At 54.1% G+C, this 71,090-nt stretch overlaps 2 protein-coding genes and 1 long non-coding RNA gene across 4 annotated transcripts; 1 reads left to right on the top strand and 2 right to left on the bottom strand.

The window, feature by feature from the left end:
• Positions 1–26,953: 26,953 nt before the first annotated feature.
• On the bottom strand, positions 26,954–41,430 carry LOC119092432 (transcription factor TFIIIB component B'' homolog). The gene is made up of 9 exons (XM_037215393.1): positions 41,296–41,430; positions 40,392–40,568; positions 39,491–39,701; positions 38,450–38,582; positions 36,459–36,650; positions 28,297–28,446; positions 27,492–27,574; positions 27,147–27,314; positions 26,954–26,998 (listed from the first exon to the last, which is right to left on the bottom strand). Exons 2-9 carry the CDS (start codon positions 40,505–40,507, stop codon positions 26,954–26,956), a joined length of 1,098 nt encoding a protein of 365 aa, XP_037071288.1. The 5' UTR covers positions 40,508–40,568; positions 41,296–41,430.
• Positions 41,431–41,718: 288 nt separating this feature from the next.
• Positions 41,719–49,884, bottom strand: LOC119092722 (uncharacterized). Its single transcript, XR_005093530.1, has 3 exons — positions 49,685–49,884; positions 42,245–42,519; positions 41,719–41,748 (listed from the first exon to the last, which is right to left on the bottom strand). It is a non-coding gene; the product is annotated as an uncharacterized LOC119092722 (long non-coding RNA).
• Positions 49,885–50,801: 917 nt separating this feature from the next.
• Positions 50,802–63,221, top strand: LOC119091202 (histone acetyltransferase KAT6A). Of its 2 annotated transcripts, XR_005093372.1 has the most exons (7): positions 50,802–51,492; positions 57,889–58,171; positions 58,917–59,026; positions 60,860–61,001; positions 61,542–61,912; positions 62,249–62,450; positions 62,764–63,221. XR_005093372.1 is itself a non-coding variant. In XM_037213852.1 (6 exons), exons 1-6 carry the CDS (start codon positions 50,860–50,862, stop codon positions 62,396–62,398), a joined length of 1,689 nt encoding a protein of 562 aa, XP_037069747.1. In that variant the 5' UTR covers positions 50,802–50,859; the 3' UTR covers positions 62,399–63,221. The 2 variants fall into 2 exon arrangements, 1 of the variants encoding a protein (XP_037069747.1); XM_037213852.1 differs by having other exon boundaries at positions 62,249–63,221.
• Positions 63,222–71,090: the final 7,869 nt, after the last annotated feature.

Here is a 71,090-nt window from a genome sequence, read left to right as displayed (position 1 = left end):
TATATGCGCTTTCGCTGTATATTCACGATCAATCCTTTAAGTACCCAGCGGATATGATAATCACTCAGACGTCGTTAAGTCCCTTAGCGATCGCCAGTACCGCATGTTTATGCGTGCGAGGTCTTGATTGTGAAATGCAAGTGAAAAAGTACCGAGTGCTCGGTGTCACTGTTTATCCACGAATATATTTTAATTTCAGGGCGCAAATTAGTCTTTAAGACAGTGTCGCAGCACCATCAATGTAGCAGCTGTTGTCTTAAACCATGTTCTGTTTCAATCTGCCTTCACAGAAAGGCAATGGTGCTTCAACCTCTGTGGCACGAGCATTGCATAGGTTCACTCTGTCGACGCCTCTCAGCATTCAGAGAGATCGCCTGCCAGCAATGGTGGCCCAGCTAATATCACACAGCCCTTCACGACATGTTGATTCCAGGGAACAGCTCCGGCTCCAGTTAACCTCTACACATTAGTCCTTCTGCGCCACAAGCGGCATACCGACTATTATAATTTTTCTGCGTTTTGTTTTGTTTGACTTTCACAAAAGCAAACAAAAGAATACACTCGGAACATAAAATGTATCATGAGGAGTACCACCCGTGTTTTCATCAAGCAAGCGCGATACGCACAGGAGCCATTGCCAATATTTTGGCTGGACGGCAGCATTTGGCTTCACTTTTGCCGAGACCTGTACGTTCGTCAACGCAAACGAATATTGAACCTCGCGGTCAGGACTGTTCAAAGCGACAGCTCCGTCGACGTTGGGGTGTTCCACACCGTCTCGCGCTCTCCCGCCATCCATACGGTCCATAGCCCTGCCGGTGTCGGGGGGTCCCCCGCCGCCTCGCGCTCTCCCGCCCTCGATGCGGTCCATATCCCTGCTGGTGTTGGAAGGGGGTGGGGGGGGGGGGAGGTCCCCCGCCGCCTCGCGCCCTCTCACCCTCGATGCGGTCCATGGCCCTGCCGGTGTCGGGCGTCCCCCGCCGCCTCGCGCACTCCCGCCCTCGGTGCGGTCCACAGTTCCGCCTCGCGGGGCCGTCAGCGGCTGAGCCGATCGACCGACAGGGCCGGGACCCGCAGAGGGCCTGTCGAGAGAGCGGTGCCACCGCCCCGGACACCTCCTCGAGCGACAGGGCCGGGACCCGCAGAGGGCCTGTCGAGAGAACCGCGCCGCCGCCCCGGTCACCGCCTCGAGCGACAGGCGCGGCGCTCCGCCCGCGGCGCGGGGCCTAGAGCGGCGCCGGCTGTGACCCGACTGGCGATGGTCCGTCGGCCGGCCGTTGAAGCGGTCCGGCGACGGCTCAGACGTGACTGGCATGTCGAACCGAGAATCAGGCGGCCGCAACAGCTGGCTATCGCCCCGGGCACGCTGGCGGAGGCGGCGCCGGCGCTCGGGCCGGCCGCCCTCAGGCGCTCGGCGCCGGCGGAGTGGCCTGGGGACGGGCAGGGCAGGACGTGTGCAGGATGGAGCGCGGGCTTGAGGTGCAGCTTTTCGGACGAACTGACCAGCACGTTTGATCGGCACGTGTAATAAGATGTCTTTAAGACTCATGGAGAGCCTTTCGTCGCTCCTGTGTTGACTAACATCATGTCTTAGCAACGGAACGCACCGAGTTAAAGTGGGAGACACATTTTCTAAGACAAAGACGATCAATGGCGGTTGCCCATAAGGGTCCGTGCTGGGCTCGCTCCTTGACCTCATGTTCAAGGACTTTCACGTAAAACCACGCACAACGCTCTTCTTTTCATCGATGACACTTTGGTACACGCGACTCATGTCCCAGACAACATAAAGTCCATACAAATATCACTGCAACGACCCCTCGGCGATTTTTTTCTGTGGGAGGAGAGGGCTGTCACGTCACGTCACGTCACGTCACGCAGGCAAAACAATGCAGCAAACGTTCACGAAATGAACCATGCTGAACACAGCTTTATCTTCGTTTTGGAGGCAAACCTATCCTTATTAAAGGTAGCCACAAGCATTTGGAGATAGCGCTCTCACGACCACGTTAATGAAGTGACGGGAAATGCGACTCGAACAATCAGCCACATCTATATAGCACGCTGCACTACCAGGCCCGTTCTAGCTAAACTTACACCATATGCATCCAACCCCACTTTGAATGTTGCGACATAGTGTGCGACGAACATATCGCTATGATTGAGTCACTTGGACTTCAGAGACTTCGAAATGGGGCTGCCAGACCAGTGACAGGAGCACATTTCAGAAAGCCGACTGACACACGCAGACGGGGCCTTTGGTGGGACTCGCTCGACGCAAGACGTACTACACGCAAACTAACCCTGTATTTCAAGCTCCGAGACTGAAAGACACACCTTTTCAATCAGATTACCTCCGTGGTCCCTGCCACACGACAACGCGACACAGGTATCAACTTGCGCAATGCAAACACCTGATCACATGCATATAAAGAGGATGTTCCACGTCTGAAGACAAAGCAAGCATCGGATATGACAAAATAAGCTCACTTACCTATTATGCTTCAGAGTGGAAAAGGCTGCTCTAAATACCACAATTTCTCCATTTTGTAAATGCGCTGTTCAGTACGTTATTGTTTGACAGCGTCATCGGGCCTTGCATAGCGTTGTCTAAGAGCCAATTGATGGCCGTTATATCTGGAAATCGTGCTCACGAATGACAGGTATGAAGGACTCGACAGCTATATTTTTCTTGGCCTTGATCGCCGCATGGCTAATGGAATGGCAGTATCGGAATGACGTTGTTATGGTATCATGGATGCCTGGGCGACCTTGAAATATCCTCCCTGAAATAATCTGTACATCTTCATAGGTCTGTACCTCAGAAACCAGAGGAGTTTAAATCTTGAGAAAGGCATGGCTGTGAATCACACCGAATGATCTTCAAGATGGCTTTTTCAATTTAAAACCCCACACAAATGTGGAAACACTCATTTAACGGTCTCACCCCATTTAAACGCTTTTTAATACCAGCTAAAACCGAACTTTGGAGTCAGTTCCCTCCTACATATATGATCAATGGCCCCACCGCCAAAATTAAAGCGTGCTTATTCCCAGTGGTTTAGAGTTGTAGCTCCACCACAACGCTATTGCTTAGGCAAAAAGAGCAAATACCACTTTCCTAACCACACTTCGCTTTGGCATATCCTCCTCAAACGCCCATAGATATCAGATTAAATAAATGGCGATCCATCTGACTCGTATGGCTTTCGCTCTGAAAAATTTACTCACTTTACATCATACTGTGCACTGTATCGTGTCGCTAGGCAACACCTTTTTGAAATCGGTTTAAAAACGCTACATTGCACTTTTGCGTCACTCCCTCACGCGAGAAACTCAACATACTACTACAACTAGCCAGTCTGAGTGGCGGTGAGGGGTTGTGCAGTATTCATGACTTTCCAAATTGCTATATTTATGGTACAATTTTATGGTGCAAATTTTTTTTACTGACCTCAGGACGGCTTCGAGATACATAGGGCCTACATGGTCGCGCGGGAACCCCGCTAAGGGAAACGGCACTCAAAAATAGATATGGGCCACACTCGGGGTGGCGGTCAGACGGCCTTCACGTGATTACACACGCAGAGCCTTGTAATAAACGAATTCACTTTTGTACGGATCTACAGCAAAATTCTTAATGTGCATATTTGCTATGAAAAGTAGAATACCTGCCGTTCAAATCAACTCTTTTTCGTGGCACGTTATGCTTGTTTTACGCAGATGATCAAGGTGCTTGTACACTGTGCTGAATGGTGAATTGCATTTAGTGAGTTTCACTTTGCGGACCTATTTGAATCAAAATGTCTTGATCGATATCTTACATTATGAATGGGAAACTCTATCGATTGATATCTAATAACTCGAGACCTGTTTGGGGTAGACCCCCGAGACTTCATATGTCCTGAACCAGCGTGCCAGCGTGACGAGAGAAATATCTATGTAACACTTCAGTCCAGATCGGGACCCAGAGCGTGGTGCGGCACGAGCAAATCTGACACATGGGGTTAGCATTGGCAATGCTTGGTTAGGTCCCATTTAAACTTATTAATGCAGAAAAGAATGTAGGCTGCCGCGTGCTAATCGATTACATATCTACCAGTTGCCAGGAGACGAATAGAGTGAATACCAGAATATAACAAGCAGAACTCACGAAAACAACTTGAATGATGGATCTAAGCGGACGTACCTACGCGAGTGTTCATCAGTGGTGTTACATAAATCACAGCGTGACGAGTGGTAAGTAATCTAATCAGTGATCTAAAGGCTCACCGAGGTGCGACATTAATCAGAGGGAGCACTGTTAGCGTGCGAGTGTTGAGCGGCTGCAACGCGCTGTCGCCCAGTATTTGCCTCGTTAACACTTAGTCAATTCTAAACCAGGCCAGACTTTCACTGAGTAGTAAGCATGCCACATTCACTATTTCTGAGCCAAACATCAACTACATTCATCACTTCTAACCAAGATGCGGCTTGACTGGACGGCACACACGTTACATTCACCATTTCACACGACTGATGCGATAAAACAGGCCAGATGGGGTCAGACAGGGTCAGATGGGACTGGGTCCTGAATGCTTGGTGGCCTTCGAAATACTGCATATTGTGAGATCAGGTAAGACGCCCCGAACGCATGTCGAGTACAAATGTCAGTGACTTATACAGGTCGAACGAACAGGCTTGACCAGACTCGCTGTCTCAAGGGCATGTGTTCAAATGCTTGTCAGGTTTCCTTTTCACAATTAGCAACATACAAAATCTATTCTTACCTCATTGTATACACCGAGTTCACATGCCCCAACATCGATTTTAAGTGGGTTCACCCACAATAAAAAGCAGGGTTTTTGGGTAGTTCCCAAAAGCCCGTTTGTTTACAAAACATGGGATATTATATTTGGTTCATATATTTATCAATTTTTTAAATTTCCGAGCGTTTGCACGGGTATATTTTTGTTGTAAGCGTCGTTCCTTCGCGGTTGACGAACAAAGCAGAGGTGCAGCTTCTAACCAGTTGGGCGCGTTGGAAAAGTTGCCCAATTACGGGATGAATCGCGCTTTTTTCGGTGCATTTTTGGAATGACTGTAAGCATGCTTTCTTTCTCAGACCCCCTACCGCAATATTTCTTGCAAAACTACACCTTTGAGTAATGATGTGACTCAAATGGAAGATGCAAGCTGGTTGATATCGCAGTTTTAGGGTGAATCGTCGCCCGTTGGCATGCACTCACCTAGAAAATGTTAGCATGCATGTTTTACAACTTCCCGTTACTTTTTGCTCAATACTGCATAATAGTACTAAGCAGAGCTAAATCCGTCAAAACTGTTCCCGACCGGGGCGCTGAGAATACAAAAATTCCAGGTAATTGACGTTTCCACAAATTCGGCAGAGGGGCGAAACCGCGGGGACGCTATCGTAGTTGAATTGAATCTTTAACCCATCCATACAGCATGGTTTTTAGGATTTGCGTCATCATGTACGAGGTGTAAAACAAAAGGTTGCAAAGAGAGGCAGACATGCGTCAGAATAAAGCTGCAACAAGAGTCGTGGGACAATCCACAGGTGCATACACACAATGCAAGCAGGAATTTCTAGTGCAGCTTCCCAAAAGTCAAGGCAAACAAGCGCGGAGCGAGCGGCTCGCAGGACCTCGGTGCCCTCATCGACGCACAAAACGCGGACGGTGACGGACACTCAACGACGTCCGGAGCCAGCTAGGTCCACGAGGCGGCAGCACGGCAGCGAAACTTCTCTGTGTGGCCGGGAGTTTGCACCGGGCAGCTGCAGAGCTCCGGCCTCGGGTGAGCGGGAGGCCCAGCGAGACACCGTGGATCGAGGGGCAAACATAACACGAACTGTCAGCGGGCTGAGCTGGTTGTGGAGGGCTTTATGCACTTTAAGGAGGTCCCTGTCTCGTACCAGCTGCTCCACCTGGGCCCAACCCAGGGGCTTCAACGCCGGACCGACCCTCTCCCGACGCTGCACGCCAACACCTTCACGTCAGCACTTTCGGTTCTTGCGTGAAGAGGGGGGGGGGGGGGGGCGGGAGCTACGTCACGACCAGCCTCTGACCGCCAATATGGCTGCCGTGGTCGTTGACACTCCTTCAAGGATATGCACTACAATGAGCGTTGCGCTTTCTGTGCTGAAAAAGGTAACACTGCGGCCTCGCCCATAATCACTCATCGCATAATCCTATAATAACATAATCACATAATCACATGATCACATATGCAGCAGCTGATGCTGAACTAAAGGGTTCTGGAAGCGCAGTGCTTAAACTGCGCGTCCAGGATACCAGAGGTACAGCGCTATGTCCCCTGAGGCGACCCTCCTGCCAGGATGAGAGCCAGGCGGCCCCATGTAGTCGCAGAGGTTGAGTGCTTCGTAAAGCCCCAAAGACGACCGCGGTGGACTGAATTTTGCTCCGGTGGCTCCGAACGGTCCTACGCGCAACAGGGGGATTGAAAGACTGTTAGGGCCCCAGCCCTGATTTTTATCACGAATCGAATCCTAGTGACAATGTACCGTTTTTTCGTCGCCAATCGGTCACAATACAGAACTGCAAGATCTTGAAATTGGGCTGCAAATATCGAGCGTTGGCAACTAATATCGATCAACACAATAATGGCTCAGCATGAGTAAAGTTGAGGGACACTGCAGTTGCATGCTTTTTTGTAATTGATAACCACATCAAAAATAACATGTCATTGATTGGAAATTACAGCGAGGCCCATTACCTAGTAATGACATTGATTTTAACGGAGTTGAGCCAAACAGTTCAATAAAACAGCGGCAGTGGATGCTCAGCGAACGTGCTGGGCGCGGCAGTACCAGGCTCCCCATTGCACACCACCTGCAGTATTTCAGCATTTTAATAGTTTGGTGGATATTTATATTCAAATGCGTCAGTGCGGGAGCCACTAGCCATCGCCGGACACGCCGTGTACCTTGTGCGTCGGATTTTGGCGGCTATATGTAAATATATATATATATATATATATGTATATATAAAAATATATGTGTATATATATATATGTGCATACATATATATAAATATAAATATATATATATATATATATATATATATATATATATATATATATATATATATATATATATATATGTATATGTATTCTGTGCGACTAGCTCTTCCAAACAGGGACGTATTCAAGGCAGGCCACCGGGGACACGTAACTCAGATCAAATTTGCTGATGTATTAACATGCATGAATGTGAATGTCGACAATGAAAAACTAAGGTGGATACTTGCGAATAAGCAGACTGAAAACATGCAGAGTTGTTATACGCTATTCAAGATAATTCACGCGCCTACGCCGCACTAAGCTGCGACAAATTTGTATCTGTGCTCCATTCGAACTCCCGGATGCAACTTTGTTGAAAACTTTTACAGCGCGACCGGCATTTCTGTACACGTCTGTGCAAACGATTGAACCCATATCACCGTCATGTCCAGCAAAGATATGCAAGACCGAACGTTACCCTCCCCTCATGCGACCGGGCCTCCGCGCGCCCCCCAGTGGGCAGCGCGGCGCTTCGAGAGCAGATTTGGCGCGGCTACCAATGGCAGTGCAGGTTAGAAAACGCACGGACGTGCACTTCGTGCGGTCTCTTTGGCTGCTGCCGGCACCGCCGTCGTGTGATTGCTGCGTGGGTGATACGTACTTTGAGTTACCGGCATGCAGTGGGACTCAGTGTGGCAATAGTGCTGTCACTATATAAGTGGTAAGCTCAAAATACTAGCGGCCAGCATAGGTGGCCATAAAAATCAGCCATTACCCATAGCCATTTAGCGCAACCTCACCGAACCTCTAGGCTGCGACACTACCGCAGACAGACATAACAGCTTCACGCAAGTCACCGTCTTGACACGGTCATACTTGGTGCGTGACTTGCTCTACGGCAGCTTATTTCCGGCTCCTCCAGCCTGGTGCCCTCCCACGCCACCCAGGTCTGGCCGGCGCGTCACGTTCCGGCGTGACGTGTCGCTGCGTCGGACCCCAACTCCTCCTCCGATCCGCTCCGCTCGGCGGCTGACGCGCCGCTGGCGGCGCCCGCCGCGCGCGCCAGCCGCCCACTCCGTGCGATCGTCGCCTACCGCTTCTGTTTCCAGTCAATATTTGCCTGGGTGGCGGCCCATTGTCGTCCCACAAATGGCACATGGATCGGCACACTCGCCACTGCCGGCCGACAGGGTCGGCAACAGATGGCGCGCCGGGCGCCGCGGACTGATGGCGCGCCATCGTCTAAACGGCTGTCGTGTTCAGATTATCATATAGATTGGTCTATCGACGCCACAGGCTCCCGGCAAGCCAACGCGGGTTTATTTGAGCACTTTGTTCTCGGCTGGCTGGAATCCTTTTAAATCGCCGTTTAGATTTGCGTCGTCTTCTAAGACACCGCGGTGTCTTCAATGAAGGGCGGCTCCACTGCGCGTCCAAAGCCTCTGTAACCAGGCTTCGTAACCTGGTAACCTTTAGACCTGATTGTGATGTGCGGTGCCGCCACGTCTGCCGATGCTCTAAACAGAGCGACTGGCCTCGGAGCTGTAACCGTCAACACGCAAGCGCGAGCGTCTTTTTAACCCGTACCCACTTTGCAGGCAGCCATGCCATTCATAAGGTCAGGTTATTGCGGGATTAAATTGCCTGTTGAAATGCAATTTCCAGTAGCTAAAATGCAGTTTCAACACGTCATTCTTCATTCATAATGTCCAATTTTTAATCGCAGGCGATGTTAATTGTAACCTTTTAACCTCTGACCGTGACCAAGCTAGGACCAAGCTGACAGAACTCTCAAACAGTTTGACCTTATATCAGTTTGTGCATGTGCCAACATTGGTACATATCTGGATCTCTTTTAGATGTGTGTGTCTCAAACTACGTTAACTTCGCAACTGATAAAGTGTCTTTGAATGTCCCTAAAGCAATCATCCTTTAGTCAAGGCCAACATCAACATACCCAAGTGCAGGGCCGAACCACCAAATATCCTGTACAGATGTTTGCATAGGTTGAATGTTTTATTATTCCAGGCGTCTCTCTGCCACACCGACTGGAACCCTGTGTTGCGCGGGTGTAGCTGATCAATAGTCTGCCTTTCTATGTTTATTGCTTCCCATTCCTGACTCCCACGCTCCTCTGCAGCGTATCAAAATTTACAACCCCTCGCCCCCCCCCCCCCCGCCCCCTGCCTCGAACACCACCGTGCGGCTGATGGCACAGCGGCGTGGTCTTCTTGGCCAAGGCGGCAGGATACCTGCCCTTCTCGCCCTGGACTAAAAAGTGCTATAGGACATGCTGTGAGACAGGACATTGCCCTCAGGACGGTAGAGCGGGGTCGTGTCACCATGTTTGGAAACATCAACTAAATCACTGAGGGCAAGAAGTCCACACAGAGGGCTGTGCCTAGGGCCACCCCCAACGAGTTAAACGAATATTTCACGGGGGTGGCCACCGTGTCGCTGGTGAGGTTCGAGCCGGGGGGGGGGGGGGGGAGGCTTGTGCTTCTATGCCGTGCACCCAAGGTTGGGGCCTGTGCCTTTTCTCCAAAACCCATAATTATCCACTTTTTCGGTTTTCTCCTCTTTTCTATGAGCAATTCAGGAGCCTGTGGGTCAGACGTTATTTGCATTAGCCCGGGCCCAGCCGGGGGTTTGAGACAACCGCGCGCGGCCGGGGGAAGTTGACTTCACCTGGAATCTGCAACTTCCAGATGCTGTATGAGAAAAAAGATACAGCTTTAAAGTTCTTGCCAAATTATGACGCTATGCATACCAAATGGTTGACCTTAAGCCAAGTGTAAGGTCACCTGAGGTCACGAAAGGTCAAAAATGGCTGTTATGATAGGATGCAGTTAAAACCTCTGTAAACATGTCAAGACGAATACCTGAGGGCACATGAAATGGGCGTTAAAGCTGTGGGGAATCCATTCCGACCATTTGTGGTCCCCACATGGGTCAGGTCAGATCAGGTCACAGTTGAAAATTGGCCTACGAGTAGCCTACAAGAACGATATTTCTCTTCACAAGAGCTCCTAAGTTTATTATTTTGGATGCAGCTGTGAAGCAGTAATATTCCAGACACAAAATTACCAGTTTAAGCTAACCTAGAAGTCATCTGAGGTCAAATTAGGTCAGCTTTATAAGTGATTTAAGTAAAAAATTCTAACCGGGTCCATGTAACTAGTGCAATGCTTTCATGTGGTCATTGTATACACATCTACAATATATATGCAATAGTGTACATATGTAGATGTAGAGAGGTGGATGTAGATGTAGAGAAGATGTACAATAGTGCATTGCATATCTACAGATGCTCAATATCGCATAGCTGTTGTCTACGTTAAGCATAGTCCCTCGAACGCTTGGCAGCGTATTTGTAACAAACTCAGAACAGCTACGTTGGTACTAGACGGCATTTGCTTCACAAACAGGATAGGGCGTTTGTATCACGCGTCGCACTCGTTCATCTGCGCTACTGGCAGCATAGGTCATTGACCTTGCATGACCTATGTGACCCTGCATGTCCGCAGGTGACCTATTGTGACCTCATTATGCATTAGAATGGCATCACAGCATGTTTTCAGTGGACTATTCGAATGCTACGTGCAAAATTACCTTACTTAACTGACTATTTTAAGTATGTACTTCGCAGAAGTACTGATAACAATAGATCATGACCTAGGTCAAGGGCATGCGCTCTGGTGTCATATCATTATTTACATTTAAGTTAGTACTCTTTTCCTTATAGTTAAACACCAAAACTGTGCAAAATACGTACAAATTTGCATCATTTGCGGAAATGGTAAGCAGTGACCTGACTTCAAATCAAAGAACCCGCCTTTTCCGAAAAATCTAAAATACGCAAACTGTAGGCACCGTCAAATTCTATTACTGTAACAAATTTGGACAATGATAAATGACCTGCAACAAAGTTACGTGTTGTCAAAGTTTTTCAGAGGCGACCTTTTTGATCTGAGCTATGTCACTGAGCTTGGTAGATCAACACTTCAGATTTACCCAGAGAATGCCAAAGTCATAGATGAAGAGGTACTGCAAATCTCGTGTTGCTTGAGCGCTCCTTTTGACCTCTGCCCCCAAAAAGTAGAGTGAAGTCAGTTCCCCGGGCTCGGGTTAAATCAATCAAAATTGGTTACCAAATCATTGGCCACTTCTTTCTTCACATTTACAAAGCTTGTCGAGAGGGTGGTGCAGTGACTGGTTTACTCCCACATGGCCGAAAATAACCTCATTTTCTTATACCAGCACGGTTTTCCTCCCGTCTCTCCACAGAAACCGCGCGTCTTAGCATACCCGATCAAATCCTTGCCGGCACTGGCCGCCAGGAACAGTACTCCCTCCCATTGCCGCTCCGTACTCCTGCCGAACAGTACTCCCACTCCCGCCCATTGCTACCACGGAACAGCCACTTGAGTCTTTGGGCATGCGGTTCTGCTCCCGCGGTCTGAAAGCAAGCGCTGGTAAAGCGGAACTTGTAGTTTGTGGTTTCCGTTCAAATTGTCGAGGCATGGTTTCCAGTCCTGTTCGGTTCCGCGAGTGCGCACTGCGCGAGGACCACACCGTGAGGATCCTTGGCATCTCAAGTAGGCCAGCACCTCCCAAGCACGAGCACCTTACCTAGGACTCTCACGTATCTGTCTCCGTCAAAAAGTGCAACGGTATGCTCATCGGGCTATCCCAGCGTGCGTAATCAGATCCCGCCTGACCGCCTGTCTACACTCGTCAATGCCTTGGTCCTCTCGCACGTTTGATGTTGCCTCACAAAGCCCTCTGCGATGATGAGTCGGACTGGATCTCACTCGTATGCACGAGCTGGCGCACAAAAACAAGTCACCTGGGGTACACAAGGCATAATATAGACAAACCTTATGCCTTTCTTATGCATCTTATGATTCAATTTGCAGTCTAAGTAAAGGCGTAAACAGAACTCATGCGCTTTAAGTAAGGCCTCCACCATATCTCATTCGGTGTGGCCCTTGAACAAGATTTGCGACGAGTAAGGCGCTAAGAAATATGGGCTGAAGCCACAGATAAGGCTATGGATTTAAGACTATCTAGACTCAAGAAGATCAAAGAAGACAGCATAATAGATCCGGCATGGTTCTCAGAGCAGTCTGAAGACGTTCCGGACGTGAGCAGCCCTCAATCTCATCACCACCCGAGCGCTTAGCCCCGCGGGACACTTCCATCTGACCAGTGCCGTAGCCGTCTGCATGAAATAAATACCGAGGAGATGAAATTTAAACGTGGAATGCAACATGACATCCGACCGCCTTCATCGACCCGCAGCTGACGTCACCGCCTCCAATGCAGCGGTCAGTGGCAAAGGTCAGCATTCCCAGTTAGGGAGAAATAAAGCGTGTTACTCTTTGATTAAAGTGGGAGAGCGAAAGTGGGCAATCTCGTTACCCGGCGCCCGGTGCCGTCGTTGAGCCCGCAGGCAGAGGCCCGAAAACAGAACTTACATACTGGTCTTGGCTGTCCAGGGACAGGCCGGACTGATTCTAGCTCAATGGATACTCGGCACAGCCATCACGCTGACCGCGTGTTTGCTTTTAGCGGGCGCCGGCCTAGGCGGGGTGCAAAACGCCCCAACCATGTCGGCTGTGCTGAACAAGAGGATCCGCTTGTAACAGCAGGCTGGTGCGGCACACCGCCAGACCAACCCCCGGTCTGCAGGCCGATGCGAACGCTTATCTAGAAGCCAAACGCGTGACCCATCTGTTTAGCAAGCGGCAGATATAGGCTGCTCGCTGCGACCCTTCCCACGATAGCGGACAGCCCAGTACAGTTTTAAGGACAATTGGGCTATCACCTGAGCTGTGTAACTCATCAAAATGGGATTTTGGCGAAATTCGTCAGAGTGTTTTACATCACCCCGCGAACCCAAGCTCCACCATGTCAAGGCTGATAATCTGGTACCTTGTTCTACAAGGAGAAAATGGTCAGTGCGGTCACCGTTTCACATGTATTCTTGACTTTATGTGCGACAGACGATCTTGTTCGTTTGTTTTGAAAACGTGAAGCGGTAGCATGATGAAAAACATTAATTCCCATCACTTTGGAGAAATGCGTTCGAAGTGACGTTACACCAGGTCAAAGTTTGAATGGCCCATCAAAGTGTCACGCAACACCGTTATGGCAAAAACCAAGACGGCTGAAATGTGTTGATGGTAATACATTTAAAGCCAATGTGACATCAGGTCGTGTTTCTGAAACCATTTAGTGTTAAGTTCATCCTGAAACGAAATGGTAGCATCTTTGACTCAAATCAAACTTGCTCTCAGAACAACTATGACAGATTGAGATGAGACAGCAAAATCATGACTTGAGCTCGATTAACCCCTACCCTTGTTTCATGCTGTTTTACCCTCATGCATATAGAAAGCAAGATGATGTGGCAAAACAGTTTGAACTTGTATGGCCATGCCTTGCAAGTCGTCCGTCAGACAGAGCTAGTAATTATCAACAGGCATTGCAATTCGTCCGTCAGACAGAGCTAGTAATTATCTACGTAAACGTTGTAAATCATGCCCAGAGGTGTCACCCCTTTTCATGTGTCTCATGTCATGTAGCTCTGTCGTATTGGATGTCCAATCGTCAGGGTGAGTCGTATCCACCCCATCCCCGACCCCTCATCCTTGTGGAAGGCATCGGAGCCTTTAAATTTGCGGGAGGTTAAAGTAAAGTAAAAGATCTCTTCTCAGTCTGGACTTGCCTTGACGTAGCAGTGGTAACCCGCAAGCATGCAGCACGGCCTTGCCCTTCGACAACGATTTTTGGTGTAGTTGGCGCTGAAGTTCACTGAGTTATATTGTTTGCAGAACAGCCTAACGGGACGAGATGAGCACCATGTCACTGTTCCCGTGGATAGTTTCTCCACATGTGCTGGCTACAGCAGTTGAGCGATCTTTTCATTTGGCCGGGGTTTGGATATGGAGATGATATCCGTCAAAATGTACCAAGTTATCTTCGTGCGATAATGTCAACATAATACCAACCCATTTTAGCGCGCTTGTTCTATGCCCCTTTCCTTTTTATGGCATTTGACGAAGTAAAATCCCTCCAGAGGCTGCGATGATGCGACATATCTAGCCTGCCAGCTGACGGCTCACATGTTCAAGTTACGGGCGCTTCACACCTCGTTGAACAAGCCGTCATTGCACCAGCACAGGCATATATAGCACCTCTTCCCTGAAAGCAACGATGCTGAAGAATAAGGCCTTGTGTTGAAAGCTCTCCTTCAAAAGGTTAACGAACACCTACAGACGATATCCGTGTGAACAGCATATGGGAGAAAAGCACACTTCTGCAATGAAATGTAACTGTCAAAGCTATTGGACCAAAATAATGAATAAAATGTACTTTAAGAAACGGCCATGCCCCCCCCCCGCACTTGCTCCACGCTGGCCAAACGAACCGTGGGTCGCGCGACGAGCGCGTTGCTGTTAACGAGGCAGAGTGTCAGGTGACAAGGAGCCTGTGGGTGTGAGGCACGTGCGGCGGAGTGTGCGCGGCAGTCAGAGACGAGACTCGCACGCGCGTCAAACGTGTCTTCAAGCCATCATTAGAGCCGTTCAGTTTGAGTTGGTCGGTTAAAGCGTGATGAGTTCCGCGAAGTGATGTGTGGTAACGTGTTTCGAAAACGTAGGATCCTTTGGGCAATTGTTTAGGCTGCGTTTGATCAGTTGTGTGGTCTGCCTTTGATGTTGCTCGTTTGATTCCGGTCAGATTTTTGTGGTCGGTCGCTTTTTCTTTTCAGCCTGTTTTTCTTCAGAAAGTTTTTGGCATTCAGCCCGAGGCAATATTTTTGTCTCCAAAGTAACCAAGACATCCTTTGCTGGAAATCGGAACGTCGATCTTGCCGCAATGCGCAACGTGCAGTTCTAGTCGAAGGTAGGTTTGCTTCTGACCGCTGGCTGCTGGTGACTGGGCACAACGAAGTTCACTTAATCTGGTGGAGGTGATCTTTGCCACACTGCGCGGCATGCCTTCCTTCTCAAATGATCACTCAGGCCTCCAAGGAGCTGGGGATCAGTTCTTTGTTCTTTGAGGAGCTGGGGATCAGTTCTTTGTACCTGCCACTCTAGCAGGTTACAAATTTACGTTTGCATTGAATGACATACCGTTTCAATTTTGTGACTGACAAGATCTACATAAAAAACACTAATAATCGCCAGTGCGTTCACAGCTAACGCACCGCATTTAAGTCTGTTTCACGTAGTTCTGCACTCTTGCAGCGAGTGAGCCATTTAACCATCACCCACCTTCAGTCTCACAACCGGACTAGTCACCTTCCGGTGCCAGCGAAATGAGTGAGCCATTTAACCATCACCCACTCTCAGTCCCCCAGCCGGACTCGTCACCTTCCGGTGCCGGTGAAAGGAGTGAGCCATGTGACCACCACCCGCCCTCAGTCCCACAGCCGGACTCGTCACCTTCCGGTGCCGGTGAAAGGAGTGAGCCACTTGACCATCACCCACTCTCAGTCCCACAGCCGGACTCGTCACCTTCCGGTGCCGGTGAAAGGAGTGAGCCATTTAACCACCACCCGCCCTCAGTCCCACAGCCGGACTCGTCACCTTCCGGTGCCGGTGAAAGGAGTGAGCCATTTAACCATCACCCACTCTCAGTCCCACAGCCGGACTCGTCACCTTCCGGTGCCGGTGAAAGGAGTGAACCATTTGACCACCACCCGCCCTCAGTCCCACAGCCGGACTCGTCACCTTCCGGTGCCGGTGAAAGGAGTGAGCCACTTGACCATCACCCACTTTCAGTCCCACAGCCGGACATGTCACCTTCCGGTGCCGGTGAAAGGAGTGAGCCATTTGACCATCACCCACCTTCAGTCCCACAGCCGGACTCGTCACCTTCCGGTGCCGGTGAAAGGAGTAAGCCATTTGACCATCACCCACCCTCAGTCCCACAGCCGGACTCGTCACTTTCCGGTGTCGGTGAAAGAAGTGAGCCATTTGGCCACCACCTCCTACCTTCAGTCCCACAACCGGACTCGTCACCTTCCGGTGCCGGTGAAAGGAGTGAGCCATTTGACCATCACCCACCTTCAGTCCCACAGCCGGACTCGTCACCTTCCGGTGCCGGTGAAAGGAGTAAGCCATTTGACCATTACCCACCTTCAGTCCCACAGCCGGACTCGTCACCTTCCGGTGCCGGTGAAAGGAGTGAGCCATTTGACCATCACCCACTCTCAGTCCCACAGCCGGACTCGTCACCTTCCGGTGCCGGTGAAAGGAGTGAGCCATTTGACCATCACCCACCTTCAGTCCTACAGCCGGACACGTCACCTTCCGGTGCCGGTGAAAGGAGTGAGCCATTTGACCATCACCCACCTTCAGTCCCACAGCCGGACTCGTCACCTTCCGGTGCCGGTGAAAGAAGTGAGCCATTTGACCACCACCCACCCTCAGTCCCACAGCCGGACTCGTCACCCCCAGGTGCCGGTGAAATAAGTCCAGCTCAGCCGCAGGGCGGCGGTCATCCGCGCCGCTCGGTCACCCGGTGACGAGTCTTTCCCACCGCCTTGTGCACGACCATCCCGCTGCCGCTCCAGGACAGGCCTGTTTAAGCCAGCCCGTCGCGCGGGTGTAGTAGCGTGAGCACACGTGGGACCTGAATGCACCCATTGATAGGCGGGGGACGTGCGGAATGCGCAGTGTGCGGTCCAGAGGCCCTCCCTGTAATGCCGCAAATCTATGAGGCCATCCAACCCGATGTCGGCTTTAGCAACAGTTTTAACAGGGTGGGCGTGACCAGCCGATGAAGGGACGTTTGCGATGCATTCTGCGTTGGCGGTTTGATTGCATTAATATGCGTCAGGCCCCTTCAACGCACGATTGCTTTGAAGGTTTTGTCGGGCCGCTGCAAAAATTATGCGTTTGAGATGAATTCATTGTGGCAGATGGCTCCACTCAATGCGTAGGATTCTGCCGCACTGCAGACATTATGCCACAGCCCACCACCAAACCTGTCCTTTCCCTGCTCGCCGCGGTTCGTGCATTTTAGAGCTAAAACAGACAGCACTGGATGACTGAAAAGCACGTTATCAGGTGGTGCAGATCTTGCAACGCTTGTCTCGTGTGGCTCTCAAACTGACGGATATAACGTGAATGACATGCGGACGTGCGAGACGACATCCGCAAGTCTCTTCCAGTTTGAAAACCGGATCACATATGAAAATACAAACGCAGATGCACTGAAAACGTTTTCAGAGGACTGTCTTTTCTATGTAGAGTATAGTACATCTCAGCACACCTAAGAGTATGCTAGCATCTTGAATGCATAGACAAGAAAATAACACGCTAAAGCAGAACGTACTTTTGCGGGCTCACACTTCGTTGCGGTCACGTTAACTCCAGTCTGAGGATGGAATCTTAAGCGCTCCAGTTACACAGAGCTCTATAGCTGAAGGAGCGGCGTGCCAGCTCCGTTCTCACCCACGGCAACTGTAAAAGGTTCTCATCCGTGGCAGATGTAAAAGGTTCTCACTTACGACAGCTGTAAAGGGTTCTCACCCACGGCAGCTGTAAAAGGTTCTCACCCGTGGCAGCTGTAAAAGGCTGCTGCGGAAGACCCGAGATGTGGGTTTTGTCACCTAACTACGTAGTACGAGCAGGCCTCTTTAAACAGGAGACCCGCTTCCTAAACCGATGAGCTTACCACCAAGTGCCACGTTAGCATCCGTGCTCATTTTCTCTACACATTACCAGGCGAGTTTAGTCAGTGCGGAAGAGACATGGCCACATCGTTCATTATTTCTTGCTGCGGCCGTTTCGCTAATATACGCGAGCTGTTTCCAACATGAAATATCAGACAGACATTACATGGAACGCGGCAGGTTTTACTGCTCGATATATTCTAACGATGACTTAAATTATTTGCACAGTAAGCCTTTGTGAAAACTGATCATACTGTTGCTAGCGTTCGACTTCAGTACGGGCTGTACATGAGACAGCTAACTATACAGTCGTGGACCAGTAGCGTAGTATGCGGCCATATCAAACGTTACACTCGTCGACACAAAGCTTAAATGGCAGCCGAAACGTCGCTCTGTGCTTATCCATAATCATACGCCATAACGCAACTTAAAATACTGTATCACTGTTCTTCATGTTCTAGGGGCATATTGATCGAACGAATATCACATTTACATATCAGGCCATATATGGGACATTCACAGCATCACCTTATATTAATTTGCCTTGCTTCATGGTCACGTTTTATTCATGGTGAATTTTCTTGTCTTGTCCAAATATCCTACGCTTGTCAACGCGACCGCAATGGCGAAATAAAGCCCAGAAATTCAAAAAGGTTACAAGGAAGAGTCATACTAATCCTTTAAAGGCCAACGTATGCATACCTGCATTTTGCTAATTCTGGAACCTGCTCGCGAAAGTTTTATGAACACTCCCGTCACTGCAGATCTGGTCTTTGAGCGGGAGTATCACTCACCAGGAGGCAACCAGACCCAGAAGTTTAAACTGCCACGATAGGTTCTCTGAAAGAACACCACATTGGGAAGACATAGCTAAACCGGGAATATCCGACCATTTAGGGCAAACATTTGAAGCAGTGTGAAGTTATGCCAGGTTGAATGGAAACTGGTACCTCCAACACGTGACATACGTGCAGTGTCAGGCTTATGCAGCCGCCCTGGTCTAGGATACGCGTCACCTATCACCTTTCGGCCCGACAACGCCTCGCGTGCAAATGCGACTCGAGAGGCGACAGCCGACCCAGAGTGTTCCTCTCTCGCCGAGCTGCAAGATCAGGTTAGGGGCTCCGAGCAAAGCTTTTAAACTCGCAGGTAGCAGAAGTGCAGTTTTCAGCGTAGATCCGCAGCCACCGTGGGGTGTCGTTGACGGTGCCCCGCAGCGCCCTTGGTCCATGCGTTCAACAGCTGCTTTGCACGAAGACCACGGCGAAACAGGTGAGGTGCTTAAGCTGAATGTACGGCCGCATGCTTGCACTATTACGCGTGCATGAATTGGTAGTTGAACTGACCGGTATGACAGAGACGTACCGACTCGGAAATGTGTCGGCATGTGCAGAAAACGAAGTTATAAACCCGCGCGTTACACGCCTACATTGCTAGCACTTGCCAACGGCCGCCTACTCAAGAGTAGGAATACATTCGTGCACTTCACCTGGACGCCTGCTTCGTGGGCTAACCGCTGTCTGCGATGCGGTCGGAAACTCTGCAGTTAGGTAAGTAATCAGGCTTCCAAATTCGTCCCGGACACTACCATGGCTCGTTTACACCGCGCTCAGTCTTCTCCAGGCAAGTAAATACATGGGACGCTCTCACGCGCCATCTCTATTTTGAGGGTGCGTTCGATGAAACGCTCTGGGCTTGCGGGATCCATGCGCAAGCCTGGGGTTTGAAATTCGTTCCAGTTCCACGCTTCCCCCAGAACAAAATAACATTACATGTGGACTGTGGTGGATGCTCGAGAGTTGGTCGGTGTGGTCCGCTGGGGTTGATATGCGCAGCGAAGTCTGCTGACAGGAAAAACCCGCCGTTGGTGCTTAGATGTATCAGATGTTTCTGTCATATGGTGCCACTGTATTGGAGTCAGTTAACCGCAGGTATCCTGCTTTTGCTGTTAGTGACAGGGACTGTTTTTCATTTTCATCTCCTACAGGTGCCCGTAGATGACCGCATGTAGTTGACGTGGAATGGCCAGCATGATCTTTTTGGATTCCTGCGTGCGTAGCTTAATTGGTTTCGAGTCAGAACTTATTCTTACCCGCTATCCCCACCTCTCATGACGATGCGTCGAGTGATGACGGCCAGCAGGAATTTTTTGCCACTGTAGAATGACGGTGAAAAACAGTGTTTGGGCCGTGGGAACGTGCGCTGCAAACGGGTGGCTGGCGTGCTGTCACACAGGTACAGGATCGTTGCTGTTGTGGGGATATTCTTTCCAACGCGATCATCTGTTAACTTCCGCAAAGTTTTAATAGCTATAACGTGCATATTTCAAGAGATCCATTAACATAATGCACGCACTGGAAACCACAGAACTCAACACATTTGCAACAGAATGAGTGGCCTATCGCGAGTTCTGTTTTGCGCACCCGTACAGTAGAAGTTGCAGCGAGTTGCGTTGCGTTAAGAGTTAATTTAATGACGCCATGTTCATTATGCAATGACCAACTGAAAGCCCCATCAGTCGACATCAAGAGACACGTCGGCGCCGCTGCCGTGGTGCAGTGTAACACCAACTCAGCCGACCGCACGTTGCCGTGGTGCAGTGTAACACCAACTAAGCCGACCGCACGCTGCCGTAGTGCAGTATAACACCAACTCAGCCGACCGCACGCTGCCGTGGTGAGGTGTAACACCAACTCAGCCGACCGCACGCTGCCGTGGTGCAGTGTAACACCAACTCAGCCGACCGCACGCTGCCGTGGTGCAGCGTAACACCAACTCACCCGACCGCACGCTGCCTTGGTGCAGTGTAACACCAACTCAGCCGACCGCTCCCTGGACGCTGCCGTGGTGCAGTGTACCACCAACTCAGCAGACCGCTTCCTGGACGCTGCCGGCGTGCAGCGTAACACCAACTCAGCCGACCGATCCCTGGACGCTGCCGTGGTGCAGTGTAACGCCAGCTCAGCCGACCGCACGCTGCCGTGGTGCAGTGTAACACCAACTCAGCCGACCGCTCCCTGGACGCTGCCGTGGTGCAGTGTAACACCAACTCAGCCGACCGCTCCCTGGACGCTGCCGGCGTGTTCGGCCGAGCCGCTCACCAGGTCTCCCGGAACGGCCACACTGGCAGCGCTGTGTTCATACTGAGGCGCGCTCCTGCTGCTGGCCGCGGTGCTGGGGGTGCGGGCCGACCTGACTGCTGACTCCGGCCGACCCCCAACAGGCTGCCACCGCTGACAGACCTGTCACCGCGCCTCTGCAGCGCGCACTGTGAGCAGAATACTTGCCGGAAGCATTGTTGTGGGCAAACGATCACTCATCGGCAGCTTGCATCACCGAGATAGAATCTGGATTTACAGGTACAAAATCTGCCATGCCACAGACTGGAAGCCTGACAGTTTGTGCTCATTCTTTGAGTCTACTTTACGTGAAGTTGTACGGCACGCACACGTTCTAATTTTTATATTCGATTGTTCATCAGTCTTACATTAATTAATCTCACAATCAAATGTATTAAATGTTGATAATTAATAGTATATATATATATATATATATATATATATATATATATGTATAGAAAGCTATTACCATATTGAATTAGATTGCGTGCTACGTCATTATCTTGTGTCAATCATCTTTTAAATACTAGGCAAAAGTAAAAACTTTAGACCCTGGACACTAGACATAATTTGTTTCTAGCATTCCATAAACAACTTTATTTAGCAACCGCTTACAGCAGCCAACAGCATACGAGCTGCATTGCCACACGCTAGGTCCGAAACGTCACGTGTGAAATACCGGGAATTGGGAATCTGACTCGACAACCTCAGTCCATTCAAACGGCTGTGTCATAAATATTTACCAAGCTTCGCTCGCAGCTGGCATTGTTCCCAACCACCTCCACGCGTGTGACACCCACCGCCACGGCAGTGTCTGAGACTTCCATCGGCAGTTGCCCCTCCCCCACCTCCGACAGAAACACAGAGCGTGCGACGCACCGCTCCGCAGCCCGGCTCGCGCTCCTCGCTGACACCGCTGGCGTCCCGTGACGCGCTGCCCAGAGTCGGCGGGCCGGCCGACATCGGCGGCACCCGGCGCCTGGTCGTCCTCTGCCCCAGCCTGTTCGGAGGCACCATCTACGGCATGTTCGGCGGCGTCTCCAAGGGCGGTCCGTCCCCGTTCCCACTCATCCTGTCGCCAGTCTCCTCCTGGGCGTCGCCGCTGCGGGGAGAGGACTCAACTGCCTGTGTCTGTGTCTGTGAGGAAAGTGGGCACAAGGGACGTCGCCATTCTCATCCGCGAACTCACGTGGATTTATGGCGTCGGCTCAGCAATGTTTCATCATCTCATCCTGTTCACGGAACTATTCAGATGTTAAGATAAATGAGGAGATGCTCACATTGAGTTTCGTCTGGAAGGCGGACACCGATCCAACTGAGGAACACGGACGCCAATCCAACTGAGGAACACGGACACCAATGCAATTGAGGAAGACGGACTCCAGTGCAACAGAGGAAGACGGACAGCAATCGAACTGAGTGTACCATTACGGTCACCGCCTGCACATTCGGCCCATGCGAACATCCAGTGAGTGGGCGGAGCGTTCACTATTTAATTCCGCTCAGACTGTGTACTGTAGCTGTACGAATGTATTCCATATGCATGCATGACTTGTGGAATGTATGTCATCCGTTAGAAAGTAGAGAATCGGGCACGATTCCGTTTGTCATTCAGTAGAAAGTATGCAGAGAATCGGGCACGATTCCGTTCGCGTCATCAACGCGGTAGTGAAGTGAGCGACGACAGTCCGAAGTGAATGTGCAGCCAGGTGGTGGCTCAGCCAGCGGACAGCGGCTTCAGTCGTCATCGAGGCTTCCCTGAAAAAGGTTTGAGCCACGGAGCGCCTGGAAATGAATTTGCCACGTTAAAGGGAGTCTTCCACATTTATATGGGATTTTGTACTGAAATAGCCATCTTGAAAACTTTTTAGTGCTGTTCACAATCCCTTCTAAGACCTAAGACCTAAGGTTCTCAGCTTAACGCCCGCGAAAATGGGGAAAGGCAAGTCGGGAAGAGTATTTCAAAATCACCTTGACATTCATGACGTCATAACAACGTCATTCAAATCGAGCCACTCCATAAGCCATGTGGCGATAAAGGCCAAGAAACATGTTATTATCCAGGCGTTCACATCTGGCGTTCGTGAGCGCGATTTCCAGATAGAACGGCTACCCATTGGCTCTCAGTCAATTTTAAGCTGGTTTCATCATATCTAATGATTGCTTCAATATCTTCAAATGTGAAACATGCCCTTTCCAAATCGCTGCGTCGTCTGGGAAAATCTGGAGATCCTGCCTTTTGCACCGCAGAAGTGATGCGCCACAATGACGCAACACTCACTATCCGTGAGTTTGGACTCAGGCCCGCTAGGGCGGGGGGGGGGGGGGAGGTGGCGCCGAGGAGGTTACGCCCGCTGAGATGGCCAACAATTTTGAACCGTCACTTCGCCTCAGTTGGTCAAAAAAATCGCGGCCGAGCTGAAGAAGAGCAGCCACGGCGTCCGGCCTCTCCCTCCGAGACCACCGTGCGTGACCACAGCGCGGCTAGTTTTATACCCTGAGACCCTGGCCGGGCTTTCAAAGGTTCTGAGTGCATTGTCTTCATCTAGAGCTGTTGGAGTCGACGCTGTGCCGCTGCTTGCGCTAAAAACTGTTTCGCTGTTGTAGGATCTCACTTGCTCCATCTTGCCAGTCCTTTCATGGTCACGCAAATTTTTCCCTCGGCGTAGAAGTTAACTTCAGATCTTCCCCTTTGCAAGTCCGGTGCCCGTGCCGTTGCCAGCAACTTTAGGCCTGTATCAATTTTATGTGTCGTCGAAAATATGCGGAAAGACTGTCCGTCAGCAGCTGTCGACGTATCTTGATGTCCACGACCTCTTAGCCCCCTCACAATACGCGAGTGGGTCGTGCCACTCACCGAAAGACGTCATGCTCGACGCCGTGGAGTGGATGACGCGTCGGATCGAATCTGGACATGTCGCCGTCACCTCCATGAACATAAGTCGAGCTTCCGACGGCGTTGGCCACGCCGTCCTCCTGACCCAGCCGCAGTGACACGACATCAATGCTCGATGGCTTAAAAGTTATCTTGGTGGACGGCGGCAGGTGGTGAAGGGTGGCTCACTATCCCTTCCCTTGTCCCACGCTGCCCAACAGGGGTCCATGGTGGGCCCAATCCTCTCCAGCATCGTTACGAACGACCTCCCATCCTACCTGGCTCATGGGCGTCTGGTTTCCCACGCCAAAGATACCCAACTCCTCGCCTCCGCCCACCCCGACCATTGGTCCATTCTGAAACCCTGTCAGGAGGAAATCATCCTTGCCCTCCAATCCTACTTCACTGCCAATTCCCTGAATGTGAACCCTAGCAAGGGAGTGACCATCGATCGTACCCTATCCCGGGAGGAGCACATATCCAAAACAGTTCAAAAGTGCAACTCAATACTGTTTTGTCTACACAAAATTCGCCTTCATCTCACATCTGAAGGCCGCAAACTCCTTATCCATGCCCATGTTTCCCCCACGTCCTGTACTGACCCTCAGTTCAGGGCGGGGCCGTCGCCTGCCATATCGACCGGGTGCAAAAAATCGTAAATTTGGCGGCCAAGATCGTCTCGGGAGCGCGAGCTCGAGATCATATTTCACCGGTCCTAAGGTCGCTGGACTGGTGCGACATCCGTGACCTAGTTACCTGCCGACGTTTTCAGGGTCCTAAATGATCCTCATGCCCCGACGGCGGTCCGGTCGCTGCTCAGCCCTCGCACCGCTGTGGGCGTATCACGAGGTCGGTGGTGGTCGGCGTTTTGGAGCTGCCCCCCTTTCCAGCCACCCATGTCGCGTAGAGTATTTTCATATCGTGCGGCCTCACCCAGGAACCACCTGCCGCCGGCCGTTATAGCCCCCCGGAGCCGTGATGCGCTCATGCCTCAACTTGACCAACGTGAAGAAGAGGGTCTTGTGTTGACTTTAGGGGCCGTTCTTAAGCTCTTGACGCGATATCGTTTTCGTCGCATATTCGTGTTTAGCGTGCAACTTGTAACCCACTGACTCGAATCAAACATTAAGCCATACATATGGAACAATGCGTAGTACTAGCATAACGTGACTTCTGTCGAGATCGTGATGGCCGCGTTCCACGTTCTGACGCCCGATAGCGCGCGGTTGGCGTACATTGGGGTTACAAAGCCGATTTTCCCGCATTGCTATCATGCACTTTACCGCAATAAATGACAGATTCGTTACAACGTAATGTGTTCAGGTCATCCAAGGTCACGCCGCGCCGAATTCCCAGAAGCGAAATGTCCTTTGGCCTCCGCCCCATTACTAACGCTCTTCAGTTTACAGTGAACCAACGTTTTGCAGCAACCCACGCTCACCACGGCGAAGTTAACGAATACACGAAGCAGGCGAAGTCCAGTGTCATGCTGGTGTAAGAAACGACCATGAGCGTCATATTGTGTGGGCCATGATATTCGCGCTGCACCCGCTGTGGGACATGGGACAGAATTTCCCTCCGCACGACGTAAATCGACTTTATGCAGGACTTAAATCAACTTGGTAATCCCCCAGACGCATATCACACCGACGTGGGCGACCACCATTGTCACTGCACGGGAAACATGGACGCTGTCGGCATGTTTTATTGCTCAAAATCAAGTGAAAACATACTCCGTATCCAGCGGGCAGCGGCCGTCAGCGGAGTCGCCACCCGGCGACGGCTCGCCCCCCCCCCCCCCCCCTGGTAACCGGCCGGAGCCGGCCACATCACCAAGCACGCGCGTCCGCGGGCCGACCGAGCCGGCCGAAGCAGGGGCGCAGCCCCACGATCAGCTCAGGGCACGGAGTGAGCCGGAAAACGTCGTTAACAAAGGACCTCAGACAAAACCCGACAAAGAACCTGAGACCCGACCTGCTCCCACCCCCGCCACAGAACCGTAAAAAACCACAGCCGCCGCCGGCCGAGAGGCATAGCGGCGCGAACTGAACCTTCCATCCCTCTACGCCGAGCAGTCGGGGAGTGCCCATTGCCTGTTCCCATACCGATAACAGACGCCACGCATCGCAACAAGCCGGCCACATGGATTCGATTCGGACAAGACCGGTTATCTATGTGCCTTTGGGCGACTCAGAAGGGAAGCGTGAAACCCGGCCGCGTAGCCCCTTTCCGTGCGGTTTGGTGAAGCATGTGCGAGCCAAGCAAGAACGGTCCCGTACAGCCACCGTTCCGTCCAGTGACGTCTGGGCAGGATACAGACAGTGTGCACCAAAATACCAATAATAACGTATAAATAATCATGCATCGCTTTTCAAAGCTTCTTCATAGGCTGGACTGATCTGGATAACTAGCACCTCCCCCCCCCCCCCGTTACACAATCCGGGTCGCTATCTGGCTTGCGTGCGTAGATCTTCCATCATGTCTGCGCCCGACGCGGCAGCCTGAGTAGCACGCGCAAGTTCTCCAACACTTGTGACTTCTAACGGCCGGGTTGCGGCTGGAGCTCCAAGGCTGTCAACCTCTTCTGCATGCCCGCCCACTGCCACTGGCGCTGCTTTCCCGAGAGGTCGTGATTTGACGTCATCGGAGTTGATCGCCTCTACGCTCTCTTCGACACGTATTGAATCATCGTCAGTAGTGTCCATCATCTCAACTCGCTCCTCGGGGGCCGCTCGCTCCAACCTGTCCTCTTTGGCACCCACCACTCCAGCTCCCTCCGCGGCACGGAAACGTGTTGCCTTCCCTTGCTCCCTCCTCAGCAGGTAACGTCTTGCCATCGCTACCCCTCTCTTCCGGAGGTAGCGTCTTGCCTTCTCCGGCCACCTCCTCGGGAGGTAACGTCTTCCTTCTCCGGCCACCTCCTCGGGAGGTAACGTCTTCCTTCTCCGGCCACCTCCTCGGGAGGTAACGTCTTCCCTTCTCCGGCCACCTCCTCGGGAGGTGACGTCTTGCCTTCTCTGTCCCTATCTTCAGGGGGTAACGTCTTGCCTTCTCCCTCGTCGATGCGTAACACATTGCCTTCACCAGAGTTGGTCGCCTCCGCTCCCTCCTCAAGACGAAAACACTTGCCTTCTTTTGTCCATTCTCCCTCCGAAGCCATTATATCCACCCCGTCCCCAACAGCCAAAGCCGCACCATCTTCACCACCTCTGTCCCCAGCTGCCTCCTCTTCGCCGTCCTCTCCGCCTACTGCCTCGCCTTCGCCGGCGGCTGGAGCTTGCTCTGTGTCGCCTGCAGCGGCGTCGCCCGGGCCCGACCGCAACAGCGACTCGGTGCCTGTCGGCGCCTCCTCAGCCGCCGCGCGGAGCTCAGTCGGCGGCCCCGGCGTGGCCCCGTCCGCCGCCGCTAGCGGCGCCGCCTTCATCTCAGCGTCGGGCACATCCTGGTCGGCGGCGACGGGCGGCGCGTGCTGCAGCGTGACGTTGACCTCGGATGGCTGACCGGGCGGCGGCTGGATCATGTACACATGCAGCACCTGGCCGTCGGGCCGGTCGGGCGACGGCGACGCGATGATGAGCAGGTTCTGCGGGTTGACGCCTGCCGGCAGCTGCAGCACGCCGCTGGACTGCGCGGCCGTCAGCTGCAGCGAGCTGGCCGCCGACTGCAGCGAGCCGGCCGCCGGCGCCGCTGGCGGCCGGCCGACGCCCGTCGGGTTCGTCACGTCGAAGGTGGCGGCCGGCGCCCGAGCCGACGGCGGCCGCGCCGACGGCGGCCGTACGTTCTCGCGGCCCGGCGGTGGCCGGCGCGCACGGCGCGGTTCGCCGGCCATACTCTCCAGCATGTCGGCGGCGGCGCTGGACTCCTCGGCTGCGGCAAGACCGACACAGGGACGTCAGTGATCGGCACAGCTCAGCGCCGAAGAGCAAGGCACACTTCAGGACACGACGCTGCAAAACGTGCCAACACACAATAGTAGTTCAAAAACAAGCTATCGTTGGCAAAGACTGATTTTAAAGCCACCCCTACAACAAATCGATATTTGAATTTAATTATATATATATATATATATATATATATATATATATATAAGAATAACTAATCGAAGAAAATAATCGAATTTCCACCAACAAAACACAGCATAACACTCCACACCACAGGAGAGCCAGAGATGTGGACCCCCGCCCACACCATACTTGCATTTGTGTTGGACTACCCGACACATGCACTACACGTCGCATCATTATTGTGTCGGTCGCTGTAGTGCGATCAACTACGGTTACAGATATGGTGACCGGACGGGAAGCGTGAGAGGGTCACGACATACGTCTAACGCTAGGGTAGAATACCGAGCGGCGCGTGGGAAACAGCAGGCCATGATTGACACCACCGACCCGTGTGGGCGGGTAGGCCTGGCCGGTCTCAGCACGACTGCCGTCCCCCTAACAATCGCAACGCAAGTCCGTCAATTTATCTCACCCCATGCTTCAAATCACCGCCGTCTGCAGCGCACACGCCGAGACGCGCCCCGATGTGGAGGCGACGCCCGCGGCCAGCGCGGTGCCCGCTTCCCCGGCCCGTTCTCCACTCACCCTTGATGGCTCTGGGCGGACGACGCACGGTCGCTTTCTCCTGTCGCAGCGCCGTGACGTCTTTGGCCCGCACCTCTCGCCGCTCGGCCCGCGCCGCGCTGCGCTGGCTCTGTGCCGTCGACTTGCACTGCTCCACGGTGCTCTCCCAGACTGCCGGACGGAGGACGACGGTCAGACGCAGCAGGCCATGACGGCAGGGGACAATCAGAGGCGGCAGGCCACGACGGCAGGGGACAATCAGAGGCGGCAGGCCACGACGGCAGGGGACAATCAGAGGCGGCAGGCCATGACGGCAGGGGACAATCAGAGGCGGCAGGCCATGACGGCAGGGGACAATCAGACACGGCAGGCCATGACGGCAGGGGACAATCAGAGGCGGCACGCCATGACGGCAGGGGACAATCAGAGGCGGCAGGCCACGACGGCAGGGGACAATCAGAGGCGGCAGGCCGCGACGGCAGGGGACAATCAGAGGCGGCAGGCCACGACGGCAGGGGACAATCAGAGGCGGCACGCCATGACGGCAGGGGACAATCAGAGGCGGCAGGCCATGACGGCAGGGGACAATCAGAGGCGGCAGGCCGCGACGGCAGGGACAATCAGAGGCGGCAGGCCACGACGGCAGGGGACGCGGTCAGATCAGACGCGGCTGGCATCCCCCAAGGCGGCACCAGCAGGGCAGTGGTGGGATGGAGGCAGTGGTGGGAGGTAGTGGGCGGCCGTGATCAGGGTGGGACACTGTCGTAGTGGAAGGTAGGAAGCGGCGGTGGTAGGAGATCGTGGGCGGCCGTGATGAGAGGTGGGAAACGGTGGCAGTGGAAGGTAGGAAGCGGCGGTGGTGGGAGGCGGGAGGTAGCGGTGATAGGTGCGTGGCGGCAATGGTGGGAGGTACGAGACGGCAGCGGTGGGAGGCGGGAGACAGCAGTGATAGGAGGTGGGTGGCGGCAGCGGTGGGAGGCGGGAGACAGCAGTGATAGGAGGTGGGTGGCGGCAGCGGTGGGAGGTGGGAGGTAGCAGCGGTGGTAAGCAGGCATCGGCAGTGGTGGGAGTGGCGGGTGGCGACAGTGGCGCGAACATGGCATTATCGGCAGGCGTGGAGCCACCGGCCCCTGCGGCAGGAACCAGCTGGCGTGCCATTCCCGATTCTCCTTCGAAGGACGACCACTCGGCCAGGCAATGATGCACGGTACATCAGATATTTGGAATTAATAGATAATGATAAAAAATGCAGCTCCGCGCAATTGCTACCATGTGGATGGCACCACGCATGTGTTAAGCTTCCAGACGCCTGCGTCACATATGCAAAATCTTCCCCGGTAGGGCCTCCCAGCTTTACTGCCTTAAGGCACGACAGTCTGCGTGACAAACAAACATATATGCAGATGAATAAGCAGCCAGCAGTCAGCTGGTTTCCACCTCTAACAGGGCTTCCACCGACTACGCTCCGGACCTGCTATATTGTCCGATCGCTCTCTCAGCGAGACCCAGCAACACTGTCGGCGCCTCTCTCTCTTCCCGGCGGCCTTTCCCAGCGCCAGATAACATAATTCCGGACAGGCGGCACCGCGGCGCCGGCACGAGGCGTGTCCCGTTTTCCGACTGCCGCTTACATCAAACGACGGTCGGGATTCTACCGACGGAATAAATCGGCCGCCGGCCGGCGCGTCGACAGCCGGCCATTTGCCGGCACGCGGCGGCCGAAGATCCCCGAGAGACGCCGCGGCCGGCGCCGGCCACGGCGACAGCCAGCGACAGCCGCCTGCTCGGCCGCTCACCCGCACCGGGTCGTTCGCAGGCAATACGGCTACAGAGCTGCTGCCATTAATCCCGTGGCCCAGCGCCGAGCGGCCCGGTCACGCACGCGGCCGATGCAACGGCAAGGGACGGGGTCCGCACCGACCCGACCAAAGGGCGGAGAGAACAAGCCCACAGGCAAGTGACAGCGCGCAAGCTTACAACTGCATGGAAAGTTTGCAATGGTTACGCACATTTCGTATGATGTTTTACTTCATGTCCTACGTCGTGTCCTGGGCAACGTTTAAGCGTTGTCGGTTTTGAGACGTTGCTAGCCAGAGGCTGGTTTTTGAACACTCACCTTGGTAGAATGACACAACATCGGTGTCTGGGAAGTGTGAATGTTTGTCAGGGATTTCGAATCTATACGGGGAACACAGTTATCTGACGATGTCTAAATCATTAGCATGATCTGTCACAGTTTTGACCGTACGTTTTCCAGAACTGGCTTCGGATTCAGTGTCCTTCTCGTGTATCATTGGGGCTTTACGACGCACTCAGCTGCTGAGGCTATATGGCGCCGCCCGCCTCTCACCCAGGCAGGAAGGGCGGACACAGCGGGGAATCGAACCCCGTACCTCTGGTTTCCCAGATGTGCAGTGGTCAACGCAGACACGTTAACCACTACACTACCGGCGCCCCTCAGTGTCCTTCTCAAGGCATTGCTTTTTGGGCAAGCCCGACTCCATAACGCCCGGAAGATTTTAACCTGTCACGTAATGATACGGCACGGCCGCCCGTGCACGCATGACGGTTTTGACCAGTTACATGCGACGAGCCAGGTACGTGCCTTTTCCAGAACGTGAGCCCACCTGTCAACCACACTGAGATCACGGCGCAGCTCCATCGGTAGTTACGGAGATCACGACATAGCCACACCGGGAGTTACGGAGATCACGACATAGTCACACCGGGAGTTACGGAGATCACGACATAGCCACACCGGGAGCTCAGGGGTTACGATGATCACGACATAGCCACACCGGGAGTTACGGAGATCACGACATGGCCGCACCGGGAGTTACGGAGATCACGACATAGCCACACCGGGAGTTCGACGGTTACGATGATCACGACATAGCCACACCGGGAGTTACGGAGATCACGACATAGCCACACCGGGAGTTACGGAGATCTCGACAGACATAGCCACACCGGGAGTTACGGAGATCACGACATAGCCACGCCGGGAGTTCCCGGAAAAGCGGACGGATTTTCTCCCGCATGACGATCTTCACGGGAAACGACATCACCATTCACCACAATTTCCTGAAAGCCACCTTCATGCTATTTATCATGCCTGCAACAGCCTCTACAGACCATACCATCGTACACGGGAGTCGAAAAATATGGTGAAATAGCACTTCGAAACAAAACAGGGAAGACGCAAAGGCAGTTCGCATGCCATTTCAAAACATGAAAAGCAACATCGAGAAACCCGATTTTGGACCATGGGCAAAAGCTTATCACAAAGAGCAGCCTTAAAAATCTGACTGGTGACGTCACCCCACGACAACGAGCCGACCCCGGTAGGGACGGCTAAAGTAAGAGATGTCTTGCTGGGTTACCGCCCATCGGACCTCTTTGCCGGCTCCGGTAGAGAATGACCAGTAGCAGGCCCCTTACCAGGATTGTGGTTTCCTAGTCACTTAAGCCCCCAACTTTGAGAAGAAAGTGGGCAGAATACGTGGGGAACCCATCTCTTGGCTACTTGGGGTACGTTTCGTCATTTTTTTTCAATGCCCAGCCCTCCCCTAAACTCATTTCGCGACACCATGCCTCTGACCACTGCGCTTAGAATGGCAAGACAAGCGCTCAAGTTGCCTCCATTCAAAGTGAGCTCACAAAAGAAGCTCGCGCTGTCCGAACATAACGTGCGCATCCGCTGCAGTTCCTGGCTCCCAGACCAGCGACAACCTAGACCTTCGTTCTTCCATCAGATTTAGTTAAGCACCGAGGAGGTTTTTCATTTAGACGTTTAGTGAACAGTCAATACATTTTTCATCCAAGGCCTGATGGGGCTCGAGAAGCACCACTGCACAGAAGAGAAGTGCACTGGTGAAAGAGCAGAGGAAAACAGAGCCGTTCGATTGAGCGACGTGACTGGGTGGTTGGTTCAGTGTACACGCAAAAGAAGATGCTTAGCAGGTACTCTGAACCCAAAGCCACCCGTGCAAACCATTCGGAACGAATTCTTCCAAAAATGTTATGTTCTTTCCAGCGATGTATCGATCGGGCTACAACGCAAATGAATGGCTGAAATATGAACGATTTAAGTCTGTCCGCTCTTCCTGGAATGCGTTTTGTGCCCGGCGCCTACACGGCAATGCCACGCGGGTGGCGACGGCTAAACTACGCATTGTCTACAGATTGTTGACAATGGAAATGCATCACTCAGCTGAGCTAACAACAATCTGGACCATTAAGAAGTGATAACGAGGGTCTGGTGATGACGGCAGCCACACAACTTTACCGCCTCGTCCGGGAAGGTTTCCCCCAAGTGCGCTCAACTTCCAACGATACGCAAACAATCTGTTTTTACGGCGGCTGAGGGAGACATGGGTGCTGGCAGAAGAACCAACGGACAAATAAGCGCTGCTTTTTGGTACAGCGCCAACTATGGTGGAAAGTACGCCCTGCCACAAACGCGTGCCAAGGCCACTATTTTTGACAGCGCCCGGGGATGAATAAGAACGGGGAGTGAAAGACAGATAATAGGACTATCGCCTTTGGGGACAGGCTCTCCCGATCTTGAAGATATCAGCAAATGATATGGTCGACAATTACATTGACGCAAAATTAAAACTTCACGATGACAAGTGTGCCCAGAGCGCAGAAGCCACACAGGCAAGGTGCTCATTAATACCCTAAAGCATGCCAAGGCCACGTGTCACCGCCACATCAAGACCCTCAGAAATAACAAAAAGTGGCCGGAAGTATCGTTTACGTTTCTGTGATCATACCTTTAGCGTCCATGTCCAGAGTATCAAGCATAGGCCCCCCCCCCCCCACCAGAACAACAATCCTCCCCCCCATTGCCACGTAATTCATATCATCCGCTATCCAGATTAGCACTATGCACGCGGAAGGGGGGGGGGGGTTACCCACTAACACACCACCATACAGAACCCAAGGGCGCCGTGGCCGTCCAGAACTTTCGCGAACGCATTGATTGAGTGGATCTCTACCGATGAACGCGGACCGCAGCCAGCGGCGCGACAGTCCCCTCCACTTCTGTTACGGAGTGGTCTCCCTAGTCCTTGGCAAAATCGGCAGGTCGCATCTTGGCCGCCGTGGGCAGGCATGGCTCACACCCACCCATAGAAACCACGGCACTCGCCAATTTCGCCAGCTTCCTAACAAACAGCGGGAGCGAGCCACAACAGGGGGCTGGGTCCTCGGCTGGGCCGGGAACTACTCTCTGGGGCGGCATACACCGCTGTTTATGCGCCGACGATGGCTCCCACCGAGACCGGCGTAGTTTGGCGGTCAGACAGCGGCGGTCGGCAGCCGGCCAGGCAGCGGCGGTCAGACAGCGGCGGTCGGCTGCCGGCCATACAACGGGGGTCGGCAGCCGGCCAGACAGTGGAAGAAGGCTGCCGGCCAGACAGCGGCGGTCGGCTGCCGGCCAGACAGCGGTCGTCAGGCAGCGGCGGTCAGACAGCGGCAGTCGGCAGCTGGCCAGACAGCGGCCGTCCGCCAGCCGGCCAGACAGCGGCTGTCAGTCAGCCGGCCAGACAGCGGCGGTCAGACAGCGGCGGTCGGCAGCCGGCCAGACAGTGGCAGAAGGCTGCCGGCCAGACAGCGGCGGTTGGCTGCCGGCCATACAGTGGCGGTCGACAGCCGGCCAGACAGTGGCAGAAGGCTGCCGGCCAGACAGCGGCGGTCGGCAGCCGGCCAGACAGCGGCGGTCGGCAGCCGGCCAGACAGCTGCGGTCGGCTGCCGGCCAGACCGCAGCGGTCGGCTGCCGGCCAGACAGCGGCGTATTTCTCCCAGCCGACGCGTTCAACCGTCACTGTCTCCAACCGGACACGAGGCCACGCCCGGACATCACTCGCGGGCGCAGGAGGAGGCCACGGTAAGGGGTGGGTGGCAGCGGCCGCATCAACTTACGCTTCAATTACCATAATTTTAGCGTTTCTGCACTGGACGGTTGTCCGGACAGTTTTGCCACGCCAGTTTCTCTCAGCATTGACGACGGGAGCTGCCAGCCTCAGCAGGCGGTCAGGAGTCGAAGCTTCCGCTGCGGCCGACACGCGAACCGCCACAGCCCGGTTCGCGGCTGACGGCGCCGCGTCGGTCGCACTGGCGCGGCGGTTCCAGCCGACCCGCGCGCTGGCACGGAGACCCCAGCCGACCCCCGCGCCGGCACGGAGGCCCCAACCGACCCCCGAGCCGGCACGGAGACCCCAGCCGACCCGCGCCGGCACGGAGGCCCCAACCGACCCGCGCGCCGGCACGGAGACCCCAGCCGACCCGCGCCGGCACGGAGGCCCCAACCGACCCCCGCGCTGGCACGGAGGCCCCAACCGACCCCCGCGCTGGCACGGAGGCTCCAACCGACCCGCGCGCCGGCACGGAGACCCCAGCCGACCCGCGCCGGCACGGAGGCCCCAACCGACCCCCGCGCCGACACGGAGACCCCAGCCGACCCGCGCCGGACACGGAGACCCCAGCCGACCCCCGCGCTGGCACGGAGGCCCTAACCGACCCGCGCGCCGGCACGGAGACCCTAGCCGACCCGCGCCGGCACGGAGGCCCCACTCGACCCCGCCCGCCGCACAAGCGTCAGCTTTGCGTCAACCCGCGCTCCGAGACGGTCCGAGTGTGACCGGTCAGCAGGAGCACGCCCAGGCAGAGGCGCAGTGTCCTGGCGGCACCCGGCATGTCGACACCGCTCGCCAAAAACTGTCCGTTCAACTGGAATGTCACCATTGCCATGAAGTGTCGCAGTATTCGGCCACTATCGCACCCGGGTAGGGTATCCCTGCCTGCTGCCCCTCCCCTCGATCACAATCGGCCAATCAGCATCGAGCCGGGCGAAGGTCGACCCAGCATCAATCAGACGCCTCGGGGCCGGGTAAATGGGCTGGGTAGGTCAGATGGCAGCGTTCGGGGTCAATGACGACGGATAAGTAGCCGACGAAATTTGTGTATGGTGGCCATCGGAGAGACAGAAGTCTAATAGCATGAACCTAGCTTTGCATCCTTCACACCCCTCTGGACGAATCTTGGAACGCTGCTGGAATGTTGGACTCATGGCTTTTGCTACCAGGCATGCTTAGCAAGACCTCCGATCCACAAACAAGGCCTGGACCACGTGCCATCGTTTTTTTTTAATGACCGGTCAGAGAAATCTTCAGCACTTTCAGACGAATGCGAAACAGCCAACACCACATGCTTCCCAGTCGAGAAACCTGTGCGCGTGCCTTCATCATCGTTCCGCTCATTTCACCTGAATCGGCGCACCTTACAGTCCACTTAAACCCTATGTTAACCCCCTAGTCCCCTACGTTAACGTTACAGCAGACTGCCGCCATAGGTTACAGAGATGGCCCGTCGGCCGCAGCCGATGTTCTCCCCATGGGGGGAGGGGGCGAGGGGCGGGGGGCGTATGTCCTCGCCTCCGGCGACCACAGAGGCCGTAGCTGGCTCTGATCCCACTTCAGCCTCCGCAGCGTCCGACCCCGGACGCCGCGGGCAAGCAAACACTCGGCCGGCGCGCGCGCGCGCGAGAACACGCCTCGAGACGGTCAACGAACGACGCGAGGCAAACACGGCGCCGGGGGAGGGGGAAGGGGAGGGGGAGGGGCGGGTCGCCGCCCGGGCGGTCGTCCAGTGGCGCCGGTATTGGCAATCAGCCGGGCCCGGACGTCTGGCCGCCGACCGTAACGCACCTGGCCGCCGTGCGCGACCGGCGGGGGGCCTATTGGCTGCAGCCAGCGTCGGCAGTGCTCTGACACCGATGCGGCGTGTGGGGACGCCGTCCGGCCGTGTTTACGGACAGGACGCGTCACACAGTCACCGCACAATATCCCTGGCCACTGACGCCGTGCTATTGTAGCCTGGGGGTTTCCCCAACGCAGTGGCGTGGATACCTGTCCGCGCAAATTATTTTCGCGGGGAAATAGAGCAGAGAGCTATTACAGACATTTCCTTTATAAACATTCACCGCTTGCTCCAATGCAAAATATTACCTATAAACGAAGTACGATTTCACTGCTGAAACAGCATCCCCCTTGCATCTTAAATCTGGTGGCTGGCATACCTGAACCGCGCCCGGCCCAGTGAGGAGACACGGTGACCTTTGCTTTCCAGGGAAATGGCATGTCACGACCACACGGTCTTCCCCTCTCCCGACACTGACCGTCGTTGTCGAAGATGGTGAGGTCGTACTGCATGTCCTCTGTGAGCGCCCGCTCCACCAAGTGGGGGTTCTTGCGCTCCTCCTTCTTGAACTTCTTCTTGAGGTCCACGCGACTCCGCTTGGGAAAGAGCTGCTGCATGATGGAGAAGTCGGTGCCGACTGTGCTCAGCGCCTTGTAGAACCGGGCCGTCTCTGCAACCAGCACACAGCGACGTCACGGCCTGGACAGCTGTCGCCGGACGTCACAGGCCCGGCCGGTGAGGGGCAGCGCACGGTAACGTCACAATAGTTTAAACAGGCTAAACTGGAGAACTTCGAGCTCTCTACAACGCGGACCACCCCCCCCCCCCCCTCCCCCATTGATGTGCCGTCATCTTCGGCAAGCTGACCAGAACGTCACACCTACAGCGAAGTTGTGCTCTGACGTCATAGCCAGATCAACGCAGTGCTGGCCCCGGCTGGGCGGCGGAGGTGGCAGGTGATAATAAAGGTATGGAAGAGCGCACGCTGCATCATTCGCACTGCACAGCTACAACCGCCGTCTCACGTGTCTCCATGAGCTACCCAAGATCAAAGCACATCCAAGTAACGACACAACCAACCCCACCCAGCGCCACAGACAAAGCAGGGACAGTGCCTCACCACGACTCAACATAAGTTCCAGCAATGGCACGCAGTGTGACATGAAATGGGGTTCCCTTGACTCGCCGCACAACGTGAGCTGCATCACGAGCACCCACCGATGGCAGGGCAGCCCAGCGGTGAGCCCAGTCCTCTCGCGTGCCTCGGGGTCGGCTCTCAGACCTCACGGACCGCTCTCAGCCGCACACAGTGTTTTAACTCCGCTTCGGCTGCTGGATGGGCCAGCCAATCTGGCAACTTACCCGCCCAATCCAGTTACACTGACGACGAACATGCGCAAAATCACCGACGGCCGGCGAAACAAAGTTTGCAGCCTCATAAATCACGGCAGACCACTTCAGTAGCCGTCTAGTGGCCTGCTTCACGTCCGGGAGGAGTGCGGCGTGGCCCGTGCGGGCCGGTGGTGTACAGAGCGTCTTATTCAACCGGCCACGCCAACGGCATGCCGCTAACTTTGCAGCCAAACTAACGCCGTTCGCCAGACGTTTTGAGATGGCAGTTTGAGTTAAGTAATGTATGAAAACAGCGGGTGCCCGGTCACTGTATTAAGTTAACCTGGTGTTAACTGATGGCGTGCACTACTTTGACCACATGAAAGGCCAGAAGAACATAACAAACCAGACTGGCGTGGCATGGTCTGAAAAAGCTAAGCATTCGACCAACATGAGGTTTGTGGTGACTTGATGATGTTCCACTCACAACCATACATCCCTTGTGACACCTATACAACCTTTTTTGTGAATTTGCCATGCAACTCTTCCCTTTCCTTCCCATTCTTAATCACCACATGGGTCCCGCTGACTGAAGCAAAAGACCGAGCCTACGATCGTAGCGTCAGAAAAAGATAACGTCCTAAATCAAATTTGTCAGACATTCAAGTGGGCACAGGCTCGTGGGGTGTCACCATCCATCTCGCCTGTCATTGATAAATACAACGATCTGTTTTAAATTACAACCGCGCTTTGCGGAGTTGTTGGCAGCGCCGGTAAGCTTGTGTGTAACACAACCAGCGTGACGCAGTCACCGCTCACGGAATCACAATCACAAGGAAATACAGAATCTGTACAACCTGTGACCGGCCTCAAAGGCGCCCCGGCTCATGCCCCCCCCCCCCCCCCGCCGTAACAACATCCGCACCCGTGCGTCGTCAACATCCCACACACCCACGCTCCCTACGCCCTAGTGCTGCACGTTTTCGGCGTCGACGCGCCCCTCATCTTCCCCAAATCAGCCCGTCTCCCATCGCCAGCCTGCCGCAGTGCCAGCCGTGGTACGGCGAGGTCGGTGGCCAGCCCACCGCCGGCCGGCGCCGAGCCCGCCCGGCCGGGGCGACCGCCGGCGGCGCGTACCTTTGATGCTCCACTCGTTGATCTGGCGCCGCTGCCGGTAGCCGTTGAAGGAGATGCGCGAGCCCGTGAGGTCCCGCACCAGCTCCGACGACAGCTCCTGATCGCGCTGCCGCTGCTGGCTTGTCTTGACCACCTGCGGGTGGCGGCGGCCCCGTCACGGGCGCGCCGCGCTGGTCGCGCGGCAGGTACGCGTGGCGAGCGAGGCCGCGCGAGGGCGCCGCGGGCCCGGCGCCGGGGCGGTTCGTGTGACGGGTCGTCTGGCCGGGAGGCGCGACGAGTCGCAGGCGTGACGCGAGCCGAGTCGTCACGGCAAGCTGCGTGACGCCGCCCAGAGAACGCTGTGACGGGCCGCCAGAACACCCTTCGCGACCGACCGTCGAAAGATCATCGATGATAAGCGGTGATCACCGGTGATCATCAGTGATCGGTAATAGGCGCCGAGATATGCCCTGAAGCAGACCGCCTGATCGTTCGGAGATGATACGCTCTATGACGAGGCGTCAGCGCCCGCTAGATGACGCATGAGCCGCGGAGACATCTGCTGCCTGCGAGACGTCCTCGAGCCGGCAGTGTAGACTGCGGGGCAGCCTCCAACAGGCAAGCAGCACACCCCGCAGACAGCGGCCGACACCACCGCGCAGTGCGACCAGAGCCCGCGTCTGACGTGTACGACGGAGCGGGCTACGTTACGGACCCCCAGCGGCAGGATTCGTTGAGAGCCCGCCAAATCTCGCCAGGTAGAATACTTAGTCAAATGCGCATTGCTAGCACAATGAATTCAGCAGAGCGCACAGCGCACATATGGAGGGGCAAGAGAGAACAAAAGGACGAACGTAAGCAAACACATCAGGATGACGAGTTCACCAGGTCGCGTAGCCCGGCTGGGCCAGATTGCAGCCAGCGCACTTAGCACCACATGACATCATCTCGGCTAATTACTGGTGAGGCTGGTCAGATCGCGCAAGACAAGCCTGAGCAGACCAGCAGAATCGGTCGTCATAGCAGGACGACCCCCCACTAACGTGCAGAGAGGCGACCCACCAGTGACTGCTCGTCCACGACGATGCTGCCGTCGGGGCCGACTTTGAGCTGCGGCACGGGCATGGCATCCTCGGGCTCCTCCTCGTCAGCCGGCGTCGGCTCCGGATCCGGCTCCGGCTCCAACTCCGGATCCGGTTCCGGGTCGTCCGGTCTCTGTGACGCCGAGTCTTCGGCCGTCGCGTCCGTCCGGCTCGACGTCACACTGCTCGCGCTGGCGGCGGGTGCGACGGTCAGGGGGCGTCCCGTCTACATAGCGGCAGGTGCGAGGGTCAGAGTGGTCCCACCAGCGTGGCGGCGGGCGCGAGGATCATGGGGGGGGGGGGGGGCGTCCCGCCGGCGTGGCAGCGGGTGGGAGGGTCAGTGGGCGTCCCGTCTACATAGCGGCAGGTGCGAGGGTCAGAGTGGTCCCACCAGCGTGGCGGCGGGCGCGATGATCATGGGGGGGGGGGGGGGGGGGGCGTCCCGCCGGCGTGGCAGCGGGTGGGAGGGTCAGTGGGCGTCCCGCCTACATGGCGGCGGGTGTAAGGGTCAGAGTGGTCCCGCCAGCGTGGCCGCGGGTGCGAGGATCACGGGGGGGGGGGGGGGGGGCGTCCCGCCGGCGTGGCAGCGGGTGGGAGGGTCAGTGGGCGTCCCGCCTCCATGGCGGCGAGGTGCTGGCTGACCCCGAGCCAGCGACGAACAGCAGCTGCCACCGGCTCGGGCGCGGCAGCACCAGCAGAGGCACTGAACACAACTAGTTTCCCGACGGTTATCCCTAAACACCACACGTTTCAATCCCACTGCGTGACTTCATTCCACACTGGCGGCATGGCTACTCGGGCGCATCCCCACGCGAGAAGACAGAACAAAAAACACGCGCGTGAGCCTGTAATTTTCTGCCCCCGAAGCGCCGGGCGCCCACCTGTCCCGACGAGTGCGCCCCCTCCTGGCTGGCTTCTCCTTGCTGTTGGACATGGCCTCCGTATCGGGGTTCCAGTAGATGAGGTCCTTCATCATCATCTTCGTACGGATCGGCATGTTGTCGCTGACCCGCTCCGAGATCTGCTCTAGGATTTCGCGGCTGTTGTTCTTCGGCCTCCTGGCATTTGACGGTGAACCTTTGTGAGTGCATGCGCGAACGGCACTAACACTGTTTCCACTTCAATGCAGCGGCTTCAAAGGGGATGACTAAAGAACTATGCATTATCCGTGGCGACCGAGCTGACTGTGTCGTCTCTGACAAGACGCGTTTTTCCAGCGGGACGGCAAGACAAGTCGTGCAATAGTAGGGAAGCTGCTCATATGACTAGGGGTGATTACCACGAACCGCATCATTTCTTTGTTGGCTAGCGCATTATTCACATTTTCAGCTATACAGAATAACTTGTTGGACGTCCATGCCTGTTTAAACCCGAAGATACTTTCCGCGGACGGAGACGAAATTTACTTTCTCGGACAGCCGGCAATAACCAGACTTGCGTTGGGTGTGGCCAACGCTAGTTCCATTTTGTTGTCAACTCGCCGTGAGCCGATCAGTAAAGGGGGCGAAGAATGCGCCAGGCCAGAGGACGTGCAGGTTTCTGCTGCCACCAGTGTGCGCTACTCCATTTTTCCTACAGAATGGTTACCTCCAACAGCCCGATCTGGCCTGCCCCACTACCCAACCCTGCCAACGAAACTGCACATACACATTGGGGGCGAAGACCGAAGCATTCCATCACTACCCACCAGTCTGTTGGCGTCACTGTGACACGTCAGGCCCCGGCCGCTCCAGTGCCGCCACCGATCACCCCCCCCCTCCCCCCCCGCTTTCCCGCATCACTCACCGTGTCGTGTTGAACCGCTTGCGCAGGCACAGGTCGACCTCAGTGAGTGCCAGCACCGGGTCGTCCGGGTCCAGCTCGGCGCTGTCCGCCTCCGCCTGGGACGGCGGTGGCGGTGGCGGTGGCGGTGGCGGCGACGACGGCACCGGCTGCGAGGGCGGCTGCGGGAGCGGCGGCGGCGGCGGCGGCGGCGGTGACGGCGGCGGCGGCGGCTGGCGGGCCGGCGGCGGGGAACGCTCCGGAGCTGGCACCGGCGCTTGCGGCGGCGATGGCGGCGTTTGCGGCGGCGGCGGCGGCGCCTCGGCCGCCGGGGCCTCTCCCTCCGGCACGGCGGGCTCGTCCGGCCACCGCGCCGAGTCCAGCCGCGGCCGCTTGGCCGGCGCCGGGCAGGCCACCTCCGCCTCCGCCGGGGGCGCGGACGGCGAGGCCGCTGCCTCTGGCGCCGCCGGCGGCCCGCTGCCGGTGCCAGACGGCTCGCGTTAGGTCGGGGTGGGCGGGGCGCCACGTTGTACAAGTCGGAAGGCAGGGACAAACTGTGCAGACGTAGCGAGTGGTTAGCGGGCGAAGGACTGGGTTAGTAGACAGCAGTGGTGGTGACGGGACTTCTTGCTGCTTGCTGATGTGCATCGTGGTCTGACGAACTGAACATTGGGAGATATATGATGGTTCCGACAAGACGACAGATCTGTCGTCGATTTGAATATAGTTCGCTCAGATAAACCTTCACGCCCTTATTAAAGAAACCCACGACTTCAATACACGCCAAGAGCTCAAAGAATCGCAGGTGTTAGGTAAGTCCGAACATATTCCTGTGAGTCAAAGTGCCTGACGGCCGCCAGGATCAATTTGCCGTCATTTTTGAGACGATAGCGTGTCTTGTCTCCCTTCAATACACTACAAACAAGCTGCGGCGGCCACTCATTTCGACCGAGTGCACCTGCCGATCACTTACGAGATAGGACCGGTCGCGGGCCGTACGTTTTCTCCAGTGCTGCCACCTGCCGGCTCTTTGGTGCTGCCCTCTTCACGGGCCGCCTCAGCAGTCCCGCGGCCCACGTCAAGGCGTGGCGCCAGACGTTTGAAGCGGGCCGGCAGCTGGGGACGCGGCTTTGCGGGCGGCGCGGCGGCGGGCGCGGCGGCAGCGGCCGGTGTCGCGTCTGGCTCGCGTGGCGCTGGCCGCGCCACCACGTTCGGCTGAAGCCGTAACCGTGGGCGCCGGAACACCATCTGAAACGGCGGGGAAGCTGAGCGCCCGTCGCGTGCTGACTCGGCCTTGGGCGTCGGTAGGGCTGGCTAGAGGGATGAACAAGGCTTTGCAAGTTTTGCCGTATCCAGGGCAAAACATTTACCAGCTGTTATCTATATGCCAGCAGAAATTGCGTGGTTGCATCTTGGGCTATTGCGTTATTGTAGTATACCACAATTAATAAGAATAACACCCAGCGATACAACTTTTTCATAAAAATGCCGTTCCCTGCAGACGCTGAAGCTCGATTCCATTTTTGTACGATCAAAGCTTGAAGGTACCGAAAGCAAACACTTTGGGTTTGTGGTTTACTTTGTGAGCATTCCTGTCGGTTGAAGATAGCATGTACAAGGTACAAGGTATAACACCTTGCAGCAAGCGTATCGTCCCCTTAAAATGTTTATAGATGAGGATTATGATTATAGGGGTGTGATGAAATTTGTCGCTCCCCGTGGGAAATGCCGAACAACCGGGCACCTGCCCCGCACCACTGCACCAAGACCGGCACGCGTCCCTTCCACAGGCGATAGCTGGAGCCACACCTGGCGCTCCCCATGTGCTTCCTGCGCCCGTGCCAGCCAGCGAACTTAACATGTTGTGTTCGAAAATCCCTGGTGCTTCAGACCTCTCCACACACTGCCGAACAATGACAGCATTTCGCTGAGATTGAAATTGACAAGTAATTGGAAGTCTCTTGTAATACGGCGACCTTACGTCAACTCCGTGGCAGCATAGCAAGCTGAGCTTTCGCAGCGATAGCCAAAATTGCAGACACGGGTAGTGTCGCTCAAATCTCTCAGTCTCCCACGCACTTGAAATATCATTGTCATGGGACGAACAGACCCGAAATATGACCTGTCCCCGCGCCGACCCATCAGCCGATGACCCCGCCCTAAACCGTAACAGTAATTTATCACGTATAAGCCTACCCCAGCACACTCCCCACCAGACATCCCTGACGATTCACCGCTCCACACCGCACCCATAAAACGTGCGAAATCGCGGCCCGGGACAGGCAGCGGTCATGCCCGGACCACATCCGGCGAATATTTGCCATGGCCATCGGGCGCTGCCGGTGGAGACCAGACACGGAGAAGGCCAGCGCGCTGGCGGCGAGGCAGTGGCGGACGGCGGACCGAACACAACCAGCGGCAGGAGCCGGCGGAGATGGTGTGAGCCGGGACCGATGCGAGCGGACTGCAGAATCGTCCAGAGGAGGGCGCGGCAGCAGCATCGTCACCGGCTCTCACCAGCTCACAAAGGATACTAGCACTAGCTGGACACTAGCGAACTTGCTGCCAAAACACACGCGGCTGTGGAGATCGGCATGAACCAGCCACCCAGACTACGCGTCACCAGGAGGCATCGTGGATGGTACCAGCCTCAAACAGCTATCACGTCGTTCTCATCCCACCGTAGTTCTGAAAAACGCGGTGTGCATCAACAGTGTATTGATCAGCAGACGAGTCAGCAAAAACCACGTGCTTCAATAACAGCACTCGAAGCGTCATCAACAGCGTAAGCGTAACAAAGGGATGGACGCATCGCAACGCGCAAATCTTGAACCCGTCAAAACCCCGAACCAAATCAAACTCAAATGAATGTCAAGTAGGGGAAGACGTTTGTGGCGACACCGGCCGCACCACAGCGGCACGCAAGGCACACCACAATCTCGCTGGTTAAATCTCACGAGTGAATACACAGAGCCAAACATGTTCATGTTTATGCGCCTCAAGACAGCCGTTGGACACATGATCCTAATTATCGCGCTTGGCGCGCCCTGAACTGAAGGTGACTAGCAGAGGTTGCCAGGTACACGGTCGTGATAATGTAATCTAATCACGCTGCTGGTGTCGGTACACGAAATCGGTGGAATCGGTGGAAAGCCCACCACCAGATGTGGCGGTGGGTTATGAATAACGACGGGGAACGCCATAACGCTCCTGGCGTCGGTAAACGAGATCGGTGGAATCGGCGGAAAGCCCGAACCGTGAATGACAACCGATGTGTCGGCGACAGTTCCCGGATCGTTCAGACACAGCAGTGTCGGCGACAGTTCCGGAGCACTCGCACGCAGCAGTGTGGCGACAGTTCCAAGTTACTCGGACACGGCAGTGTCGGCGACGGTTCTGAAGTTACATGCCAGCGGCTTTTAATAAATCATGCTTGACATTGTCTTGCTTACATTTGTGGGCTTCGTGGACTGAAGGCTTAGTCCTAACGCCATTCTTCCAGTGGTTGTCTCCATCGCGCGGTGAATACTGGTCCCGGTATTACATTTACAAGAACTGCTGGTCTTTCGGAGTATTTTGTGCGACGTTTGGACCATACGTACCCAGGGGGACATGGTACGTTACTTCCGCGTGTGCCCAAGTGCTGCATCATCACATATCCACGCAGTGTGAGCGGCCGAGGCCATCCGGCAGAGGGCCGTCCGTCGGCTCCTGACCCGGTCGCGCGGCCCCGCTGCTCAGTTCTGGAAGCGGCCCAGAGCCAGCTCATGCTCCAGCTCCTCCGCCGAGCGCGGCCCGTCAGCCAGCCGGCCGGCGGCGAACATGACTGCCTCGGGAAGCATCACCTCGCTGGCGTAACGGCGCCGCTCGTTGGGTGGCGCCGCCGGCAGCGCCTCCACCACCTTGTCCATCTCCAGCAGCGCCGCCTTCATCAACTCCGGCCACGAGCTCAGGTCGCTGCAGCCGCTGGCGAGCAGCAGGCGGCGCCACTCGCCGCGCCTGAACGCCTCGCGCCGCCAGCACGGCACCGCGCCCGCATGCGCCGCGGCCAGACGGTCGCGGCACGGCTGGCTCTGGATCTGCTCCAGCAGGCGGCCAACGTACTCCTGCTGCTCGGCACGCTGGCGGTCGCTCAGCGGCGGTCCCGACGGCAGCGCTTTGCATACGCCCTCGGCGTCCTCCTCCTCCTCGTCGTCGTCCTCCTGATCCTCGTCCTCGTCGTCCTCCTCCTCGTCATCATGCCGGAACGCTCCGGCGACACGCCAGGGAGGTACCGGCGACCCCGGTGGCGGCGCCGGACCGCCCTTCTTTATCGGCGACACCGAGTTGGCGCGCAATCGCGTAATATAATCGCACTTGAACTTGAAAAACTCCTCCGGCTGGTCCGCCTCGGAGCTCACCAGGAACGCCTCAGCCGCCTCGACGGTAACCCGCACCTGCTCGCGAATGTACGGTTTTGCAGGGGCGCTCAGCTGACGCTGCTTCTCTTGGTACGTGAAGGCCCTGAGCTGCTTGCTCTGCGCCCTGAACACGCGCGCGTCTTTCTGCGTCACCAGATCGTATATGAATTTGTATGACACCCTCTTGCGAGCGACGCGCGTCACAAGCACCGGAAAGAACCCGGCGCCGTACTTGGCCCAGGCCAGGTCGCCGGCGACCAGCGGCCGGTCGTCGCCTGCGCCAACGCTGACGCCCGACAGCAGCGCCGGGTCGTCCCAGGAGGGGGACGAGGCGAGCGCCGGCCGGGCGCCGTCCGTCTCGCCCTCGCGCTCGGCCGGCGGCGCGCGCGTGCGCGGCGGGCACGGCGCCGCCTCGCCGCCGCCTTCTGCGGCCGAGCCGCCGTCTGGCTGACCGCCGACGCGGCCGGGCGGCTCCAGCCATGGCAGCTCGGGGCTCACAGTCCGGCGAGGCGACGGGCGTGGCCGCGACAGCTTCGTGCGTCTTGGCATCCTGCGAACGACGAGAACAGCTAAAACCGGCGACGGCTGCGACCGGCGCTGCGAACGATGGAAACGGCCTATGCCATCGACGGCGGCGACCGGCGACTGAGTTCGATCCGACGGGGCGCAACAGCGACCGCTCAGTAGAACGCGCGCGCGCAACTGATGGAGCCGCGTCAATGTCCGCTCCGAATGACAGACGCTGCGCAAGCCTGGGACGCACCGCGCCACAGGCTGACAGGACACGAGCCAGCGTGCGAACCAGCTGAAAACGATCCCCCCTGCCGAACACCAGGCATGAAATATCACTCCGCCACATAACACGTTCGGCACATAAGTTGCAAGCTGGCTGTCAACTGGCTACCGACAGAGGACCTAAGCACGGGAGGGTCTCTCAACAGACTTTCAATAGATTTCTCCCTCGTAAACTGACTTCAGCCCACCATTGGGTTGTGGACAAATACTTCATTCCATGGCACTGGAGAGGCCAGACGAGCATATCGTGATATCTGTCATTGCTGCATTGCTAAGTTACCCACCCACACCAGGATTACAAGACAGTGCGTTTGGAGCATTATAATTACAGCGTCGCACCCCATAACAGAAAAATTATGTCCATTGGCAGGTCAAGCATCATCTATACCAAGGGAAGATGTGATCCACCAATTTTTGGCACCAGATAAAATAACATTGATGCCTCACATGCATGCAAAAATGCAAGCTGGGAAAGTTCAAGATAATATATGAAGGAGTAAGCCTGTTGTTGCCCCACATCACTGATACTTAAAAATAAACTGCATACTTGCATGCAAAAATTATAATAACTATACTTTAAAAATCTGATAAGCCACACAATTTTCTCTCAGTGCAAACTTAACTTTTTCATTGGATGCTTTTGTTTTGTACCTTACATTTTTCACTGTTTGCTTTCTGCAACCCAAAAGGTGATATAAGCCATGACCTAAAATAGCGTATATCTCAAACCAATGGTGATTTTTCACCCTCATAAAACAATGGTTTCCATTTTTGCTGGGAAAAATGCATCCCTGAGTGGGTTAAACATCTCCTGCCACTTGTGAACACTTATCATTGTGGTCGGCAGAATGACAGCTAATTATTTATGTCCCATGACTCTGGTATTTCACAGATGAAAATCATACCATTTGCGGAAGCCACATCCACTCAGGGGTGGCCAGTGTGCACAGCAGGCCATGCCATCATGGCATCAAGACCATTACAGCATTCAGTGCACAACGTTTGTAGACCAATTGTGTAAAAACAGGGTGTCATTTGGATGCATGGATGAACATAGCTGTGAACCATGACCAATAGAATGTAAGCACAACATCAGGGCCAATGAAAGTTCTCCAAATTTGTGCAGAGCAATAACAATTTTTAATTTTTTGCCAGTTAGCACCCATAAAGTCAATGCTAAATCTCCAAAACTATGGTGCTCAGCCCCTCTTCACACCTGACTTCACAAGTCCCTCAATGAACTCAAAACCACATTCCATTGTGTGTACTTTCAGACCTTTTAACCCCCTGCTCCAGGCGCAGTTTCCTTACTAAACCCTATGATAAACATGAATCATCACATTCTGAGCTTTTCAGCACCATGATATAGCAACACTCTATGGCCTGTGCCAACACCAGTAGCCCACAAAGTAGGAGTGTAGCATATGTAGGAGTTACAGCACAACACATGTAGGAGTCTTGCATGTATACATAATGTTTTTTATGCCCTACATATTTCAGGTGCAACATCAGAGTTCCAGCTAGCTTCATGTAACTTCATCTGAAGCAGGCTACTGACATAAAATGCCACCATGACAAGGAAGCAAAATCACACAATGCTTGCTATTGCCTGCCACTACAAGTGGTTTGGGAAAGCCAAGTACAGAATCTTTGCTACACTCCGGCACTTCCTTTAAAATGTGGTCTGAGCACATTTAGATCATTAAGCATGTGTGATCAGGATTTATACCAAGCAAATTATGTTGTGAAAGCCCTGAGCCCCAACATCCAATCCTGAAATCCCCATCCACCGGCGGAATTTTGTCACTAAAAAGCTATATGGCATTGTGGCAGAAAACACAGGCGCCACATCAAACTGGATGTGGTGCCTGTGATGTACATTTGGATTCTAAGCTGGGTAATGCAGCCACTGTGCAACAGGCACCCCTGCACGTGCTTGTGTTTAATTTCTGGAATCCCTTGGTGTACATGAATTAGATGTGACTTTATTTAAAACTGTTTGCCTGGAATGACTTATCACTGTAGGAACAGCAGTAAACAAGTTAATCCCTTTTTACTGTAAATCAGAGTGGTAGAAGCTTAATGTGAACATCACCTATTTCATTGCATATAACCAGCATTTTAAGAAATTTTGACATCATATGAATCATTTGCTGCAAAAAATAGATCATTACATATATCTAAAAAAAAACAATCAAAACCTCAGCACAGCTTGGGTTGGCCCACATTCAGGGCACACAAGTACAAAAAATGTGGCAGAGATGTTGCATGGGTGTTCAGTCACATGTTTTTTCAAGACTGGTGTTACATCCTATGACCATGAATGCCTGTGCCTTTGCAGTTCCTACATGGAATCACTAAATGATGGTACTGACCATTGATTGGTAGGGAAATCAGCTGAGCATGGGGCAGAGCCCCCCCCCCCCCCCCTCACCCAATGCACTCTCTCACACAAACAGGTTATGTACAGTAAAATTTAGGTTAAATCCCAGGGACCAGTCGGCCATACTAGGTTGTTGATGTCATTTGCTATTGGCACTACCTGGGGGTGGTTGGTGGTATTTTTACCACACTCCCTCTGTTGTGCATAGTGCATGGCATCACCTCAATGCTGCTGTCCAAAGGTAAAACTCCATGTGTTCACTTCTGGCCATTTTGCATTTTTTTGTCACATGACTTGTCTACTCCTGCTGAATTCAGATACTTCAGCCAATTGATCAAGTTTTCACAACTGCTTTGCTAAAACAAGGGCCTGGAGTTTGTGAAACCTTCCACTGATTGACTAACTAACTGAATTTAGCATGGGTAGATGAATCAGATGACATAGATGCCAACCAACCAAAAATCAACATATGAGGTTTTACCTTTGGATGACAAAATGGTACCTGGTCAGTTTGTGTGCAGCATGTATAAAAATCAATCGTGCTGTGATTACCACAATACAAATTGTGAGAATAAGGCAACACATGATGAACAGGACGAAGCACAGTTCATCAAAAACACTGAGTGACGATTCTTGTAGATTTCGCCCATCAGCTTACATTGCCAACAGGGTCATCTAAATTATATCCTTTATACATAATAGCAACATCCGTCCCAATCTCAGCATGACTACGTATCTCGGAACTCCGCAACCGCGTCCCCGCAACAAATCACAGCTGTTCGATCAGTACAGAAAAGTACAGATGTCTACAGACTGACAGTACCTTCTTCCGTACCTTTCACAGAAGCTTAGTCGCTGCTTTGTAGGCCCTCACACGCAATTCCAGCCGCGCTCAATCCGAATCAAACTTCACCACAAGGCGCGCCCGCGGCGCCATCCCCACACCGCCGCACCTCACAACCCCTCCGCCGCATTCGTTGCACAATGATGGGTGATACGGGAGCGGACCTTGCACGTAAGAGCAGGCCAGCGCCACCATCGCAACCGAACAGCACCAGAGATGTGGCCGCTAAATTATTAAGTTCAATGAAGAACAACAGTACTCGGAAGGCCTCGATTGTGGCAATTTCACGACAAACATGGAGCTTCTCATGTTTTTCCAACCAGATACGGTGACCACCTCGTCTTCTAGCATACCACACATCATGCGATATATCTAAATTATTGAGTCAACTAGGTTACATTTTTAAAGCAGAGATGATGGTTTCCAAAGAACAGAACAATTCTATTCCGTCATTCCAGGATTTCGGAAATATAATACGACAGCACTATTACCCTTGTTTAAATTGCAAGCATGACCGGCAAAATGTTAGCGTTTTAAATAATGTGCAATGCTCTCGTGTAAGGTATGACGAAGGCCCCACGGGGATGACCACAATCGTCCACTAGCAATAAAAATCCTTCATCGTCAGCCATAGATTACCGAACAGAGGACTGGGTAAGTAAGACGTCACTTGCGTTATCGCTCAGCACCAAACTCATTACTACGGAACTGGAACAAAACCTAAGACAACGCTTACAGGGGAATGCACAGCCGATCTGGTAAAATGCGTCAGGGAATTTACAGCTGCTCGTCTATTAGCTCGCTTCCCCTCCCCACGCCTCCGTCGCCACGTTCGCCTACATGGGAAGTGGTTGAAAAATGATTACGAAGATATCTTTTAAAAAAATCAAAACTTTTCATAAAATAAAACCTACATTCTAAAACTCAAGCGAGCTGTTCCGCTATTATGGAATTACAGCTATGAGATAGATCAAAGTAAACTCCAGGGAGTATCTCTCAGTGCACCATTTGGCCAACACCCTATTTCTTTTACTTGCTCCTACTACTTCACCTCTACCCACAATGCATTTCCATCAGGCCTGTACGAAGGTGGGGTATTTTTCTAGCATGGCGTGAGGTGGCTGGTGAGGGGCGCGCTGTGGTGTTTCGTGTTGCCTGGTGAACTTATGGCTTCGGCAAAGACAGTGGCAAGTTTGAAAAATCGACAGTGTGTCAAGGATTACATTTTGACCGCCATTGACCAGCTGAAGCAGCGCAAAGCTCGTCCAGATCGGTACCGCATTGCCTATGTTCTCAGCAAGCAATTCGGAGTGGATGTTGAAGCTGCTAACGACACATTGGAGCAAATGACAGATGAACACAAGATTGTTCGGGTGGACTACAAGGGTTCTGTGAGCTACAGAGACATCAGAAACTGGATACGCGTCAACGATAATATTCAAGGGATATCCATGTACGGAGGTGCCTTTATCCTGAATTCTGATCGGGCTAGTGCTGCCATCCACGAAGCGGTCAAATCGTTAGCACTTGATAAAAATGCAAGGACAGTGACCTTGGCCGAGGTGGAAAAATACTTCAAAGACAAGGCACATAATCAATACACCACCGCGCCTTTGGCCGTCGCGCTTCAACGTGAAGTGAACGCCGGGCACCTGCTGAAAGCGGGCGTCAATGTTTTCGCTCTCCAGACATCGAAAAAACAAAAACAGGAGATGATGGTAAACCGGACAGAATCACCTACATCAGAGGGGACTTCAGATGGAAACGATGCCATCAATGACAACGGAAAAAGAGTAAAGGTACGTCGTGTCCCAGTTTTGGTTTCATGCGCGCATGGTAACAATATTACCATTCCGATCTCCCCATTCCTAGGGCCTAGATTCAAGCGCAAAGTTCGTCTTTGCATGTTCCCAAGCACCAAAAACACATATGTGATGGCATGTTGTGGATTACGCCCTGCAATGCTTCCGTCCTGACTGTATAGATGTGTGTCCCCGGTGTTTCAGGGCCTTCCCGTGTCATTGTATTTGATCGGGTTTCTTTAAGCTTGGCGTGAGTTAGCACCGATTGGGTGGCGAATAAGGTCAGCTCCGTGTAACTTTCTACATGCTGGAATGCGGATCACACGCGCTACGCTTATGTTTTCAAATCGTCAGCAAATAACGTGCGCTTACTGTTCGCTGTTTCGCATCGGGCAAGAACCAGAGATAAAACAACCGTAGGTACAGGGTACAAGGAAATGCTACGAACAGACGACTTGCGCCGCATTCGCTTAAACGCACCGCTGCCAAATTAACGTGTGTAGGCACAGGAGTTCAGTTATTGGGGAAGGTAAAGAGGTTCAACGCAGGCGCGTGCCCCCAGCGGCACGGATTCTAGTGAGGCCTGGGAGTGAGGGTGGCGGGGGCGTTGGATTTTAAAATTTAGCGTTGGCCATATATGTGTACGTTGCCATAAAAACCCTAGCCTCAAATGTCAGTTGAGAGTACCTGTTACACCCATTGGGGAATACTGGACAATGCGGGTCCATGTCGGTCAGACCAGCAACAACGGGCGGTCTATTCCCTGTCTGTTTGAACCTTGGAACAGTCTTTTGCAATTAAAGCCGTACCAAAAATTACAAGTAGGCTTGGGACCGGCGTATATTTCACATTTATAATTTTGAGCTTGTCCTCCGAACAGATAGGCAGTTGCAGCAACACGAAAGTGTAGATCCTACCTTCACTCAGCTCGACCACCACATTTCAGCACCAGTTCGCGATGCTGTAAATGCTAATCCTTTCCTATCATCAATATACAAATCGCAAAGGCGAAGAACATGCTCGGGCTGCCTTCCAAATGTACGAATTGGTGCTCTTAAGGCACTCAAAGGTACTGAGTTCAGATGCATCATAGTTTTCGTACGCCCCCTAGCCGTCGCCCGATATTAGCCACAGAGCAGACTCCACGCGGCTGGGGAGACTGCAACGCCGGGTTTAGGCGTTTTGTTTGTTTCAAGACTTGCAAGCGCGCAGGTTAAAACGAATGTTACAACATTTTCCTCCATAATTGATGATAACAGAAGGTTGAAAGGAACCCAGGCGAATATATCACAAAGTCTTAGAGTCCTATCTGTTATTTCACTCAACCATTGTACAGTGAATAGCGCCGGTAGATTATTCCATGCAGTTTTTAATGGCTGCTTGCTGTAGTCCGTTGACTTCAAAATGCAAGTAGTATGGTATCTTCCGGCAGCTTATGACTTCTTTTAAAGTTAACGAAGGGAACGCAGAACAAAACAATAAAAATCGCGCCCCCTGTAAACCCAATGGGCCCTATCTGGTTATCTCGTTGGAGAGGGGGCCCTTTCACCATCGCGAAACCCCTTGTGAGCCATATGCCCTCCCCTCCCCCTACCAGACCTTGTGCTCCTGCTTTCTGGGCTTTATTTTCGCGTATACTCGAAAACAATGTCCGTATACATTAACATAAGGGACTGAGATAACCAAATGCTACTATTTTGGGCGTTCATTTTCCGTTTTCAGCACCGAAAAATTTTCACCTCTGGCTCCATCCAGGTTATCTTTTTGCGCGTCGTACTACGGGCAGAATATTATCGACCCGCAGCAATGCGGGCGTACAGGTAGTCGTAGTGATAAATCTAGGGTACAACTTTTTGCACGTCAGAACATTAAAACAGTTGGCGGGAGATATGTATGATCATTAGAACATTGGTACTCAGCTAAGAAGTGACGTCATCGGATGTCAGTTTGCCATTGCGTATGGCCCGAAGACTTTCGCGAAATGCTGGACTGCTGTGCGAGTGCATCATTAAAATATTGTTTCTAATCTCTCGCACTATGTCCATGAGTTGGGAACAGCCTGTCTGATTCCTACAGAACAGTACTGAAGGCAGCGTTTCCATTAGTAATCCATTTGGTTTTATTAGCAATCCGGTTCAGTCCGGTTGGCACGAGTGGTTTTGGGTTTGGAGCACTTGTTGAGCAAAACTAGCCACGCACACTTCGTGCGGAGGGTTAGCCTTACAACGTGGTGCCGCCGGCCCGAGTCTTGGTTGATCCTCGCTGGCTAGCTGCCAGCTGACCTGCCCATCATACGCCAGCTCTGGGACTGGTACAACTGTAAAATGCTCTAAGGCTGTGAAACGGACATGTGACACAACATGGGTGCAGAATGCCTACTTCATGGAAGCGAAACCTTCAAATGATGCAGAAGAGGCCTTTCGGGACGGAGAATTGGCGCATTTTCTGCCATCGCTGTGGTCTTGAGCAGAGTGAGGGACGAAAAACGTGTGACATGAAGATGCACTCATGCTGTTGCAGATGAAGAGAAATGTTGGTGAGAAACAGGGTTACTAAGATAACGTCCCTGGATATTAACACGCGACCGGGTGGCTGGTTGGATGCCCTTGGCTCGGGTGGGGTGGATGTCAATTTGACCCCCCTGAGATTTCAGGAACTGAGAGAGCTACAGACACCAAGTTCACAGGGTGTGTTAACCTGTACGTGAACTCTCAGGTCAAATTTTTGGCCTCCTAGGTCATGACCTTCGGGTGAAAAATGTAAGACAAGGTCAAACTCCAAGTTGGTCTCCAAAGTGTCCCCAGAACCTACAAACTTGTTGGAAGAAAAGGTCACAATCATTCGAGGTCAGTGACCTTGTTTAACCTTCAGGTCATGGTGACCAAAATCATGGAAGACCGCCTTGAGTTTTGGATTTGAATGAACGAGAAATATTAAGCTAGGCAGTTTGTTCCTAAACACGAAATGATGACTTGGGTCATTTTAGGTCAGCAGCCTTTTCTGACCTACAAGAAATCCATGGGAGATACCAAATGCGGTTCATGTTATCACTAAATTATAAACGAGCACCAGAAACTACCCTAAACAGCGAGCCCTAGAGAAGGACAGCAGGTTAATTTTGGCCCTGGTCTGACCTTCATATCTGACCCTAGGTCAATGAAATCAGGCCATTCAATTGTTGCGTTGCCTAAGAAAGCATCTCAGAGATGTATGGCTTCGTCTAACTTTCCGTTGTTCCATCAGATTAAATGATTTCCTTGAAATTGACTACGCTGAATCGATGGTCTGACTGTAACCTGCCGTAGGTCTGCGATTTACAAGGCACATCCCATCTTTTATACCGCGCGATCCACTATCCAATTTTTTACAGTGGTACAAAATGGGACTTGGTGAGATGGACAGGGTTCTTGACAGAAAATGAGCACCCTTTCAAAAATGAGTGCCCGTTTTCTAAAGAGTGAGCCACGCGGGATGAAAGACTCATTGAGCACCCTCTTCACAATAGCGATATCGCTATGGTATCGATCGTATCTCGCCGGGGAACATTGCCACTCCTCTTTTAAGTAACACCCCTATGATCTTGAGAATCCCGAGGTGAAAATTGACGTCTGTCGTAGGGATGAATTGGTTTCCGAAATAAAAACACCGGTATAGAGTTCTCCGCTGCGGAAAAGTTTGTGCCAGAGGAATTCTAATATCGCAATTGCATGGCGTGACACGTCCGAGCACTCCCGCTCTTACGAATGAGGCTGCCGTTCGCGGAAGCCATTCTTGAGCTATGGTGAAATGGCCGTACTTGTTTGAGATCATCATGAATACGGGGCCAGATCTCGGTGCGGCATTGTAGTAGCACGAGACCAACTAATTCAGGCAGGGAGGAAACGGGCGACCGAATTAGCAAAGACGTGACTCCATTTTCGGATTCGGTCATGCGCTAATACGCTGTAACCATGAATCCGCCCGCTTTTGGACGTTCTTAAGGACCGCTATCGACAACCAGAGCAGATAAAACGTATAGCGAACCACACGGTGTATGCTGCTGTACCGTCTGTAAATCACTAAGCGATGTCGGCGCTGCCTGACCGTAGGTGTGTTCGGGGCCAACAGCAAAGCGCTCGGTGCCGTGAAAACCAGCCCGAGAAACACGTGCACTGAGGTCTAAACCGAAAAGGAGTGGGGCATGAAACAGTGTGTTTAAAGAGTGCCACGCAGAGAGCCGAACTGATGCCCGCAGATACCCACCCAAGGTATGTGCGTGTCGGCAGTACTTACCGTTGGTCACAGTCGCCGAGAACGTCAGCTATGCAAAATTCCTCAGTTTCGTCAATTGAAATTGCTGCGTCTTGCGAGTCCGAGTCTTGCAGGACAAACTCCGCTGACAGGCGATAGTTCTCGTGCTACGGTGACTCGGGGTGTCTTGCGAGGCCGAGTCTTGCAGGACAAACTCCACTGACAGGCGATAGTTCTCGTGCTGCGGTGGCTCGGGGTGCCTTGCGGGTCCGAGTGTTGCAGGACAAACTCTGCTGCCAGGCGATAGTTCTCGTGCTACGGTGGCTCGGGAGACCGAAGGCGATATGACCGGCTGCTCCCATGACAGTGAGCCTGTTCTCGAGCCTGACCAGTGCCTTGTAGGTCTGGCTGCTGTTAACGATGTCTTGTTAGGATTCTCGGCCTGGACCCAGCACAGGTGATCCCTGGTCGTGCTGTTCTGGTGGCCTCCCAAAGGCGCATGGGATTTGGCACGCCGCGTGCCTGCAGCATAACGGTGAACAGCTGCCTGAGCTGTCTTGGTGTTTGGTGCCTGCTGCCTTCCCCAGTGTCTTGGTGTTTGGTGACTGCTACCTTCTCCAGTGTCTTGGTGTTTGGTGGCTGCTGCCTTCTCCAGTGTCTTGGTGTTTGGTGACTGCTGCCTTCTCCAGTGCAGCAAAACGAGGTCCTCCATTGGCATTTGGGCCTTTGACGATGTGGAGGATGAGGCGCGGGTGAAGGTAGTCCTGCTAGTTCGCGTGCACGCGTACATCCATCCTCTCGATTACATCACCATTGGTGTAGTGATATGTCCGGATGTGATGCGGGCGGCCCGGGTTGATGGCGATGTGTCCTGTAAGTAACATGTATAAACACAGGACACAAATGTGCTGTCACGGATAAGCAGTTCCTCAGGAATCTCTTTTTGGAAACATAACCCAATTCGTTGATTTCACTGGTCGTTTCTCATTTTTGCTTTATCCGTCTCTACTCAACTGACAAATTCGCAATAACATAAAACATATGTTGACTTGAGACTCATTTAAATAAAAGACGCAATACATACCAAAATAACGTGACAAAATTACGGATTATAGTCCTTTGCCGAACGCCTAATGATCCGTGACCGGTTCGTTGTTTTACAGAAATGTCAGTCAGCATTTCAGCGTGCGTTCAGTCCCCCAACGGAGCATTGCTGTCTAAAATATGCGGGTCTTTTTTGATATAGTCAATTTTTTGTAGGTAAATAAGCCTCGAGTCATCGTGTCTTGTATATGACCACCAACCGACTCAAACAAGGACTAAAACTCGTTTGCAATGCATCAGCACGCGGCGGTCTACGCTATCTGCTTCTTTAATAGATTTCAACTGATACGAAACTCGGACAGGAAATGAGCTATTCCGTAACAAGTGGCCCTCGCAAATTGCCGTTCCTTCACGTACGCCATGAGTGACACTAGGTAGCCTGATTCATGTGCTTTTCCACGACATTGATCGCGCGTTGTTGCTACCGCGGGGCCTGGAATAACGGAGACGCAATGCCGCCATGTCCTTCACACCGAATCACGTTAACTAATGCAAACACAAGCTGATGGGGCGCAAGCTGTGGAACGTTTCGTCCGGGCTGACGAACCACGTCGGCTCGGCGGTTTGCGTTATCTGAGTTGCTCCCCTCTCTCCCCCCCCCCCCCCCCGCCCCATCAGTTGGTCCCGCACGTCCGCAGCGATCCGACGCTAATGACGCGCACGTGCTGAAGCTGAGTCCTTGCAGACTTCTTCGCTGTGATGTCGTACTGGTTGAAACACTTGGGACCTGATATCTGCGATTTTTGTTTCCGAAGGCCGCAGCTCCCCGAAATTCGCAAAAAAATGACGCGAATCTAAGTTGAGTCGTGATTCTCCCCCAATCGTCCGTTGACCGTGGTTGGCCCGGGATCTTCTCCGCAAATCATCCGTTGTTTGACCCTCATAGCCCGTGGATTGTCTCGACACCATGTGATATCGATCAATATTGGGGGCGTGCGGTCGGGTACCATCGACTGTTTCCAGCTAGCCCACCGCTGGCCGCTGCTCGGGCTCCCTGTTGAAACTGCACCGGTCTCCGAAAATGCCCCAATTGACGGGTCTGTTTTCGTTTTCCCGCAGAAAACCAAGGTGATCTTCGACCCGAGCGAGACGCGCCCGACGCAAACCGACCAGCCGGCGGCCAAGCGAGCAAAGAAGATGGTGATGAGCGCTCTTAGCTCGTCCGCTGCCGCCGCCGTCGCTGCTGCCCCTGCCGCGGCCACCGCCGCCGCCACTGCAACCTCCACGTCCACCGTCACCGCTACCGCCTCCACGACCGCCCCGGCCAGGCGTGTGTGCAACTTCTGTCACAAGCAGACCAAACATGAGGTGGTGCTGGTGTGTCGTCAGTGCCAGACGCCAGGTGAGTGGGATGTCAACCTTACCCCAATGGCAGGTGGGTTGTTAACCTGACCCCATAGATCTGTGGTTGGTGGGCTGCGATTTGACCTGAAGTTTGGTCAAGGCCATTTACCGATTTTGAAGTGGCTGACTGGCGACCTGAGCTCAGGTCAGCAGGCTAGTGACCTGATCCAAAGCTAAAGGGGTAATTCAAGATGAGTGGCGCGATGATGTCACTCGAGGTCGGCGGCGCTCTGGTATGGGTCGCTCTGCTGCCGCCGCGGCCCGCCCTCTGCCACCTTAACAGCCGAGATTTGAAGCAGCGACAGAGCTGACTGCTGTGTATTACATGGTGCTGTGTGCGGGCGGCTCTGTGTCAGACACTGTGTCAGCTCAACCGGAGCTGGCGGCGCGGCTGCGCCGGCGGTGCTGCCCGACGGATTTGCGATCGGAAAGCCCCGTGCTCTATCCTCGACATGGTTAGCCTCCGCTGACTTGTTTCTAAGGGCCATGACGGTGGCCGAACAGAAGCGGTTGCTATTCTTGCTCTAGAAACAAAACCCACGTGACGCCGCACTATTGGATCTCCTACCGGGAGTTCCATGTAGGGTACCTGAACCGCAGTACTGATTTTCTCGATTGGGTACTGCCATAGGACGAATGAGGGTCGTGTCCTCCTGCTCGTCCATCGTCCGATCGCAGCGGGTCGTGTTTTTAGTCACTGACTCAGTACCGGTCTGTGCTCACCTTGTGCTTGTGCTCTCCAGCGCACCCGAGCTGCTTGGGATACAGCAGACGCCTGGCCAAGGTCGTGCAAAATCACCCGTGGACATGCATGGACTGCAAGACCTGCAAGCTCTGCCGGGACGTGGGTGGGGTGAGTGTGCGACGAAGGGGCCCCGTCATATGTGCCGGACCAGAGACGCCCATAGCTCTCCAATCCGTTCCTGTTGGCGATGCTCTTGTGCATTGTGATGTTGCGTTTTTGTCAGTTGGTGCAGCTGCTAGGCGCCATATGACCAGGATAATCAGCGTGATAAATTCGCCATCATCATTATCAGTGCACCTGCGAGTGACATTACCATACATACCAGCATTACTATTCGCATTATTTTGGTGTCATGGACGGCAAACTGAAACATGGAGATGCATTGACATCCCGACTAAATAGTACATCAATAGGTGCAAGGTACTACGAACAGTAATTTCAAACCTACGGGCCTAGCCAGCTGGATTTTTTTTAGACAGCGAGTCATAGTTTTGACAGGCTACCAGTATTCCGGGAATGATATAGATAGCTCCGACTCATTGTTTCTGTGAATGCTTTTCTGTAAACCCGTGGCTGCAGACACGATTTTAATTAAACACGCATCACGCACCGAGGCACTGATCGTATTCGCTAGATCAGCCATGGTAATCTTTGCACGTTGAGGCCCAGTCGCCGACTTCTTATAAGAGCAGATTCAGTAATTTTCCTTGTTGGTCCTGTGCTCTTAATATTAAAGAGTTCTAGAAGGTTCTGTACCCGCCTGTATTCCAGCCTTCAAGTGTTGGTCAAGAAAAATGGTCTCCGAAAGGGGACTTTTCTGTCCGGTTGCTCGCGTCACGCACGTGCTCAGTAAAGCTCAGACGAACAGGGTATTTGGACTTCCCCGACATAGGCTTTGTTCATTCCATGCATTTTCGCACAGCTCACACCTAATTTTTAAACCAGATGCGGATGCGTGCTATCCCCGTGATAACCAGACACCATGAACACGATATTTTTGAGCGTCGTACCATTCCACAGATCTCTGCGTATGCGCAGTTTGATTTTCTGACGATGTGTAAGACCTCCCAAAGCATACGCAAACGCTTAACTTTCAAAGGCAAATTGATAGCGCGAGAAGTTGTAACGGCAGCGACGTTTGCCATTACAGGTTTCCGTAAAAGGACACGACTTCCGTCAACAGGAAGCCGCGACCTTGTCAATCGTCACTCATTTTGATCACTATGTTCGGCCAAAAGATACATTGAATACACAGTTTCTTAGGCGTCGGGATTCACGGGGCTGAAATTAAACTTACTTGCATATTCTCTTCGCATGAGACAAAGCAAAATGTGCTTAGCATTCGCAAACGAAGTTTCTCGGAGGAGACATGACACCGTACCCGGGACCTGTGCTGCCTTGCCTTGCCGTGTTGCGATGTCGTGGGCACTCCTCTTCTTATGAAAGACTACTGACACGCCGCCGCCGCCTGGCCGCAGCATTCGCGCACCCTGTGTGCTCTGCACGTCCAGCACCCCGTACCCCGCCCACTGTGTATGCTCTGCACGTCCAGCACCCCGTACCCCGCCCACTGTATATGCTCTGCACGTCCAGCACCCCGTACCCCGCCCACTGTGTGTGCTCTGCACGTCCAGCACCCCGTACCCCGCCCACTGTGTGTGCTCTGCACGTCCAGCACCCCGTACCCCGCCCACTGTGTGTGCTCTGCACGTCCAGCACCCCGTACCCCGCCCACCGTGTGCGCTCTGCACGTCCAGCACCCCGTACCCCGCCCACTGTGTGTGCTTCGCACGTCCAGCACTCCGCACACCGTGTGCGCTCTGCACGACCAACACCCCGCCCACTGTGTGCGCTCTGCACGGCCAGTGTTCCGTTCACCCCGCACACCCCGTCGTTAGAGTGTCCCGCGCAGGCGGCCCAGCTCACCGGCGTCTGCCGCAGGAGCTGATATTCTGCGACAAGTGCGACGAGGCGTACCACATGGTGTGCCACCGGCCGGTGGTGCGGCGAAAGCCGGTCGGCGAGTGGATGTGTCTGCAGTGTCGCGGTGGCAAGCCCGGTCCCGGCCGGCCCGCCAAGCTAGGTGAGGCCGCGCGACGCTGCGGCTCGGGCGACGAGAGGGAGCACGTGGAGCCGTGGATGCTGTTTGAGAGTGGAAGCGGACCAGCTCACCAGAGCTAGTTTAGAGCGGTTCTGGAGCGGTTTTGGACGGTTTTAGAGCGCTCTTGGGGTGGGGTGTGTGTGGGGGGGCCGGAGTGGGAGGGGGTAGGCGTGCACCGAGGAACGTCTGGCCACCTTCCGGCAGGCCTTTTGCCAAGGCGAGGCTGGTGACGGTTGTGATAAGTGCCAGCTTTGTGTCTCTCTTTCTCTGAGGGACCTGGAGTGCGGAAAGGTCGTGTGGAACTTGCGACGGATCGATGGTCAGCCGCGACAGGTCGAAGGTCAGCCCGTTGTGATAACCAGGAAAAGTTAGGATTGGTAATCCGTGATGTACTGAAACAGGTCTCGCTGCCCGTTAAAACGCCATCAGCAAGCGTTGGCATCTGGTGCGTGCGCACAGCGAGATGTCAGCACGTCACCGTCGGCACTTGACCTCAACCTTGACTTGACCCCTTGACTTCAGCTTGGAAGCCACAATCGCCGCCTGCCCGTGAGCTGCTGGCGAAGCCGGCGGCGGTGGCGGCGTCGCAACCGAAGGTAGCGCAGAAAACCGCGCCGAAGCCAGCACTAAAGTTGGCTCAAAAGCCGGCGCCGAAATCGGTGCAGAAGCCGGCGCAGAAGCCGGTGCAGAAGCCGGCGCAAAAACCGCCGCCGAAGCCGGCGCCGAAGCCGGCGCCGGTTGCGGTGGCGGTCCGGCTGGACTGGCCGCTGCAGCTGTTGGACGCGCCGGTGGACCCCAGCGTACCGGACGCTTCCGGCTGGAGCACCGCCGAGGTGGCCGCTTACTTCAGCCGTCACGGCTTCGCCCAACACGCCGACGCCTTCCGCAAGCACGTGAGTGCACCGCCAGCGTAGCCGGCCGGCGCGCCGGTGCTGTTGGCCGCGGGGCGCGCCGCTCGTCCGGTGCTGGCGGCCAGCGGGTGCGCCGCTCGTACGGTGTCAGCGAGCGCGGGGCAGCAGTCAGAGGGAGGCCCCCCTCCGGTGCCGGCTGAGTGCCAGGCGGTCAGACGCGACAGGCGGCTGTGTTAATGGGATGAAGGCGGCTGCCGTTCAGCTCGTGCCACTGTCGGTGGCGTGGTCCGCGGTGGTCTCGGATACAGCGTCTGACTGTGATGACTGGAGCTATGCACACCGCCGTTTGAAAGCGTCACCTCGTGCCGTCTCCCACAGGAGGTGGACGGACCGGCGCTGCTGATGCTGGCCAGGATGGACGTGCTGCGAGGCCTTGGCCTGAAGCTCGGGCCCGCGCTCAAAGTCTACAACCACGTCAAGCTGTTGCAGACACGGCGGCGAGCCTGTCTGGACTTCTGCCTACTCTGAGCACCGATAGATGACAGTCTGTGCAGCGAGCTTGCGTGGACTTCTCCCTGCTGTGAGTGTCAATAGATGGCAGATGTGGCGGGCTTGCGTGGCCTGCATCCCGTGAACGCCGATAACATGACGGGCTTGCTTGAAATTCTGCCTGCCGTGACTGGCGATAGATGGCACTTCCAGCGCCTCGCGGCTTTCGAATAATACGTCCGCGAGCTGTGTCCCTCCTTCATGTCATGGATGTCAGTGCTCGGATGTGGGAGGAATGTTTCACGCCGCCGCCGACACCCGGCCTCATGTGTGGTTCGGCGGTAGCGGCTGCGGTTATCAGACTACTTCGCCACCGGAGTGACGGCTGATTAATTCGTCGCCAGGCCTGTCGTGGACCGGGCCATCTCGGCGTGTAACGGCGTGGAGGCGCTGGCTGCTTCTCCGGTGTGTGTTGTCAGATGGCTGTTTTTCGCCGTCGGCTGGCTAAGCTGAGTCAGTCAGAGCTCCGCGTGACACAGAGACCTCATGCGGTGCTTGGTGTGGCATCTCCCATGCTTCCCTGTCGGTAGAATCAGCTGCGTGATGTCATTAGCCGAGATCTCTGGTATGTGGAGGCCGCGAGCCAAGTGAAGTGTTTTGGTGGTTTGTAGCAAGGCGGAGTAGGTACCGTGTATTGCCACCCCGGTGCACCGACGCCGTAAAGGGCGAGACATATATGTACGTGCATCGATTCCTGTGCTCGGTCTTCGGAATGGTTCAGGTACTCAGGTGGTCTGCGTACCCGGGTGATATGCATGCTACCTTTTGTGACGGAGCGATTGACGTGTATACATACATCAAAAGAGAGTTTTTGACCGGTGACGGTGTCGCAAGCCATACAGCATGTTTGTGGCCGAAGAAAGGCTTAGACATGTGGTGATCAGGCGCAACCCTGGAAGATGACGAGACCACCAGGTAACGAGGCAACAGCAGTTTTGCCACCAAAGAGCCATGCTATTGAGTGTTACAGGAAACCAGAGAATGACAATTTATTCCCGAAGGAAATGTCTCGCTTCTAGTGCTGAGCTGAGGTAGCCAGTTTGTTGCCTACGAAGACGTTCACTACCATTGATGTTTCAGGGTCAACGTTTTCGTGCTTGCTGAGCCGGAATGCGCTTAATTAGCCGGCCGGTTACCTAACATCCAGGTCTTCTTATTCGGCATCCAAACTCCGTTACGTAACGAGCAGTGATGACAGCCACGGCTAACTAGCTGACCACGAACCGCCGCTGTCGGTCCGTGATCGGCTGAATGCGACACCTGAGCCCTGCGCCAGCTGGACCGCATAATGACCTTCGCATGAATACGATGTAGCGCCTTTTGACGACAGCACGGGACGAGCGCGGCCAAAGGACGGCACATCAGTCATGTTCTTCCATTTTCCGATGCCTTGAAAACTGGAGATGCAAGGGCCGAGCAGGGAAAGGAATAACGCGTAGGCGGTAGATGTCGTCACTGGAGTCTTTTCCACGGATGACGCGTGGCAGAAGTCGTAGTTTGACAGCGCCCTGGAGGTGGCAGCACTATGTGTGTGCGCAATGGCTGGGTGGCGGCACGGTGCGGTCGGGCCTGCAAATCCATGACCTCACTTGATTCCGTGCGCTGAACCAAGCAACCGCAACCGCCCCGACCCGACGACCGCCAGTGGTTTGAAGCGCGGCGCCCGCAACAGTCACGCGGCTGCTGGAGCACTTTCACTGCCCACAGGCCGCCGGCCGACGCCTGCACGCAGGCGCACGCCTCGCAAAATCACCAACGAGGCCCTGACCGTGACCTGGTAGGGCCTGGCTTGCGGTCGCCCCGGACGGTGGCGCCACATAGCGGAAACACTCCTGATCCCGCCACCGACGCGCTGGCTCAGCGAGCCTCGCCAGAGCGACCAGGAGAGCGAGGGGAGGAGGCAATGTGGTCAATGTGGTCTCCGATGTGGTCACCAGGGAAGCCCAGAGCCGTTTCAAGCCTCGCCAGAATGACCGAAGGGGTGACACAGCCTCCGATATGGTCACCGGGGAGACCCTGAGCCTTCCCGAACCTCGCGATAACGCAGCTGAACAAGAAACCTCCGAGAACATGGCTCACACATTCCAGAAAATCTGATACGCGGTAGTTACCCCCTAATGGAACCTCACTGCAAGGCAGCTGAACCGGAGACCCCCGAGAACATGACTCACACATTCCGGAAAATCTGATGTATGGTGCTTACCCTCTAACGGAGCCTCACTTCAAGGCAGCTGAACCGGAGACCTCCGAGAACATGGCCCAGGCATTTCGGAACATCTGCTGCACAGCACCTACCATCTAATAGCTTCTCCTTCCACCGACTATGTCAGCAATGTATGTCATCTATGCGTTGTGGCCAACCCTTGCGCACAGTGATGTGATGCCTGATGACCGCCATGACATGAATGCAAGTCTGTTTGCTCCCTGGTCGCGACCTGCATGAGTAGTCATACTGTGACTTTCTACGGCAGTAATGTTTCTCGATATCTCCGTCACATTAAAACACGCAGGTTTTTTCATTTATCGCGGGATCGGTCTGACCCGCGGTTACTCGATGTAGATGTTATGTGTAGCTGACAACTGGTGGCATACTCGCGGGGAGGCAAGGTTTTTCGCAAGATGAGGCGTTACGTGGGTTAAATTGCAGATCTAATGCAGCCTTTCTCAATAAAATGGTTTTCATGAGAAAAATGGATGTGAATTAATCCGACACTGTGGTTTGTAATGAAAGACGTCTATTGTCTTTTCCCATTGGAATACACAACGAGGGGACACCGGAACGATTTGTGGTCATGACCGGTGAATGCCGAACATTTCAGCGGGGTTGAATCCGGTGCCTGGACGAGACAAATAGACAAATGCATCGTTTATGACTTGGACCGTTTGTTCGAGTTTCGTATGGCATGTTTGTTGTTTTCGGTGTATCGATATACAATATTACCTCAGTAAATTTATTTAGAAGCGTTTCGATCAGCTTTATGCCCAGTTTCAAGGAAATGACTACACTGGAAACATGCCGTCACGCACAGAACATGCATACCATTCTAGTTTTCATCGCACTCCCACGAAAAACACGCCGATTACAACAAGGCTCAGCCGGCGTTCAACTATGCGCTTACGAGAGGAGGTAACGAAGGCACGTGCGCCTACGCACCGCAACGCTGCACTCATCAGAAATTCGCTTGTTATTAACCATACTAGGGCTTGCTACATGCTGTAAACGCCTCAACACACTTGTAACATTGTATATTAGAAATATGGCATCCATCATCAACCCACAAAACAAACACCTCGCGCAACTATTACTTTGCGACATGCCACTGGTAAGACAGACTCTCATCGTCTGGTGCAAATGTGTGTGTGTGTGTGTGTGTGTGTGTGTGTGTGTGTGTGTGTGTGTGTGTGGTGTGTGTGTGTGTGTGTGTGTGTGTGTGTGTGTGGTGTGTGTGTGTGTGTGTGTGTGTGTGTGTGTGTGTGTGTGTGTGTGTGTGTGTGTGTGTGTGTGTGTGTGTGTGTGTGTGTGTGTGTGTGTGTGTGTGTGTGTGTGTGTGTGTGTGTGTGTGTGTGTGTGTGTGTGTTGTGTGTGTGTGTGTGTGTGTGTGTGTGTGTGTGTGTGTGTGTGTGTGTGTGTGTGTGTGTGTGTGTGTGTGTGTGTGTGTGTGTGTGTGTGTGTGTGTGTGTGTGTGTGTGTGTTCAGGTGTGTGTGTATGTGTGGATATAAAAGTGCAGTTGAAACGAGAGAATCCGTCAACATCGAAAGTACAGCCGCGGGGGACAAGACGCATGATTCGGGTCGGCAGGCCATTCAGCAGCAAGAAATACCAAACATACGCACAGTGCACGGCTTACATGACAACACATCAGCCAAGTTAAAGCCGGCAGAATCACACCAGCGTTCCGGCGGACTTGCCGTGTACACTGCAAAGTGACACTGGCGGCAGACATACCCAGTTGGACCCTGTCCGACGACTTCACTCCGGCTGCGGACAACGACGCAACCTCGCCTCGCATGCTGTTAGTGCAGTTTTGTTCTGATGCCGTTTTCTGTCGTGGAGCACACAAAACAGCCCAATCTGCCAAGCGTTTCGGGGGATAACCCCACCAACCCCAGAAGTGGTTTGACTCATGGCTTCGGTCAATCCTAAGCTTCAGTCTCCTGGGTCTTTCGTGAGCTCCGGCACTCCAAGTCCGCAGCCTGCACGGCACAATGGCGTCGCCGCCCCCGAAGCCAACAGACAGGAGCTCTGTGCCAGCCACTCGGCAGGCGACTCGATCGAGGCACAGGACGTGGCTGATCAAGGTCGGCCGAGCCAAGCCGAGCGGAATGCGTCAGCGGAGGAGTAAAAATACGCCCTCAAAGCGCGCTGGTGGCGGCTTCACATCCTGTTCGATGTCAAACGCCCAACGCGCGGCTTTTTCGTAAATCAGGGGCCTGGTGTCGTCCACCCGGCGCGGGATCTCCAGCAGCGGGCGTAATCTGGCTTCGCCTGTCTGCGCCCCCGCAGATTCCTCTGTAACGGGATCCGACGCGGAAAAGCCGCCGACGTCGTGCACCAGTGTCCGGCCCGGCCGGAGCGGCGTAGCGTCTTCCCAGTCGGCTTACCTCGCGCAGTCGTCCGGCCGCCAGCACAGCACAGCACAGCGCGCTCAAGCCCCGCACAGTGCGCGGCTCATTTGCGTATCGAAGGCCATCAAACGTCAGATCCACCGTGAGGAGCGGTGGCCTGCAATGCCGCGCGTCGCATACCAACGGCGCTTTGATAGCCAGTATCAGAGCCGGGCCCGCGAGGCTGGCGGCCGGGGCGACGCGTCGATGTCCGTTTCGAGACGCGCGGCGCTGTCGCGATGACATCGACGGCACTTGGCTTTTTGTCGGCGGCGAACCTGGGTGCCACTCACCGCGCTGGCGCTCTGGTGGAACGGCTTGGTTTGACGTGTTCTCCGCAGGATGCTGCTGGCCATTTGTTGCCCTGCTGGAAGACGCTTGAGCTAACGAGGAAGGGCGGGAGCTGCGGCGCGAGCCGCCGCCCTAAAGGAACACCCATGTGAGGTGCAGGCGTGCCAGGTGAGCTTGTGACCACCGGCGATGGCATACGGCGATACGATTGTTCGGTTTTTTGCTTTTTGTGCTCACCGTCTGAGTGCGTGGATGCCAAGCCATTACCAGACGGCTAATCGTTTTCCAGTATGAACGCTATCAAGATGATGATTAGCGGGGGCCCCACGGCCACTGCCTGCTCGGTGTGACAGAGGAGTTTGTGAGCCAGCCAGTGCCTCGAACGACCTTGATATGATCTCTGATAAGGATTAGATCCGTCTTCCAAAACGCTGAAAATGTGACTGACGAACCAGGAGCACGGCCTCGGAGAAACCCAGCTTGCTCTTCGCCCTCGCCTTGATATTTCCACGCTCTTACTGTGGGCCATGTCTTGGAAATATCGGCCTGGCTTACCTGGAAATTTTCGGAGCTCAATGGCATAAGGCGGAGCTCATTAGCTGGTTTTCGCGCTGGATCGCCTCCAAACACATGGTCGCCAAACACGTGGTGACGTGGTCCATGCCTTGTTACGTCCGTTGGAGTAAGCTGAGGTTAGGAACTTCCAGCTTGGTGAACAGTTATCGTCACGTTGCTCACCTTCACCTTCAGAGTTCGTTAAAACGCAGCTACTCCCAATCTGTTGTCAACAATGTTGTTATGACGCTCCATGGACTGTAAGCCATAGAAAATCGACTGATATGATTAGATCACACTAACATGACTCCGTAGATACGGTCCCCACTCATAACAATTAATGGTTAACAAACTCAATGAAAATAGCTTAGATCAGAGCGACGGATTGTCGGAGGCAAATGGAAAACAGCTATTTGCAACAAACTTTCGCATAACTCCTGCCACACGAAGAACCGACGAGCATTTGCATAGCGTGTCCTTGGAAAGAAACGACGCAAAAGCTGCCTACCCATCAATGGTTCCGGCGTCAATGTTCCGGAGATGTTAGCACGCGCCCGGGTGGCCGGCTAGATGCCTTTCGCTCGGATGAAAGGGTGGTCAATTTGCCCCCCCCCCCCCCACCGAAGCGCGTGTAAACGAATGCGGACGCGAGGCTTCCTAAAAAGAACACTTATCTGCATCGCGCGTTCCGTTATCACGCATCTTTTTCCATGTGATGAATGAGACGGTGCACCTGATCCAAAGCGATCGCTCTTTCGCGATGACGTATGCAAAACCGACCGCCATCTGCGACACCGCCCTCGATCCGGGCGGGAGTGGGCACTAGACGGGACCCAGCTCGCAGTCGGGTGACGCCGCACGACCCCACCTGACCCGCTGCTCCGACGCGGCTCGGTCACGGAGCGTTTGCAGGTGGCGGTCCGGGCTACCGATCCGGTGGTGTCGGTGGCCGCCGCCTCGGCGATCTACGACCGCCAGCGACAGACGGCGGCGCCGACCAGTTTTGTTCGCAGCAGGTCTGACCAGCCGTCCATCATCGAGTTTTATCGAGCGGTGCTCGCAAGCGCTTTGAGCGGCAGCTGCACAGCGAAGCCGCCGTGATCAAAGGCATGGCGTGCCATGACGTACTCGGGCAGATACCTCCACCAGCTGAATGATGGCTGCTTGTTTGCATGTGCAGGAATGCTGTTGCTTTTTTCTTGGTGCAGACAAGCTATTCTTACCAGAGTGCAGGTTCTGAGGGATTGCAGAGCCTCTAACGTCCCAAAGCTTACGTTTGGCTTGTGTCGTTCGCTGTGTACGGGATGTTTGAAATTCCAAAGGCCCCGAGGCAGCTCCTGCTCCCAGCTTGAAGATCTTTAGTCCACGTCCTTACATATCCAAACTATGTCTATGCATGAAGTATAATCTCACTGCCGTCGTACTGAGCTTGCTTTTGTATTATACAGTAGAGACGATACAAAAAACCAAGAGTGCATGACAATCCCAATTCGCCAAAAGTGTCTGGTTCAAAGTCAATCTACGGCTGTGAAAAGTGTTCGCTCTACAGTCTGGGGCTCCTGAGAAATGCAGTGACTATGATCCCAGTGCGAGTGGTTCTTAACCAAAGTTATGTACATCGACGCCATTGGAATAACTCAACAATATGCAAGGTTTACACGGACAAGCCTTGCAATGCCTCTCTTTGGGTACAGTCTGCACGATATGTTTGGGATTCCAAGTATCGGCCCTCTACGACCCCGCAAAAGGGTAGAACAGGTAAAAAGACACAGGGTGTAGTGACGCCTAATTTGTGCGCAGGTTTACAAGTCATGCTAACTTGTTTTTATTATTTTAAGGCTATTTGTGTCCGATACCGATATCAGTTTTGTCGGTAGGCTGAAGAAGAGCACTCTGCATTCTGGTCATTGATGACAATTATACAAAGCGCCATTATGTCTAAAGCAACGTCCACCTACCCGACATATGCTTAAAATGTTACCCGGTCAGCTGTCTTAAGGGACACCGGGTCATGGCCAAGAGCCCTGGGATACCATGACAGGCACGGACCTTCTAGCCGAGGCGTGTTGCCATGCTGAGGCGTGCGGCGGCGCACATAAAAAACACGAATAAAAAATCCGGTCAGCTCCGGTCGGCACACAAGGCGCTGCGAGAGCGAGCGCACGCTCTCGCGCACGCCCCTGCGTGGTCACGCTAGGGCAGCGCGTGCCGACCTTCCCGCCGTGCAGCGCCGTGTCAGGTTGCACCATCGTTCTGGAGCACTTCCCGAACCGCAGCGTAAACCGGCTCCGCGCTGCGACTCCCAAGCCACAGGCACCAGAGTCGGTCGCCGGGCACGCGAGCCGCGCGCCGCTAAGGTCGCGACCCCGACGCGTCCACGACCAGCACTTTTACTTTCTGCCGGCTTCCGGCCGGCCGCCGCGGCGGGCGTCTGGGAGTAAAATAGGCCCCGCGCCGAACAGCGCCGGGGGCGACGCAGACTGCCTTGTCACGCTGTCAGAGACGGACAGGCGGCCGCGGTGAGACGATGAGCCATTGTCACGGATCGTTCTCTGAGTGGCCGGCAGTCACTCCTACCTTGACCTGGGCTGCGAGTGGAGGCTGTCTTTTCAGGTGGGATCGGGGCGACGGTGATCTGGCCGCCTGGCTCCCTTTACGTAAGTGACAGTGCAAACCACTGAGTTGTCTAGTCGGGAAGTCCTCCAAAAGGTTCTGCCTCTAGAGCCGCTGTTTAAACACTCAGGGGGACGGTGAGACCTTGCCGATCATGCTCAGGAAATGAACGGTCCAGGGGAGGAATGCCCATCTCGTTTTTGACTGACACGTGCACATGACCCACGTTGACTGGTGCAGCGGTCTTTGCAACCGACGACTGGCTTCCAGTTTCAAATCAGACAAGTGGAGGGATAAGCCGGTAGAAGGCATTTCTTGAATTATTGGCTTGAGCTTTTGGAATAGCTGATAAATGATCCAGGTGGCTATGGGCCGCTTTAAGCGCGCATTACATGGCTTACCTGTTGAAGGCTTTGGTTACCATCAGGACCTCCTGATATCTTAATCGCATTCGGTGAAGCATTTCAGGTGGATTTGAAAAGCAGCCCAACGAATAATGTGTAAATTGAAGATGATCCCTAACGCTAGCGCTAAACGGCTGTCATGCACGCCATTAACGACCAGGAGCCTTGACCACATCAAATTTACTTTTCTATTTATACCAGA

This window comes from Pollicipes pollicipes, unplaced genomic scaffold (genome assembly GCF_011947565.3).
Source record: "Pollicipes pollicipes isolate AB1234 unplaced genomic scaffold, Ppol_2.1 Scaffold_3447;HRSCAF=4054_pilon_pilon_pilon, whole genome shotgun sequence".
Lineage (NCBI taxonomy): Eukaryota > Metazoa > Arthropoda > Thecostraca > Pollicipedomorpha > Pollicipedidae > Pollicipes > Pollicipes pollicipes.
This window is presented reverse-complemented; position numbering and strand designations above follow the sequence as displayed.

Coding starts and splice junctions, on each gene's coding strand:
- LOC119092432 (XM_037215393.1), bottom strand. CDS start 40,507: ATGCCGATCCGTACGAAGATGATGATGAAGGACCTCATCTACTGGAAC. Junction 28,447..36,458: donor CACCATCTTCGACAACGACG/GTCAGTGTCGGG, acceptor TCCGTCCGGCAG/TCTGGGAGAGCACCGTGGAG. Junction 27,315..27,491: donor GCCGGCCACCGCCGGGCCGC/GAGAACGTACGG, acceptor GGCGTGCTGCAG/CTGCCGGCAGGCGTCAACCC.
- LOC119091202 (XM_037213852.1), top strand. CDS start 50,860: ATGGCTTCGGCAAAGACAGTGGCAAGTTTGAAAAATCGACAGTGTGTC. Junction 51,493..57,888: donor ACAACGGAAAAAGAGTAAAG/GTACGTCGTGTC, acceptor GTTTTCCCGCAG/AAAACCAAGGTGATCTTCGA. Junction 59,027..60,859: donor TCTGCCGGGACGTGGGTGGG/GTGAGTGTGCGA, acceptor CGTCTGCCGCAG/GAGCTGATATTCTGCGACAA.